Source organism: Puma concolor, chromosome F2, assembly GCF_028749965.1.
Source record: "Puma concolor isolate L17-30 chromosome F2, mPumCon1.1.hap2, whole genome shotgun sequence".
Classification (NCBI taxonomy): domain Eukaryota; kingdom Metazoa; phylum Chordata; class Mammalia; order Carnivora; family Felidae; genus Puma; species Puma concolor.
The window spans coordinates 34,987,828-35,059,916 of record NC_141684.1 but is presented as its reverse complement, the minus strand read 5'-3'; the positions used below and the strand labels follow the sequence as shown (position 1 = coordinate 35,059,916).

General features: G+C 44.8%; 1 long non-coding RNA gene across 1 annotated transcript; it reads left to right on the top strand.

Annotated features, from left to right (window-relative positions):
* The first annotated feature begins 17,262 nt into the window (after window positions 1–17,262).
* On the top strand, window positions 17,263–58,296 carry LOC147571926 (uncharacterized). The gene is made up of 5 exons (XR_015246588.1): window positions 17,263–17,349; window positions 24,094–24,271; window positions 32,674–32,853; window positions 44,276–44,391; window positions 57,720–58,296. It is a non-coding gene; the product is annotated as an uncharacterized LOC147571926 (long non-coding RNA).
* The last annotated feature ends 13,793 nt before the right edge of the window (window positions 58,297–72,089 follow it).

Sequence of the window (72,089 nt, the reverse complement as noted above, 5' to 3'; positions counted from 1 at the left end):
CAGGAAATTTGGGTCTTAAATTTCATAATTGAAATTACATCATAAAATCATTCCAAATACACTCTACCTATAAATAGTTCCTCTCTTTCTGTGATAACATCCAGCCTGGGAATTTAGCACCCTTGCCACCCACAGCTCTCTGGAAGCTGCACAAGATAATGTGAGATAATGTGACTTCTAGAGATGGATGGTGGTGATGGTGGGGGTGGGAAATCCCACAGCTGATTGGACCAGGAGTGAGCACACACCTGACTCAGGAAGAACCAATCACTTGCTCAGAAATGACTTGTCTGATCCAGGCTAATTCCTTCATCCTTGGAGAATTTCAGGGCGGAATGCCAATTGTGGGTGGGTGCTGGAACTTAGTGGTCACAGTATAGGTCCAGGATGAGCAGTCCTGTTGTGTGTGTCTCACAGGATGATTGAGTGGAGGAAGGCAGGTAAAATGGAGAAAAGGCTGAGCCGGCTCAGAATCAGAGACCAAGAAGAGATCCAGGGAAGAGCCATCCTATTCCTGAGGGTTTCCCAGTTCTCTGGCCAATTTGAATGAAGCCCGACCAATACTTTGTTTTCTATCCTTGGATTCTGGGAGAGATCTCTGTATATTCAGTAAGTAACCCTTTGTACCTCAGTGGACTGATGTTTCGTACAGTCACATGCATCCTACTGAAAAAAAGAAATTGTTCTGATGAATCAGTTCCAGCCTCTAACCTGTCCAGTCACTAGAATTTATATCTTATCCTTGGCCCTCCCTTACTAGCTAATTATGACTTTGGGCACATTTTTTGTTCACTCTGTGTCTCAGTTTCTTCAATAGATAAAATGCAGTGATTTCCTAAAGTACCATTTCTGTACTTTCCATACATTATCTCAGGTGCCTTTTTTAAAAAGTTTCTTAGAATACAGGCAAAGAATTTTTCCCGACATTTTACCAACTTTCCCAAGATCTCACAATTAAGTACTAGCAAAAATGGGACTCAGATACCAGTCTTCTGACTTTCTGCTCAGGTCACCATCAGGTGTAACTCAGAGAATATAAATAATTTCTTAAAAGGATGATAAATTGTAGATTGAACGAATGCATGAATGAATGAATAAACAAGCGAATGAATAAACTCTAAGATCTCTCTCCTGAGAATTTTTGTTGAAAGACCTTCAAGTCATTAAAGGTAACAGTGACTTCATATTTATAGGGGTCCCATGTCAAAATATATTGATACTGGGTTCAGTAGTAGGGACACTAGATGGAATGCTTATCTAGGATGGTAATCAAATGCTCTATTTAGAAAAATATGCATAATATTCCTACTTGTGGCATGTACTTCATGAGGATTCCAGTTACCATCTAGAAGTTCAATTTCAAGGTCACAGGCTCAAGACCTTAGTAGACCCATGGGCAATACCCTGTACTTCCCCACTTTAAAATGTGCGCGCTCAGATCACAAAGAACTTCCAGTTCAGTTCCCCGGACCTTCTTCACACTGTCCCCAAGCCCACTGACACAGCCTGACCAGGTCCTACCACGGACCGCTTCCTTCTTTTCCTTCCCACAGACCAGGGCTGCCTGTTGGGCTGATTTTGCTCAGAGCACACGCCTCCCTTGCGGCCAGGAAGAGGCTGATCTGTGCTGCTCCTCAGAGTTGCCCCTGCACTGTTCTGCTCACAGCCCTGCTGAGTCACCACCCTTTCCTCCCAGCTGCTGCCACCAGACCACATGGCTTCTTTCTCAATTCAAGCCGAAAGAGAAGAGCACGTTATGCAAACTAGATGCCAGCACAAGACTGCAACCCCTTCGGCCCCCTCCCACCAAAAAAGCACACAGAGGGCTTCTTATGTAATTTAGGAATTGGCCAACACCGTGCTTGCCTCAGCAACACATATACTGAAAAAAAAAAGGGGATTGACCAACACAGCATGTTGTAATTGCGCCTGTGTGAGAAAGAGGTGGAGGGAGAAAGCAGGTTGGGGGCTAGTTCACTGCTGAAAGGGCTGCCCCCCAGTTGACCTGGTCAATACGGCTCAGAGAAAATCACCGAGTGTGTAAGTTGAAGAGATCATAACATTACAAGCTCTTTTGCTTGTAATGCTGCTATCTACCATTATAGTGATATATAATAACATTAGTAACACTGATGTCTTTACTATATGCCATACCTCGTGTTAATTCCATTATGTGCAGTGTGTATATAGTTTAATACAAGTAAAGCCTTTAACATAGTATCTGACACAGGGGCGCCTCGATGGCTCAGTTGGTTGAGCATATAACTTGGGCTGAGGTCATGATCTCACAGTTCGTGGGTTCGAGCCCAACGTTGGGTTCCTGCTGTCAGAGCAAAGCCTGCCTCGGATCCTCTGCCCCCATCTCTCTCTCTGCCCCTCCCCAGCGCACATGCATGCTCTCTCTCTCTCTTTCTCAAAAATAAATAAACATTAAACAATTTTTTAACATAGTATCTGACACAAAGTAAGTGCTCAATGAATGCCAAGTATAGCAATAATATTATCTTACTTATCCTTAAAACCAACCCCAAATCTTTGCTATGCCTTTGATCTTCCATCAGTCATTTCTTCAGGAAATATGTACTGAGCAGTACTATGTATCAAGCACTACGGCCCTGGGGACACATAGAAGAAAAAGCCCATGCGCTTCCAGACATGGGTTCCAGTTTAGCTCAACCACTATCTTTCTGGGTGACGTTGGGTGTCCTCCTTAAGCTTTCTGAGCTTAAATTAGTTCAACTGTTCAATGAGTACAATAATTTCTATGTCATAGGTTGTTGATAGGATTAGAAATCCCATCCAAAGAGTTGAACCCAACACATCACTCATACGAGGAGAAGCTCCTAATACAATCTTGGCATCATTTAATAGAGAATTTTTATACATTATTCTTGAAAGAGAATACTAAGAGAGAATCCCTTTTCAAGCTCATGAAGTAATTAGTAGAACCTGGGAGTTGAACCCTCGTCTACCCCTAGGCCACGCTATCAGCTAACGCAATTCAAAGTTTGAAATCAGGATTTCTCTGAGACACACTGGTGTATCTAGATTCCACATCTCCCCTGGACAGATGAGGTACCAATATGCATGGAAAGGAGATTTTTTAAAAATTGAGGAATCCAGGAGCACCTGGATGGCTCAGTCGGTGGAGTGTCCGACTTCGGCTCAGGTCATGATCTCACGTTTGTGAGTTCGAGCCCCGTGTCAGGCTCTGTGCTGACAGCTCAGAGCCTGGAGCCTGCTTCAGATTCTGTATCTCTCTCTCTCTCCCCCTCCCCTGCTCATGCTCTGCCTCTGTCTCTCAAAAATAAATAAATGTTAAAAAAATTTTTTTTAAAAAAATTGAATCCAACTGAAGCATAAAATCGAATCCTGTAGAAATCTTCAGATACTTGGCATGACATGAAGTTAAATACAGCAGCAGCCCTGTCGATGGAAAAATCAATAGCTGTGTAGCCAAACAAACCTCAATAAATGCTCCTTAAAAGAAATTTTGTTGTTGTTGATTACTATTCAGAGATAACATTTTTGGAAATTTTGAACAGAATGAGTTTGTAAGGATAAAACCCTTGCTCCCACCCAACCCTCCGGCCCCTTCCCTTATCTCGTACTCTAAGAACATTAAAGTCTTTGAATCCGAATGATTTGCAGTCCCAAAAAAGAGACTAAAATCAAAACTGACTTGGGGAAAAGCAGTAACTTCCTGACCTCTTTGTACTCACTCTTCAGGGAATTTTTAATGTCTCTTAGTTTTTTTATTTTTCTTCTTGTTTTGGTCTTATATATGAAATATTCCATCTGTGGATTCATCTTCTGGATTCATTCCCTAGAGTTTTTTTTTTTTTTTTAATTTTTTTTCAACGTTTATTTATTTTTGGGACAGAGAGAGACAGAGCATGAACGGGGGAGGGGCAGAGAGAGAGGGAGACACAGAATCGGAAACAGGCTCCAGGCTCTGAGCCATCAGCCCAGAGCCCGACGCGGGGCTCGAACTCACGGACCGCGAGATCGTGACCTGGCTGAAGTCGGACGCTTAACCGACTGCGCCACCCAGGCGCCCCTAGAGTTTTATGTATGAGAAAGTTTAGAGCAATGTTTGTCAGACATTTTTTTGTTCCAATCCACACATTTTACGTTATAGCCTAAATGCACATATATGTACATATGTATCTAAAACAAAAGTTTCATGAAATGGTACCATACTGTAATGTGTGCACTATGATTTTTATAATTTTATGCTATCTTACATATAAAAAATTGAACCAGAGGTCCAGGGGGAGTAGGGAAGGGATTACTAGGCTGAGCACGGGACACTTGCAGGGCACTGAGACTATTCTGTGTGATACGGTAATGATGGGCACATGACATAATGCATTGTCAAAAGCAACAGAATGAATGACACAAATAGCGAACCCCAGCACATACGATGGACTTTAGTTAATAATCCTGTATCAATATTGGTTCATCAGTTAAAGCATATGTACCTTCTGTGCCGTTTTCATATTAACCGAAAACTGCTCTAAAGGATGAAGTCTACTAAAAAAAATTTTTTTAAGTAAAATAAAAATAAAAAGTTGCTTGTAGCTTATAAAATTGATTTCACTACGCACTAATGGCTCACTCTCCACAATTTGAAAACTTGTGGTCTAGAGAGAGTGCTCAGGCCTAACGAGCTCTATCAGTCCACGGAGCCTGGCCTTAGACAAACCACATGATACTGTGTCTCACCTTTCTGAAGAATGGGGTGTCTGATCAGATAAATGCCAAGATTCTTGTTGCATCCACACAACTCCTGAAACAGAATGCTACGGGCACCAGTGACAGTCGCAACAAAATTTATTGCAATGAGAGGCAAGGCCAACCGATCGGGACCGACACTCTTGACCAGAGTGCGGTCTCCAACAGCCGGGGTACAGAGTTTTTATAGCCGACCACATTGTCTTATCATCACCTGGGGACAGAACAAAGAAATAGTTCCCAGATGGGGGTGGAAACAGTTCAGATATGCCCTTGCCCCAATCCAATCAAACACTAAACCAGTTGATTTTCCTTAAACTTTTGTTCCCTTGATTGATAGGACAAGGCTGTTATCTCTTAATCTACAGTGTTAAAACAAAGCTGTTATTTCTTAAGGCTACAGGTTAGCCCTACACTACAATTTAACCCTTAATATTCTTCCCAGCTCCAAAATAGTATAAGTAGAAATTCTCATTTTAAACTGTCTTGGAATGAAAGAAAAGTTTATTAAGCAAAAGTTGTAAATTATATACATATATATATGATTATGTAAATTATATATAGTTATAAAATTATTTTTTTATTTTTTTATTTTTTTTATTTTTTTTTTAAATTTTTTTTTCAACGTTTATTTATTTTTGGGACAGAGAGAGACAGAGCATGAACAGGGGAGGGGCAGAGAGAGAGGGAGACACAGAATCGGAAACAGGCTCCAGGCTCTGAGCCATCAGCCCAGAGCCCGACGCGGGGCTCGAACTCACGGACCGCGAGATCGTGACCTGGTTGAAGTCGGACGCTTAACCGACTGCGCCACCCAGGCGCCCCTAAAATAATTTATAATATAACATATAAGCTATGTAAATATATGTAATTATGTAAATATATATATGTGTATATATATATACACACATATATAAATGCTGTTTAGGCCAACTGTATTTTTACAGACATCTCATGGGCACTCTTATCTCTCCTATTTAAAATAAATAAGATGACGGGGCACCTGGATGGCCCAGTCGGTTAAGCGGCCGACTTCAGCTCAGGTCATGATCTCACAGTCCATGAGTTCGAGCCCCGCATCGGGCTTTGTGCCGACAGCTCGGAGCCTGGAGCCTGCTTCAGATTCTGTGTCTCCCTCTCTCTCTCTCTGCCCCTCCCCTGCCCACACTCTGTCTCTCTCTCCAAAAAATAAAATAAAATAAAAAAGATGAAAGGTAATGGTTTCTGAGCAAAATATATAATTACATTTGTCTCTGGGTTCCTAATTCACATCCCTGTGGGTGAAGCAAAGAGCATTTGGGAATGATGCAAACGGTACCTCCTTCTCCCCTACTGCCACGGTCTGGCAAGACACACCTGAACTCAGTTCTCATTGGCTCCATTTGATGTCTGCCAAGATCTTGCCATAGGCCAGACCCCATGCTAGGAATAAGCCCCATGCTGTCCCACCTCCTGTAAGTTGGGTCAGGACATGGAAATTAGGTTACCTCATCTCAGATCTTTCTTGCTTTCCTTACCCTAGGACCACCTTGGGAAAGACAGCAAACTGGGAAGAATGCATGTAGGCTCTGGCCCAGGCAGACCTGGGGTGAATCCCAGTGTTCAGTGCTGCTTCTCAGCGGCTGTTGAACCCCAGGTAAGCTATCTAACCACTCCTCTCAAAGTGAAAATGGGGTAATAAAATCCCATCTCCTAGGACTTTCTGAGAATGAAACAGGGAATGGAGCTGACATCCTGGTCCTGCACCATACTGCAAAGCAGATGTCCTTGGAACACCTTCCCCATTTTTCATATTTGCTCTGCACCCTCTGCGCCTCACCCACACTTTCTGCAACCAGCAATGTTACAGACCCATCCCAAACACCCAGTGCTTCCCCTACCCATTTGATTTATTTGCCTTATTTTCTAAGAACGGGTGACCCTAAGTGAGTGTGGAACAAATCACCTTGTATGTTTCCCCTTCTGTGCCAAGAAGTCCTTGTACGAGCACCCACCTGACATTGAACTTCCCTCTAGGGGGAACAGTCATCACTAGGAGATGGCAGCTCTCTGGGAGGTGCTGTCCTAGTCTTCCAACTTGGTTTTAGTGGCGCTGCTTTGAGGTTGATTGCATGACTAATAATAATGATAGCAAACAAGTTATTATTTAAGGAAAGTCTCTAGTAGCTGGGCATGTGTTAAACTGTACACAAATACCTCTATGCCTCACAACCATCTTGAAAGGCTAGGCTTTCCCTTTTACAGATGAAGACATTGAGTCTCAGATTCATTTATTCATTCAGGGAAAATGTTTAATGAATGCTTACTATGTGCCAAACGTGAGATTAGACGCTGGGGATAGAAAGCTGAGTAACATGTAGTCCTTGCCCTTGGGAAACTTATGGTCTGGTGGAGGATCTGGTGGATCAAGACAATTGCTGTCCTGGAGTTCACCCAGGGAAGGTCGGAAAACACAGAAGATGGCACCTGACCAGACTGGGGTTGGCAGGGAAGGTAAAGAAGGTATAGAAGCCTAAGTCTTTTCTTAAGCCTAGTTGATCTGAAGTCTCTCCCCTCTTTCACCCCCTTTCCCCCTGCCCTTGTTGGCCCCCACCAATAGCATAAACCTAGAACAATATCTCAAAGTCCCATAAGGACTTTTCTGTACCTTGGACTAGCAAATGCAAGTGCCCAGGGACCATACACATCTTAACGGGAGTCCCCCAGAGAGAAAGTGTGCTAAAACTAGGAGGACCAGATAGTTCATGCCCAAACCAAGACACTTTTGAGAATGAAAGGGACCCTATTAACAATTATTAGGATAACAGGTATAAACTAGGTGGCAACCTGGAACACAGGCTTAGGTTAAATACAACCTAAAGGAATACTTATAATGAAGAGATGTAAGTCTATCTTTGGCTGGATGGTTGATTAGTGGGGAGGATACTTGGGGATACTAGAGGTCCCTTGAGCCTTTCCACTAAGCAATGACATGGGCCTGAGTGTTGGGTCTATTTCTCTGAGCTCGGGGAGGCCCTGCCTGACAGTGGGTGTGGGGTAGGGAGTGATTGCCTTAGCAACAATCATAGAAGCCCCTCAGGAATAGTTACCAGGGTGAGAGCACCAGCCAGGGGAATACCCGAGAAAGAGCAGTCCCCAGCAGGGAGAGCCTCCCTCGCCGCCACCACAACTGGTAATTGGAATCCAGCAATCACTCTGATTGGCGGTAGTGAGCCAAAGCCACGTCGGCCCTCACTGATGCATGGCTGGGCTGAAGAAAGAGCTCATTGAATAGTTCGTGGAAAAGAGTGGTGCCCAAGAGGCCAGGACTGGAGAATGTGGCCGCCTCAAGCACAGCGCTTGGCAGGACATCAGGGCTGAAAGGTACAGCAAAGGCCGCCCAGAATCGGTGCTTGGGGCAGGGTTTTGCATCACAAACTGGCCATGGCAGGGACAGAAGGGATCTCACGGACCTGGTCTGTGTGTTTGTGATTCACCGCTGCTGAATGTGTCCAAGGGTGTTTGAGCTGCAGCTTGGCCTTCGTGTGAAAGAGAAAACCCAGACCTGGGTGAGCAGGAGAGGCAAGGCCATGCCCCCAGGGCTTTGTCAGCAGCTCCTTGCTTCTAGTTTCCTAGAAGCTCCCTGCCCAACCTGGAGCCAGAGACCTGGGCGGCCAGATAACTTGGATCTAATCCTCAGATCTAATCTGGCTCCATAGCCTCCCAGCTGGGTGAATGAGGTCACAGTGATAACGCGTGATTTACTGTGTGCTCGGCACTGCTCTAATCACTTTGTGTCTCTTTTCTCACTCTTCGCAGCTACTCTAGGTACTATTACTGTCCCCATTTTACAGATGAGGACACTGAGGCACAGGACACTTAGGGACTCTGCTTAAGGTCACAGGGCCAGATGGTGATGGAATCAGGAGTTGAACCTAGCCACGTGACTCAAGCAACGGCGTGTTGGGCCACAGTCTTCTACGCTGGCTCAGGAGTTGTAAAATGGGGAGGAATGTGATGCCTCCTCCCTAGGGTGTTGTGATATTCGAGTGGGGTAATCCGTTTACAGCACGGGGCGGTGTGAGCTACTGTTGGTGTGATTTGTCACAGCCCCTCTGAGGCCTTGTCGCTCTGTTTCTTCTCAGTCTCCTTCAGATGACTTTCTGATTGAACTTCACGAGAGTTGGAGCTTCTGGGGTTTGGACACGTTGTCTGTTTGGCATGTGTGGAGGGGCCGGGCAGCAAAGATCAAAACCCTGTGGATAAGTGTGGATTCTCTACTCACCTAAACAGTGTTCCAGGAATCCTTCAAGGATTGAAGGTTATGTTTAGTCCTCTGCACCAAAGTTTAGAGGTTCTTCTGTAACTTTGTTTAACTGCTAAAAAAAAAAAGAATCTCCATAGCGATAACAACAACCGTCCTGTTTTGTTTTTGTTTTTGTTTTTTGTGGCTCCCATGCACACACAGAAAAACAAAGAAAAGTGATCAACTGAAACTACTTGTATCCAAGGCTCCCATATATAAGGGAAGGAAAGCTTTTCCCTCCGGGGGCAGGGGCAGATATATAGAGGCAGGGGTGGAGGTGGGCTTCCCACCATCCTGGTGCCTCTCTCCAATTCCAAAGCTGAGGTAAGACTGAGTGGCCCGAGAGAAGCCCCAGGGAAACTCCAGGTCTTGCTTCCATGCATACCAAAGAGATTCTTGGTCTCCTCTTGAGGTAGGCAGCCCCTCCGTGCAGCCCAGCCCTTTTGTTTTTCTTAAATGTTTATTATTTTTGAGAGAGACAGAGACAGAATGCGAGTGGGTTAGGGGCAGAGAGAGAGGGAGACACAGAATCCAAAGCAGGCTCCAGGCTCCGAGCTGTCAGCACAGAGCCCGACGCGGGGCTCGAACTCACAAGCTGTGAGATCATGACCCGAGCTGAAGTCTGTCGCTCACCCGACTGAGCCACCCAGTCCCCCCAAGCCCAGCCCTTTTGTGCGGAGAAGTTCCTGCTCGCTCTCCTCATAAAGAAGGAACGTAGGAGCTTGTAGATGGGGAGACGCTGGGGTTCTTTTTTTGATTTTGGATTCCTTTTCCAGTCCTCTGGGGCTCATATGCCCCATCGTCTGGTCAGTAAGGAGCTGCACTCCAGGACACTCAGGTGCTGGGACCAGTGGGCCGCTTCTGAGATCACCCCAAGAGACCTGCAGAGATTTGGCGGGCTTGAGGATTAAGGACAAGAAAAGAGTCCACAAGTTGGTGACTCAAGACTTCTCCAGCCGTCCTGGGACCGCTCTGGTTGCTAGAGGATACTGTGCAAGCTTGGAAGCTGTGGCTGGGTTTGCCTTTCCAATCATCTCTACTTCCATTTTTATGCTCTGCAGGGGATGGATGGTGCTGGTTTGCCTTCCTCCAGAAACGTCCACGGAGGGGAACAAAGGAGAAGGAGCTAGGAAAGATGAGGGGAGAGGGAGAGGAAGAGAAAAACCCATAGCCAAGATTGTCTTAGGAGATTTTTCAGGGAAGGTTAGTCTACAACCGCCCCCCACCCCATCATGAGTTTTGTTTTTAGAGCAGATAACATATCTGTGTATGTATAATTACAGGCCCACTTAGAAATGCCCCAGGGAATTTTGTGTCTTCCTAGATCCCCCCCCTTTCCCTTTCGCTCAACAGAAAGCTTCGTTTGGGTTGCACAAAGCAACAGAGGAGTACTGCTGAGTCCTTTATGGCCACATTACCTACAACTTTCATGAAGCCGGGAGGATGGAACTCCATACTGCCTGGTGGGAGGAAGGACCTCAGGGGGCCTTTGGGCCCCAAAGGCAGCAGCCCCCTGGAACTCCGAGAGGGTCTGGGTCGCCTGAAACTGGCCTGTCTTAAAAGCTTGCCCTCAGCAAAGAAAGGCTGGATTTGGCTAAGAGATAAGCAGGGGCACGTTTGACCCTTTTGTGTCCTTCATTTGATATTAATATAACTAGACAAGGAGGGAGGAGGCTGACCTCAAAGAGATAAAGACTGTTTTCCTATGAGTTAAAGGACCCAAGATCTCTTTGTTTTGTTTCTGTCTGGAAGACTCGAGCTCATTCCAGTCCTGTGAAAGGTCGTCAAATACCCAGCCGGCCGCCCCGTTGTAGCAACTGTCTCTGTGAACTCACTTCAGAGGACACCATTCTGCTTAATATTGGTGAAAGGCACCTGGGTTTGTTGTTGTTTGTTTTGTTTTGCAAGAGTGGGTATGATGAACAGTTGAGAGTCTGGTTACCCTGGTGCCAAAGACAAATCCTAGCACCGCCTGCTTCTGGCTCAATTGTCCCCAGCCCTCGAGAGTAATTCAGTTAGAACACAGAGAACAGAGAGGGACTGACTTCCCCCTTCCCGTGGGTGGGTTCCATTAGAGTCTTTTTTTTCCCCCCAGATCAGCCAATAGCAGAGCCTGGCATCTAGGACCCTGCCACGCTGTCCTCACTCCCACCCCCCCTTCCCCCCTGGTTCAAATGACTTCACAAAACAGCAACAGTTAGCTGCCTGGGGCAAATGGTGCCCTACAATCTGGACAGCTGGAACAGTTTGTCACGAGCTGGTTTGTAGTTTTATTTGTGAAATGTGTTTGTTTGTAATTTTAGATGTACCTGCACCCACCCGGATTTCGGCACTTAGTAATTATCCCACTCCTAAAACCTGGAGTCCAGGAGGAAGGAGGGAGCAGGGCTAGGGATTCAGAAGAGCAGCTGCAGGGCCTGGCTGTGCTAGCCTATGCTGGCTAATAATAGCTCCCAGTTATCTCACCCCAGCTCTGCCAGGTATGCAAGGGCTCCTTTATCTCCTGTAATCCTCCCAACAGCCCTGGAAGGTGCAGGTGATCCCCATCGTGATGAAACTAAAGCTCTAAGAGAGGGAGCGATTGGCCTAAACTCACACAGCCAGTGACTGAGAGCAGGTTCGAACTGTCCCGATTCGGCACTTTTCGGCATCAGGCTGCACGGCTGCTTCAAGCTGATGAATTTCACAAGAGTGGGTGCCAGAAAGGCCAGTTGAGCCAGGAAGAGAACCATTGCCAAGATGCCAAACGCAAAGGGGTTTGAAACCTGAGAACTGGCAGTTTACCACTGGGAAAACACAGGGCGGGTGGAGGTGTCTCTGGGACACCAGGCAGGGACACAAACGGCAGCCGCCTCACGCCTGTTTGGAAGCACCCTTGGCCACTCCCTGATACTCATTTGGGAATCGCAGGAGTGTAGAGAGCCACAGATGGGTGTTTTTTGTTTTGTTTTGTTTTGTTTTGTTTTTTACAATTTATCTTAATGTAATCTTGCAGGGAAAGGCTGGTGGCAAAACATAACGAAGCCAATGTTGCTGAAGTCAGATGCAAGTATAAACTGGTCTTCTTCCGAGAGATTTTGAATGGAATGAGTGCCCCTCGCCTGGGTACCTCCCAATACCCATTCCCAAGAAGCCCCAGTGAAGCTTCTTTATCCTTCTCCACCTCCGCTTCCTATTCCCACCCCGCTGGCTGCAGGTGTCTCTGTGTGATAGTGAGGGCGGCCACTCCGGTGAGTGCCAACATCAAAGCATGCTGCCACGTTATCTTCTCGCTCACCACGTGTCCCGACGTGCTGCTTGGTGGACCCGGGGTCATGCTCTCCATCTGTCTCTCTTTGATAGGTACATTTCCTTCCATCACTGTGTGTTCCGTGGTTGATGAATCCAGAGCATGACATGTCTTTCTAAGAGAAGGCTTACCCTACGCCAGGCACTGTTCTCAGCCCGATACACGTATTAACTATTCATCCTCACAAAACAGCATGAAGTGGGCAGTGCCGTTGTCTCCACTTTACAGGTGATAATAGTTGAGGCCCAGAGAGGTTAAGCTCCTTGCCCATGTCACACAGCTGGCGAGTAGCAGAAGCAGGGTAGGGATCTGGGCCTCCTGACTCTGGTGCTCACATTCTTAGCTGCTCAGCCATAGTGCTTTTGGTCTGAGCCAGGTGTTCATTCATGCATCTCTTCCTGGGCGTTCCATGGTTGGGCCGCTGCCGCCATATCTGGCTCTTGGCTGCAACGCTGAAATTCTATCAGATTCCCAGGTGAATGCCATGCTATTTTGGGCAGTCAAGGAAAATATCACATAGTGCTGTCAATGCTCTCCGCAGGGCGGCTCTGAAGGATCCATCTTCCTCTGGGACAAACTCTTCTCCTCTTTGGATCTGGGCACTGTGACTCAGTTTCTAATGTTATTGAATATGATGCTGGACAAACTGGAATCATCACTACCTATTTGTAGAACATGCAATCAGCCATCTGGGAAAGGCACAGAGTAGAAAATCATAACAGGAGCAATGTCTGGGGTCATTCACGGGAACATGCCAATTCCAGAACTTAAGAGGCACCTTGGAAGGAATGAGGATAATAATAGCTAATGCTTATTAAGCCCTCACAACGTGCCATCCCTAGTCAAAGCACATTCCAGGAAGTATCTCATTTAATCCTCACCGCAGCCTTCTGATGTAGATCCTATTATTATCCCCCTTTGGCAGATGAAAAAAATGAGACTTAGAGAATTGATTTGCCAAGATCACAGGGCTCATAAACAGGAGATCCAGGATTCAAAAGCAGCCAATGGCTTCAAAGACTGATCTCAACCATGGCGCTACGACTGATGCTATTTTCTTAACCGCAGCTCTATTTTGGGGAGATGGGGATTTTCAACCATCTCATCATCAGCTACATTGCCTGCCAGCCTTGAATGAATGAGGCCCCAGAAACAAAATGAAATGAAAGGCTGCCCTGAAATAATGTGAAGTTCCCAGTTGGGGAACAGGGTTGGGAGGGGAGAAGTTGGGATAGGATATCCCCAGGTGGGCACTAGAAAGGAATCAGAAGAGTCTTTCTCAGTCAACATCCAAGGAAGCAGGGGACATGGGGAGGGACAACCCAGGGTCTTTCCCTTGACCCTCTGAGTTCTGGTCATCCTTCCCCACCCGCCTTGACCCCACTGGGTGCTCATTCCTGTCACCTGTTGCTGTTGGTTGCTTGCCCCCATTTCTGAGGTGCTGACTGGAAGGAATCATGTCTCCCAGCTGGCAACAGAGTTTTCATTTTAGCATTCAAAAGGCTGGACGTCACCACTTTGGTGACTACTAGTTGTAACATTGCTACATTCTTTTGAATGGAGTTTAAAATTTTCTCCACAAATCATATATCTGATCAGGGATTAATATCCAGGATATATAAGGAACCTCTACAACTCAACAAGAAAAAAACCTGATTAAAACATGAGGCAAGGACTAGGGGCACCTGGGTGTCTCAGTTGGTTGGTGTCCAACTTCGGCTCAGGTCACAATCTCATGGTTCATGAGTTCAAGCCCTGTGTTGGGCTCTGTGCTGACGGCTCAGAGCCTGGAGCCTCCTTCGGATCCTGTGTCTCCCTCTCTCTCTGCCCCTCCCCTGCTCGTTCTCTCTCTGCCTCTCTCAATAATAAATAAACCTTAAAAAATTTTTAAACAAAACAAAACAGGAGGCAAGGACTTGAACAGGAATTTCTCCAGAGAAGGTATACAAATGGCCAACAAGCACATGGAAAGCAGCTCAACTTCTCTAGTCTTCAGGGAAATGCAAATCAAAACTACACAACCCATTAGGATGGCTCTCACCAAAACAAAACGAACCGAAACAAAACAAAATGTTGGTAAGGTTGTGGAGAAAGTGGGACCCTTGTGCATTGTTTGTGGGAACGTAAACTGGGGAGCTGCCGTAGAAAACAGTTTGGCGGATCCTCTAAAAGTTAAACATAGAGTTACCAGATGATACAGCAATTCCAGCTCTGAGTATATACCCAAAAGAATTAAAAGCAAGGCTTCAAAAGGTACACCATTGTCCGTAGCAGCATTATTCACAATAGCTAAAAGGTGGCAACAACCGAAATGTCTATCGATGGGTGACAAGAGGAACAAAGTGTGGTCTAGCCACACGATGAAATTCGGCCATAAAAAGGAATGATGGTCTGGTACCTGCTGCAACATGGATGAACATTAAAAACATCATGCTCCGTAAAATAAGCCAAACACAAAAGGACAGATATCGTATGGTTGTACTTGTATGAGGCACCTAGAATAGGCAAATTCATAGAAAGAGAAAGTAGAATGGAGGTTAGCAGGAACTGGAGGGAAGGGGGTAAATGAGAAATTTAGCCGGGGGGGGGGGGGGGGGCAAAGTCTCTGTTTCGAATAACGCGCAAGTTGTGAAAATGGGTAGTGGTTATGCAACATTGTAAATGTACTCAATGCCATTGAACTCTACTCATGAAATGGATAAAGTGGTAAATTATGTTACGTATATTTTACCGGAGTACAAAACAAAACAAAACAAAAATCACACAAAAAAAGTGTAATGCAAAAAGTCCTGTGGGGTTTAATCATCCAGCAGTTTATAATTCCATTAGCATTCACCTCACCTACCCTGCAGAGAGGAGTACCATGTGAAAACTACACTTGGCTCTCTAACTGGAGCTAAAAACACCCCTACTCTACTCCTTGGATTTCCCCCAAAGCGAATCTGTCCACACGTGGTTGCTATTGGACCCTACCTGTTGCTACAGTATCACCATGCTGTTACCAAGAAATGTGACATGTCCTGACTTTCAGAGCATTCACATAGTGCATAAAACCACTCTGTGCCTTGGTATAAGGCCACATCTCCTTCAAGTACTTAATCATTAAAAAAAAAAAAAAAAAAAAAAAAAAAAGTAAGCTAAAGATTTATCTGGCTACAATTTAAACTCCAGTCATTGTTTAGTCAGGGACAGAGCCAATTGTAGTGTTCAAACTTCATTATTATTTAGACAGGGACAGAGCCAAGTTTGCAGAATTCTGGAAGGCAAGCTTAACCTTAGAGTACCTTAGCAGTTGTTCTCTGTGGCCGGTCCCGAGGATTTAATTTGAAGCAAACCGTTCATCCTTTTACAACCCAAGGTTTTTTTCTGTGTATTGGAAATAGAAAGACGAAGAGAAAAGTACAGCATAGGGAATACAGTCAATAATATTGTAATAATGTTGTGTGATGGGGGCACCTGGCTGGCTCAGTCAATAGAGCACGTGACTTTCGACCTCAGGGTTTAAGTTTGAGCTGCACATTGGGTATAGAGATTACGTAAAATCTTTAAAAAATATATAATGTTGTATGGTGACAGGCGGTAACCACACTTATGATGAGCATTGATAAAATTGTGAAATCACTATGTTGTACACCTGAAACTAATACAACATTGTATGTCAACTATACTTCAATAATAAAAAAAAAAAAAATTGGGGGGGGGGCAGGCGGATGGGTGGCTCAGTCGGTTGAGCGTCTGACTTCAGCTCAGGTCATGATCTCACCGGTCGTGAGTTTGAGCCCCACGTTGGGCTCTGTGCCGACAGCTCCAAGCCTGGGGCCTGCTTCAGATTCTGTGTCTCCCTCGCTCTCTGCCCCTCCCCCGCTCATGCTCTGTCTCTCTTTCTCTCTCTCTCAAAAATAAATAAACACTTTAAAAAAGTGTAAAAAAAAATGTAGAAATAGTGCTAATAGAGTGAAGTCAGTGTTCATAGGCATGTGTCCAAAGTATTGTGGGGTGAAAGGTCATGGTTGGGGGCAAGAAAAGGGGCCAACATGGGTCACAGAGAAGATAGCACTTGAGCCAAATCCTGATGGAAGAATGGAGCTTTCTGGGGTGACAAAACAGGAAGAGGGGCTTCAGGGTGATGGAACGGCGTAGGTGAAGTCATAGAGCGTGGCAGGATGGGCCCTTCGGAAAACTCCCAGCAGCCACGTGTGGGTAGAACAGGGTGAGTGGGAGAGTTTGAAGAAATTTAGAGGTTATCATATGCTCAGTGGGCAACTGCAAAGGACATGCAGCATGGAGGGGAGCTGGAAGGGCACGATCCGGTTTTCATTTCCAAAAAGAAATTAAAAAAAAATTTTTTTTTAATGTTTATTTATTTTTGAGACAGGGAGAGACAGAGCATGAACAGGGGAGGGTCAGAGAGAGGGAGACACAGAATATGAAGTAGGCTCCAGGCTCTGAGCTGTCAGCACAGAGCCCGGCGCGGGGCTAGAACTCACGGACCGCAAGATCATGACCTGAGCCGAAGTCGGCCGCCAGACTGAGCCACCCAGGCGCCCCCCAAAAAGAAGTTTAAAGTTTGGTGGATGGATTTGAGGGATTAGACGCTTGGCACACGGAAGCCAGTTGGAGGCCTGTCAGAGTTGTGAAGTGAGAGGTAAAGAAAGGCCAAATTTAAGAGCGAGTTCAGAGGTAGCAGAGGCAAGATAATAACGCTAACTATTTTACTAGAGGGAGGTCCAAACTGAGGCCACATTTCTTTGCATCTTGGACTTATGTTACATTCAGGTGAGTCCCACAGGGCTCCTGTGGGAGCCCCAGCCTGGCATAGGAATTGGGTCTGTAACTGCTGCTTCCCCTCCTTCCTCATCTCACCCGTGCCCAACCTCCCTGAATCATTTGAAGACCTGGTTTTTATTTGCTGATTTTAATGTATTCGATTGTATTTTTTGACTCCGTTTCACAGATGCTTCAAAACCCAAGAAAGTGTAAGAAGACGGTGAAGTGTTCCTCTCACCTGTCCTCCATCCACTCGATTCTACCACGAAAGGTAACCACTGTTTCTAGCTTCTTATGTATCCTTCCAGAGATAGTTTTCAATGTATATCCAAGAAAAGAGGATGATACATTCTTCCTTTCCTCCTTTTATTTCCTTTCCTTCTTGGGGATCCTTCTTAGGATAAGTTTAGGAATCCTAAGAGACCTCATTCAGTCTTAAGGAGTCAGTCCTGGTTACCATTATGTCTACTGATAAGCCTTTCTCCTCTTCAGCACCTAAAGGTATAAGGGCCCCAAAGCAGAAAGGCATCCGGCAGGACGAGGCCTTATCTCATCAGCAGGCCCTGTCCATGCCTGGGCCTCCTGCAGTAATTGAGGTATGCATGCTGGCCGGCACCAGGCATTCCAGGCGAGACCCTGAACACGTTGGAAAGAGCAGACATCCCTGAGGCCTCCAGTCTCAGGCTGCGGAGAGAGAATCCCCGTGTTATGCTTAGATACGACTGCGCCACAGACAAGGGGACCCACGTTTTCAGTGACCATTAGCCATTTTTCCCTGGGCCCACCCGTGAGATTAAGCAGCGAGACCACAGGGGATCAGCTCTGGGCACTGCTCCCAGGGTCAGCTTTCCAAAATGGAGCCCCATTCTGACCCTGAGCCTGCAGAGGGGCACTGCTGGTTGTTCTTTCCTGCCAGCCAGCCTCAGCTCAGGCCACCTCGGTCTGCACCCCGAGGCCACCTCGGTCCGGACCCCAAGGCCAGCAGGGATATTACATTAACTCTGAAAGTAAAAGAAGAGCCTATCAGTCTTACTGTTTCCTTCCAGAAAGTTCTTGCAGGTTGCAAACCTGTGTGCCTTTGAGAGGAGCACCACCTCCCTTCACGCACAAAAGCAGCTGAGCCCTGGGGTCTTAGGGACAGGGAGAGGTGTTTGATTTCAGATGGTTCTTTTCAGTGTGTTAGGTGGGTAAATTTGTAATAATAAAGGAGGGGGACTGAGTTTGGGGAGGGCCTGGGAGGTGAAATCAGTCCTGAACATGTTGAGTTTGTCCCTGTGATCTCTCAGCCTCCTATTATAAACACAAATCCTGGTTTTAATGAGGTTTCAAATCTGCCCATTATCGAATTTTCTCAAGTCTGTACCTTTCATGGTTAACTTTAAGCTCCTCCTGGATTTTCTTAACTTAAGCAAGTTTATGTATACAGGCTGTGCAAAACAAAAACCAAAAAACAGGGGCGCCTTGGTTAAGCGTCCGACTTCGTCTGGGGTCATGATCTCATGGTTCGTGAAGTTGAGCCCCGCGTCAGGCTCTGTGCTGATGGCTCAGAGCCTGGAGCCTGCTTTGGATTCTGTGTCTCCCTTTCTCTCTGCCCCTCTCCCACTTGCGCTCTGTCTCCTTCCATCGCAAAAATAAATATTTAAAAAAATTAAAAACCACAACAAAAAAAACCTCCCCAAAACTACACCGTACGATGCTCATGGGATACAACTTGAACCCACCAAATCCAATTATAATAATGTTTAGTAACCTCACACAGATATTTCAATGCCAATGAAACATGGCACAGGGCAGCTGTGCCAGAGGCTATCATGCCATGTATATAACTGGCATTCAATACCTCTGCTCCAGTGTTAATAATAGCTAATACTTATAAGTACTTACTAGGTGCCAGACATCGGTCTAATCATTTTACATGCTCTATCCCTATGAGGAAGGTATTACTACCGTTGCTGTTTCTACTCTTACTATATTTTCTACAACACACAGATGACAAACCTGAGGCCCCTAGAGGTTAAGTAACTTGGTTTTCATCAGTTACTCTGTTAGGATATCAGTTTGGCTGCTAGCAGGGCCCAAAGTAACAATGGCTTAGACAAGACAGAACTTTACTTCTCTCTCACGTTGGTGTCATGGTGAGCGGCCCACGGCTGAGGACGCAGCTCGACCTTGTCGAGGTGGCAGGCTTCTTTCACGTCACCCTGCCTTCCTGAGGGGCTATGCGATTCGCCTTTGTCAACGATGGAGCGACGTCTCTTCGGTTTTCCAGCTGAGGAAGAAAGGAAATGGAGGATCCAGCCGCCACTTCGAGGGCGGGACCTAGAAGTTGTGTTCAGATCCCAGTGGCCGGATCCCCGGGCTGGGATCTGGATCCCAGTTGTGTTCAGATCCCAGTGGTCACCTGGGACTACGCCTCGTTGCAAAGCAGGCTAGGAAATGTAGTATTTATTCTTGAAGGCCACATGTCCAGTTAAAATTTAGGGAAGAAGGGGAGAATGGATACTGGAGAACAAATAGTGACGTATGTATAACTGCACTCCTGATGCCTCTCTTTTTTCTCATCCCTGTAAAAACAACTTTGTCTGGACCTCCCAAGACACTTGAGACATGTTTTACAAAACCAATTTTAAGAAAGTATTAATTCAATGGAGCATTCCTGGTGTGGCTCTTTCAGCTGTGCAGAATGCCACAGCAGTGAGGAAATTGTTTGTTTCAGAGCAGGAGATGCCAATGCAATGACAGACACTTTTTTAAGGCATGTAGCTGGTGCCTGTTAAATTTACATTTCCTGACATTCATAATGGCCCGTTAGCCACTGGACGTGAGCAGAGAGTTAGTTCATACTTGGGCCTTCATTTTCATAGTGTGTTTAACAATGCAGAGTGCTTTTAAATAATTATTTCATCTAATCGTAACAATAACCCTATGAGATCGGTAGGGACATCTTGGCAACATAAGAACATCCTAAACGTCATTCTCACAAGACAAAGGCCTACTCTTCCTACTTGAGAACATGGGTACTCCCTAGTAAGTAGAAAGCACACTTACATTATTTTATTAATTTATTAATTAATTTATTATTTATTTTTTTGGTGGAGGTACTGGGGATCAAACCCAGGTCCTCATACAATTAAAGTTTATTATTTTCAACAAATATTCACTGAGCCCCTCCTATGGGCCAGGGTGCTGTGAGATGTTGGGGAGCCACAGATGAACAAGACACAGGTGCTTCTCTCAAAGAATTCCACCTGTCAGGGGAAAGATGAGAACACTACCGTCTATCATCTGATGCTAATGGTACCGTAACGGATGGTTTCGGGGAAAGCAGGGTGGGGAAGAGAAGGATTCAAAGAATTGGAGGGGATGCTTTTGTTGAGTCCTGAAGCATAAGTAGGGTTCCGCCTGGCAGGGAAGTGCAGGGAGGACATTCTAGAGAGTGGTCACAGCATGTGTGGGGGACAGAGGCACAGACTACCTGATTTCTACAGAGAGTGGAGAGAAGTGGGTGGCTGGAGCGTGGAAAAGGGAGGAGGGACACATTTGATTAGGCAGGTGGAGGAGGGCCTTGTTTGCCCTACTGCGGGGTCCGGATTAGTCCTGCCATTCAGAGAGGTAAAGAATAGATCTAGTTGGCTAGAAATCCAGACTCCCGTGGCTTGCTGCGTTGGGGAAGTTATTTAACCATCACCTGTAAAATGGAGGTGATACTCATACTTATGGGTTAGTTTTGAGTATTGATAAGCTCGTGTATGTAAAGTGCTGAACACACAGTAAGTGTTGAGTAACTGTTAACTTTCCTCCAGCTAATATTTCTTTAACTTTTTGGAATCAGACTTCCTGGAGAATGGATGAATCATCTCCCTACACACAATATTTTGGGTATAATTTAATGGAGTTCACAGATCCTCTTAAATTAGATTCCAAGATAAAAATCCTGGCATTTTAGAAAAGATGACTTTTTTTTCTTTTTTTCTTTATTTCTTGTTTTGTTTCTTTCTTTCTGGTTTTTTGTTTGTTTGTTTGTTTTTGTTTTTTTTGTTTTTTTTTTTTTTGTTGTTTTTTTTGGAGGGAAGCACTGAATACTAGAGAGAGGAACAATCTGTAGTTCTCAAATCTGACTGCCTACTGTAATCAGTTGTGGAAATTTTTAGAAATACCAGTGCTCCAACTTCACCCCTCAGACATTCTGATTTAATTAGTCTATGTGAGCCTGGGCATCGGGATTTTTTTAAATCTTCTAGGTGATTCTAGTGTGTAGCCAGCTTTGAGAACCACCGAGTTAGGCTACTGTTGGTCAGGTGAAAAAAGGATATCAGTCTCGGAGGAGGAACAGAGAAAAAGAAGGAAGATTTCAGAAACATTTTGGAGATAGACTTTACAAGGCTGGGTGACCAATTAGATGTAGTGAGAGAGGAGGGTGTGAGGTTATTCCATTAATGCAGACAGAAGGGGAAGAGGTGTTTGTCTTTTTTTAATTGCTTATTGCCTTTTCTTTAATACAAAGGAGATGGGCATGAGCCAGGAAAAAAAACAAAACAGTTCATTCAACAAATATGTCCTGTATATACATTTATCAAGTGCGAACAGTGGGTCTCAGTTTTGCTTTGGATGTCTCCAGTATGGCTGCAGAACATGGAAACGTCACATAGGCAGCTGCAAATACCAGTTTAAGCTGTCATCAGCCATCAGTTCATGACCATGTGATTGTGGAAGCATATGGGTGAGATCATCCAGGAGAGGGCAGAGAAGGAGACCAGACCACCAGTTGTGGAACTCAGAGGGTTCTGGACCCCAAAGCCACACTGGGGGAGAGGAAAGCATTTGTGTGGAATGGGGAAGGAGGCGAGAGTTTCCAGAAGGAAGGGGTGATCATTGTGTGAAACGCAGCACTGACACTGCAGAGCCAAGGGCCTCGAGGGGCAGGCCCTGTGTTTGATAGTTAGGAGGTGGCCGTGGCTTCGGAGACAGTGGCAGGGACAGAAGCCAAATTCCAGGGGGTGCAGACGAGAAAGAAAGTGAGGAAGCATGGGCATTGTTGTAGGAAGTTTGGGGTAAAAGCCATGAAAGCAGTAGCTGCGGGGGAGGAAGGGCGGAGGAACAGAGCTTTATTTTAGGTTGGAGTGGCATTATTGTAGTCTGAGGGGAAGGAGCCAGGCTAGAGGAAGCCATCAAAAATGCAGACGAGGGAGGAGACCGCTGTGGAGCCAGGACTCAGCTCGGGAGTCCCAGGGCCCACAAACACTGGGTGAAGAATTCATTGTTCTTGGAGAGGAGTAGGGATGCTTATTTCTTCGAGGTGAAAGTGCGCAAGTTTGCAGAATGGTACAGGCCTTCTGTCTGAGAAGCCGTCCATGGTCATTTCTGAATCCCAATGCGGCTTCCTCCCTTGTCCCCTTTCCAGGCCCAATTCCCAGAACTCAGTCTGTTTCTTTCTCCCCTCAAATGCTGCCACCACTCCAGGACATGAGGCTGGCTGGACAGACAGGGCTGTAATATCTGGGGTTTCTGCCCTCTTCACTTTCCCAGGAGAAAAGCATTTGGAGTTGACAGTTGATCACGATGTGTGAGAACCTAGATGTGGTTATACTTATGGATTCTCACAGTGTTCTTCCCCCACTTTGGCTGGGTCTACTTTTCCTTTCCCAGGGGGTGCTCTTCTCTGCTCTCTGGGTCTCTCATACTGCACCTTGCTTCCAGTTATGTGGCTTGCCCACTGATTCCCCTCCTCATCCTGACTCTACATGTTGGATGCCCAGGGCTCTGTCCTCTGCTGCTTCTCCTCCCCAATTACACTCTCTCCCCGGGCTACCTCCTCCTGTCCTGTCACTTTAAATTGCATCCCAGGCCTGACCAGTTGCCCCAACACCAGAACTCACCACCTCATGACTGACATTACTACATGCCCACAACATGCCCACCACAGAACTCTGGATTTTTCCCCCTCTATCTGCTCCTTCTCTTGTTGTCTACTCTCAACATATGTCGGTGGCATCAGTTCTTCAGTTGCTTAACCGAAACCCCAAAGCCATCCTTGATTCTCCTCTTTCCTTCATCCCCCAAGTGCAATCCGTTACCAAGTCCTGTGGGCTCTACTTCCGAAATATGCTGAAATCTGTCCACTTCGTCCATCTCCAGTCTAGACCGACACTGCTCACAGTGTGATGTGCAGACCAGCAGCGTCAGCACCACCTGGGAGCTGGTTAGAAACGCGGAAATCTTAAGAGTCCTCTCCAGAACTGGAAACTCTGGGGATGGGATCTTCCAGAGGATTCTGATGCCCTCAAGTTTGGGAAGCACTACTGTGGTCCAAGCCTTCGTGGTCTTCGGTCCAAGCCGCTCCAACGACCTCCAGCTGATCTCCATCTTTGCTCCCTTGCCTCACTATTATCTGCTGTCCTCCTAGCAGCCAGCGATTGTTCTTAAAAACAATGGAATCAGATTATGTCACACACATACACACACTCCCATCCCCCCACACTGGTTTAAGACCTCCTAGCTCCCCACTGAGCATGGTGGAGTCCAGGTTCTTTCCTGCTCCTCAGAGCCCTGAGGCGGGCGCTGGCTACATCCCTCACAGGACCTCCCTTCTCCTTTCCCTGGGCTCCAGGTAAACCGGCCTCTGCCTTTAGCAGATGTGCTCGGCCTCTCCCCGACTTGGGACCTTGGCACTGACTGCTCTTCTGTCTGCAGTGCCCGTCCCCTGAACCACACCAGCTGGTTCCCTCACGTCATTTGCTTCTGAGTGTCACTGGCACCTCTTTTAGAGAGGCCTTCACCGACTCACGCACCCAAAGTAGCCTCTCTTCACCAAATGACAAGGTTCTAAGGCTCTGCACAGTATTTGTTATTATCAATGTTTTCCTTGTTTACTTATTGCCCAATATAATAATGTAAGTTTTATGAGGCCAGGAGCCTGGTTTGTCTTGTTCACTGCTGTTTCTGAGGGCCTGGTGCATAATAGATGTTCAATAAATGTTTGTCGAATTAATGAGCTTTACTTCTTCCTTACTCATAGGCCTGTGGTTGCTATCGGTGAACTGATGTCTGCTCGGATGCCCAATGGCTTCTCACATGTGGCTGCATTCCTCTCTGTGTCTCATCTCTGTGAGCCCTGGGTCTGTGTGATAACGCGGTCCCTGAAGAGCATGTCTCGAAAGGAGGCTGGGACGTGAGAAGACATAACCCGCAAGGAGGTAAGAGTGTGAGAGAACATTAGTAGGCTACCTTCGTGGAATTTCGGGGAGGGAATCTGGGAGTTGGTGCCCAAAGGCCTCTGTTTTTGTTGTGTGGTTGCTGAGTAGTAGGTAAAGTTGCCTCGTTTCTAGGAACACGGACTTTGTGGTCAATGAAGCCTGTGTTCAAGCCCTGGCACTGCCATTTATTGCTCTGCGACCCTGAGTAAGCTACTTCCATGCTCTCTGCCTCAGTTTCCCCATTTGTGAACTGGAGACAGTAATAGTACCTACAACAACAGGACTGTTGAGAGGCGTAAATGAGATGCCTGTAATAGCCTAGGCTGGTAATTACCTAGGTGGTAAGCCACCCCATAAGCATTAGCTGTTAGTATTGTTGTTGCTTATACTGAGAGAGAAAAGTATGAATAGTACTTGAGGACTCAAAAAAGAAAAAAAAAAGAGAGAGAAAAGAAAAGAAAAAGGAGGAAAGAAAGGAAAGAAGGGCAAAAAAAAAAAAAAAAGCAGGGGCGGGGTGGGGGTATAGCCATACTCAAATTAAGAAAAATGCAAGCCAGAGGCCCCTGGGTGGCTCAGTTGGTTAAACATCTGACTCTCAATTTTGGCTCAGGTCATGATCTCACGGTTGTGGGATCGAGTCCTGTGTCCGGCTCCGTGTGCGGAGCCTGCTTAGGATTCTCTCTCTCTCCCTCTCTCTCTGCCCCTCCCCCACCTTTGCTCACCCTCAAAATAAATAAATAAGCTTTCAAAAAGGAAAAAGAAAAATGCAAGCTAGAGTTACACTGAGATGTCTGTCATTCATCACCTTCCCAATTGGCAAAGCTTAGAAAGTCAGCTAACAGTGTCGGTGGAGATATGAGGAAGCTGGTGGAAGGATGAAATGGTACAACCACCTTCCCAGAGAGAACATTGACAATAGTTCACAGTTTCACATGAACATCCCCATTGGCTCAGCTAATCCACTTCCAGGAATTTATGCTACAGATATTCGGGCACTCGTGGAAAATGATGTCTGTAAAGGCTATTCCTTATGGCCCTGTTTGAGTATCAAAACACTGGAAGCAGCCTCTATGTCTATGAGCAGGGAGTTGGTTAAACACATCATGGTGCATTATATAATGTAACCAATAAAATGAGAAAGCTCCTCTATGCACTCATTTGGAACAGCCTCCAGAATAGATTAGCCGCTAAAAGCAAGGTGCAAGGTACGATGTATAGTTGGATATAGCAAAAAGCAGGCAGCGGCGGGGGAGGGGGGAATGTACATATTGCTGTACATTCAACATACAAATGTTGTCTTTTGTATAAACAGAACTCCGAAAGGACAGAGTAGTAGAAAAAAATTTTATTGTACACTCTTTTGTATCTCTTGAATTCTGAACCATGTGAATGCGCTATCTGTTGAAAAGATGTCATTTTGATTTTTAAAAACTTAATTGTTAGCATTAATGCTCAATGCTTCTTGTTAGCTGATGACTAGTTCTAGGAATGGTGACTCTCTTTTGATAACAAAGGTACTAAATATCCAGACATTCTTTGGGTTCTGTGCTTGATGGTCTAATAGTTGGCTTGCAAGGGAGATGCCCACAGGCAGATAATAAATGAGATAATAAACTGTGCCTGTGGGCATGTATATCAGCTTGCAGAGAATGTTCTGAATTTCTCCTAAGTTTTTGAAAACAAATTTTTCCCTCTTGCATTTTTTTTTTCTAGTATTAAAAACAAATAGCATGTATCTGGAAGTTTTAGAGCATTATGGTTTTAAATGTGCTCTTTTGGAAAGAAACAAGAAAAAAAGGGGAATATACTTTTCTTTACATTTCTTCTGCATTCCTTTTAACTAGTAACTGTATGCAAGAACCTACAGCTTAAAGGAAGGTGAAGTCAGCCTTCCAAAGGGTTCTGCCTTTCCATTTTGAGAGTTTACCTATCGTTTATCTATTCTTTTAAGTTTATTTATTTACTTTTGAGAGAGAGAGCAGTCAGAGAGAGGGAGAGAGAGAATCCCAAGCAGACTCCTCACTGTCAGTGTGGAGCCCAGCTCAGGGCTTGAACCCACAAACCGTGAGATCATGACCTGAGCCAAAGTCTCAGCCACCCAGGCACCCCTTATCTATTTTTAATTTAAAAAACTTAAAACAATTTTTAAATGTTTATTTTTGACAGAGAGACAGAGACACAGAGCACGAGTGGGGGAGGGGTAGAGAGAGAGGGAGACACAGAATCCAAAATCCAAAGCAGGCTCCAGGCTCTGAGCTGTCAGCACAGAGCTCGATACAGGGCTTGAGCCCACAAACTGTGAGATCATGACTTGAGCGGAAGTCAGACACAACTGACTGAGCCACCCAGGTGTCCCTATTTTTTTATTTTGAAAGATTTTATTTTTAAGTAATCTCTACAACCAACATGGGACTTGAACCTACAACGCCTGAGATCAAGAGTTGCATGCTCTACCGACTAAGTGAGAAGATACCTCAGGCCCTGTATATTCTTTTCCTTGCCTCTGACTTCTTTCTAACCCCTTCACTCCCAGGAAGTCTGGTTGTTGGGCATCTACTACCAAGGCCTCAGGGAATATACATGGGTGTTGACATTAATTAGTTGATTATTTAATTCCATAAACATTGGCTGGTTTCCTACTATGTATCTGGCACCCTATCAGGAGCTAGAAACTAAGGCATAAGAAATGATTCTGATAGTTTTACCAGATAGCTCACAGTCGTTTGGGAAAACAGAATTATAATACTGTGTGAGAAGCACAGGAGTGATCTGTATGCACCAGAAAGGGCCACCTAACCCAGTTTTGGAGGGAGAAGGGTATTAAGGAGGCGTTCCTGGGGAAGTGAGGTCTGAGAGGCATCTTGAAGGATACGTGGAAGTCGGCATGAGGGGAGAAGGCTCTGGACCGTGAGGGGGACAAGTCAGGCTTGAGACTGGAGGTGAGGACTAGACTGAGGAAGAGCCTTCCCTGGTGATGGCATTGGTAGTTGCACAAGAGCAGAAGCTTGAAAGTGTGTGTATGTGTGTGTGCATGTGTGTATTCCCTCAGTTTAATTAGGGCATGATGACGTACTCAGCAGGATGTGGCAACAGATGAGGCACTAGAGGGTTTCAGGAAGGAGGAAATAACCAGTAATGTCAAATGCAATAGAGGGCCATCCACTGACAAGTAGTAGGTCACAGGTGACCTTTTCAAAGAAGCATCTCATGAGCCATAAGGCCCTGAGCCAGGTTCTGGTACATTGAAGAATGAAAGAGAGAATGTAGGGCTTAGATAATAGTTAACATTTATTGACCACGTTCTGTATGACAAGGTTCTGTGTTGATGCATTAATTCTTAGAACAACCTAAAAAGCAGGTGTTATCCATAGCCTTATTTTACAGAGGAGGAAACTGAAGCACTAGAAAGTTAAACAAAAGATCCTAGAGTTAGAGATGGCAGAACTGGGAGCTAAAGTTTCTAGAATCCAAACTTTTGACCACTAGAAAGCTGGAGTTCCAGAAATGTGGCAGTTGCTGGAGAGCGACATGAGGCCAAGGTTATTAATTTTCATTATTTTTTAAGGTTGCTGGAGATTGGAGAACATTTATAGACTGAAAGATAGGTGCCTGGAGATACGGAGAGAATGATAATTAATAGAGCAAGGTCCAGGAAGATAAGGCTAAACTCTGGATGTGGCGATCAGAATGTCACTGGTAACCTTCGAGACCTCAGTTTCAGCAGCGTGGGGGCAGGGAGCGGGGAGTGGGCATGTGGAGGAAGGCCAGGTGGAAGCAGAGTGAGGAGAGCAAGTCCTGGACAGCTGCCACAAGAGCAGAGGGGGCAGGGATGGCCGTGGGTAGGATGGAAACAGCCGACCGCAGACACGGCAGAAAGGCACATGAGAGTGTGACTCACACAAATCTGTGTTTCGGAAAATGTAAAGTTCAGAACTGGTAGTCCAGGACTTAGGGTGACTGCCTGTCCCAAGGAGCGTACAGGCATTGAACTAGAAACGATACTTAGATCGACCTCAGCTGGATCCCCGGGGCAGCCTGACATTTTCCATTCCTCAAACCTCTTCACCAGAGTGGTCGCCTAACGCTAACTAGCACATTAACTATAATCCTTATTATTAGCCAAAAGGTGCTGGTTTGCGATCGGCATTTAACAATTCTGAGTCTGGGGTGCCTGGGTGGCGCAGTCGGTTAAGCGTCCGACTTCAGCTCAGGTCATGATCTTGCGGTCCGTGAGTTCGAGCCCCGCGTTAGGCTCTGGGCTGATGGCTCAGAGCCTGGAGCCTGCTTCCGATTCTGTGTCTCCTTCTCTCTCTGCCCCTCCCCCCTTCATGCTCTGTCTCTCTCTGTCTCAAAAATAAATAAACGTTAAAAAAAAAAAAATTCTGAGTCATGTTCTGATGATGACAGCCGCTTGCGACTTAGTCGTTTGCTCGTATTAAGCACCCGATTACATGTGTTCAGCCGGCAAAATGCATCAGCCCCTGTACTTTTTCACAGAGCGTGAGTGAGGCTGGGCCATTCAGTGACCTGTCTGACCTCTGTGTCTCAGCCAGGGGAAGCTTCACAGCCAGGATGTAAACCCACATCTATTAGACTCTAAAACCAATAGCTCGGCCACCATGCAAATACACCTGTAATCCACACTTTCCATCAGATTTCTTTTTGAAGGGTTTTATAGGAGGAATTTTATTTTATTTTTTTTTTTAATTTTTTTTAACGTTTTATTTTATTTTTGAGACAGAGAGAGACAGAGCATGAACGGGGGAGGGTCGGAGGGAGGGAGACACAGAATCTGAAACAGGCTCCAGGCTCTGAGCTGTCAGCACAGAGCCTGACGCGGGGCTCAAACTCACGGACCGCGAGATCATGACCTGAGCCAAAGTCGGCCGCTTAACTGACTGAGCCACCCAGGCGCCCCAATAGGAGGAATTTTAAATGAAGGGCTTAAATGAAGACTCTCCAAGAAAACAGGATATAGCTGCTGTTTTACGCTTGCTTCAAAGTACATAAAATACCTTGTTTTTAAACTTTAAGAATTTTTTCATTAGACAAAATTCAGATGTGAATTTCAGATAAAAACCACACAGAATTAACTGTCAAATGTGGCTACGTTTCCCCTTAGACTTTCTGTAGGATAAACAGCCTGAATGTGTATATATGCGTGTGCAGATATGTATTTTTAAGTGTACATTTATTTATTTTGAGAGAGAGGGACGGAGAGAGAGAGCAGGGGAGGGGCAGAGAGAGAGGGAAAGAGAGAATCCCAAGCAGGTTCCACCCTGTCAGCACAGAGCCCGGCACAGGCCTCAAATTCATGAACTGTTAGATCACAACCTGAGCCAAAATCAAGAGTTGGATGCTTTGGGTGGCTCAGTTGGTTAAGGGTCTGACTTCATCTCAGGTCATGATCTCACAGTCCATGAGTTTAAGCCCCGCGTCGGGCTCTGTGCTGACAGCTCAGAGCCTGGAGCCTGCTTCAGATTCTGTGTCCCCCTCATTCTCTGACCCTCTCCCACTTGTGCGTGCTCTCTCTCTCTCTCAAAAATAAATAAACAGGGGCGCCTGGGTGGCGCAGTCGGTTAAGCGTCCGACTTCAGCCAGGTCACGATCTCGCGGTCCGGGAGTTCGGGCCCCGCGTCGGGCTCTGGGCTGATGGCTCAGAGCCTGGAGCCTGTTTCCGATTCTGTGTCTCCCTCTCTCTCTCTGCCCCTCCCCTGTTCATGCTCTGTCTCTCTCTGTCCCAAAAATAAATAATCGTTGGAAAAAAAAAAAATAATAAATAAATAAATAAATAAATAAACATTAATCAAATTAAAAACAAAAAGAGTTGTACGCTTAACCGACTCAGCCACCTAGGTGCCCCGTATTTCTTTACATAAAGAACATCATTGTGAACACATGCACACATAAAAATATAGTTTCAACACCATTTTTGATACCTGCCTTGAAATACTTTTATAACAGACTTATCTGTGCCACAGCATGCCTGGGAAGAGAAATGATCATGAATAAGAATATTTTGCAATTTACTTAATAGATGCTAGGAGGAAGTCTTTGGATTTTTTATAATTTGTATTGGAATGTCCTAACTGTTCTCTATAGATAGGAGGATGGTAGAGGAAAGGGTTAAGCATAGAGGCTTTCGGAAGCCAGACTGCCTGGGCTTGAATTCCAGCTCCCAGTTTCCCCATTTATTATCTGTATGACTTTGGGCAACTTTCTTATCTTCTCATTGCCTCAGTTTCCTGACCTGTACGAAGGGGAATAGTATCTAAATAGTACCTAAATGAGTTAGCCCGTGTAACATGCTAAGAACAATGCCTGGCCCATCATAACATTCAATCAGTGTTTGTGTTTTAAAGCACATTCATCAGTATTATGTAAACATTCAAGCTGGTGAGTCATTTAGTCCAAAAACCCAGAGTCAGTTTGACGCAGCTGAGGCAGATATAGAAGTTTTGGGGGTTGATTCCTGTGGTGGGGACTGGGAGTCTGTATTGTTACAAACCTCTCCAGGTGAGTGGGTCTTAGGATCAGTCAGGTTCGTAAGCCACCGGTCTAGAACACTGGACATAGTTGGACAGAAATTGGATGGTGGGTGAGACCAGAACGATTCAGAACGGTGAGTTTGAGACAGTGCTACTAAGACACATAGTAGCCTTTTGTTAGTAGCATAGCAGGGTGATGTGATATTTAAAATTGGAACTTTGTCAGCTGAGAACCAGTTGAAAGAGGGTCAAAGTAACGAAAAGGCGGAAGAAACCTTAGTTAGAGTAGGTTTCTTTCTGAGGTTAATCAGAACTTTTTTGCAGGGATATTTTTCTACTTTTGGTACTTTTTGTTTTTGTCTAGATGATGATGACGATGATTTTTTAATGTTTATTTATTTGTTTTGAGAGAGAGAGAGAGAGAGAGAGAGAGAGAGAGACTGCTTTGGTGGGGGAGGAGGGGGCAGAGAGATAATCCCAAGCAGGCTCCGTGCTGTCAGCACAGAGCCCAATGTGGGGCTCAGTCCCACAAACCATGAGATCATGACCTGAGCCGAAATCAAGAGTCGGTCCTTCAACCAACTGAGCCACCCAAGCGCCCCTGTCTAGATTATTTGTAGAAGTACTCAGAGATACATTTTCTCCTTCTTATGATACAAGCTGATATTTATTTAGCATGTGTTGGGCACTGGGCTAGCAGTTTTTAGGTTTTATTTCATGTAACCTTCCAGTTAGCTGTATGAGGCATGTACCATTGTTCCTGTTTTACAAATGAAAAAAAAAAAAAAAAAAAAAAAACCTCTAAAACTTGGGGGAAGTTAAATAACTTGCACAAGTTACAATATCCGTTCTCTCTTTCTTCTTTAGTAACACAAGGCCAATTATATTTGGGGCGGTAAGGCACCCAGTGAAAAAACTGCATTTCCCAGTGCCCCTTGCCAGTGGCCGTGTGTCTAGTTCTCGCCAATGAAATGCAAATGAGAGTACTATGTGGGTCTTCTGGGAAGGTTCTTTAAAGGGTATTGACTGTGCCCTGAGGTCCTTCTTCATCCCTCCTTCCTGATGCCTGAAATGCACATGTGGTGCCAGGAGCATCAATAGTCATCTTGGACTTTGAGGCTATAAATTGTGTGTGAGATGATGATGGAGAAAGAAGGAACTTTGGTCCCTGATGACTGTGGACCTGCTGTATCTGCCCTGGGCTGCCTAGCTCTGACTTACATGGGAGATAAACTTCTATCTTACTGAAGTTTCTCTTCCCAACTCGTAAGCACAATCCTAACTATAATAATAGCTCATGCTTATATTGTGCTTTATCAAAGCTAGCCGTCTGCCACACACTTTTCTAAGTCGTTTCTATATATTTACTAATTTTGTCCTCGCAACAATCCCATAATGTAGGTAGTATTATTATTCCCATTTTGCAACTGTGGAAGTGGAAGCAAAGAGAGGTCCAGGGGCTTGCCCAAGGTCACATAGCTAGAAGTGGCAGAGCCAACATCACGCAGCTAGTAAGAGTTAGACGTGGGAGTAGAACTCAGGTCTGTCTGACGCCCAAACCCATGCAACACGTGTATTACCCTTGTAGCAACTGTAACTGTCTGTGTGGCCTCCTTCATACTCAGTGTGAATGTGGGGGCCCTTTGTGCTTTTCCTTACCTTAATTTGACCGTCTGCTTTAACTCACAACATGGAGGGCCACTAGCTGGGGGACATGAGAAAGACACCCATGGTTTCTCCGGAAGATCAAAACAGCCTTATTGGGACCCACCTAAGGTCCCTAAGCTCCTTAGTGAAACCTCCCAAAGAAATGCCATGGATGGATTCCAAAAAGTTAATTATTTTAAGAAACGCTTCATGAAATCCCGTTTGCCATTACTGCCACTACAACATTATTTTGCTTCTTTCATCAAGTAGAACCCCGTCATAAACAGAATGGAGCGCTGCATCCACCCGTCCGTCCACTCAGCAAACCGTCGGCAGCTGCTCTCCACCAGGCACTCTGCCCGGGGGTGGGATAGCGCAGCAATGACAGGCATTCACATTCTGCAGAGAGCGAGGCAGAAAATTAACAAACACACGAGAAAATATCAGGTACGTGCAAGGGCTACAACGGAAAGTGGAGGCTCCTTTAGGAGGGTTTCACTGAGGGGCAGATATTTGAGCTGAGACTTGGAAGTGAAAAGGAAGTTGCTGAAAAGATCAGGGAAGGGCCCTCCAGGCTGAGGGAACAGTGATTCCCTGCGGTCACGTTCAAAGGACAGACAGCCCACGTGACAGGACAGGAGCAGGAGCAAGGAAGAGTGGGGGGAGGTGAGGTCCGAAAGTTTGATGGGCCAGATCATGCCAGCCGTGAAGGCCAAGTTAGGGGATTTTACTCTAAGTGACAGGGAAGCTACTGGACGATTTTAGGCAGCACGGCGGGTATTTGTCACCCTGGCTGGCCAGCATGCAAAAGTTCTTACTGGCGGTAATCACAAAAAGCCACGGAAGGCAGGGTCCCAGTTCTCACAATGGAAGCCAAGGCTTAGAAGGGATAATGTCTCCCCTGACATTTAGAACAAGGCCGATCAGATGCTCCAGTGTGGGACTCTGAATCATGAGGGTGTGTTTCAAAGGTACAAGGCCAGTTAGAAGTTATTAGGTGGCCATGGTGCAATCAGGAGCGCACAGAGATGAGTGTCCAAGGGCAGCGGAGTCCAGCCTGCGGTGATCGATGGCCACTGACACGTGGCTGCCCTAAGTGTCCTGGGGAAAGGAATCAGGCCCTGCCTCCTCAGCAAACCGTTCCAGGAGCTTCGCTGCGCAAGCCTTCCTCTGTACTTTGTTCCCCAGTCTTCCTCTCGGTTCTCTGGAGTTCCCGAGTACCTTCAATAAATTCCTCTTCTGTTTGAAAGTTAGCCAGTGCCGGTTTCTGTCATTGGAAGCCAACCGCCTTGGCTAGTACAGCAAGGGAGGGATGCAATCTGAGGCATGTTTTCAAAAGATAACTGGCTGCTGAGTGGAAAATGGATTAAAAAGGGAATCAGCCAAGGGCCAGTCAGAAACAGAAACCACAAGCGGGTATTTCAAACAGAGGGCCTTTAATATAAAGAAGTGTTTTCACAGGCCTCAGAAGGATGAAAGTAAAAAGAATACAAGACAAGAAAGGAAGAGGGTAGTAACCCAGGGATTAGTAACTGCAGAAGGGGCTCCTACCCCCTAAGGCTGGACAACAGGTCATGTCACCTGTACCTAGGAGCTGGGAGGAGGGACTCCATGGCCCTACCTACTCCAAGGAAGAAACGACCCAGTATTTGAAGAAGTCATGATATTCAAATGACTGCTGTTATCAGTAGCTTTGATGTGTGTGAATATCGCCTGGATCCAGGAACAGCATGCCTTCCATCCCTAAGCATCACGCACTCCTTTCAATGGCGGCTGGCTCTTCCCTTTATGTCATGACGGTTTCTGGAGGGTCAAACATGTTCATATTGAAGTGGTCGTTATTGAAAGAAAAAAGATGGCAAGAGTTGATTTGTGATTAGAGACAGAATTGCCAAGAATTTCCTCCAAGAGCTTGGGTATGGATTTAATGTTAACATTATCAAGACAGCTACTGGGTACCCACTGTTGGGCAGGGAAGAGCCCAAGAGGGGATGGAGAAGCACCCAGAAACTCAAGCAGAGGGAAGCTGTTGGCACCTCTTGGCCTGATAGGGCAGGGGAGGGAGCTACAGTCAAGGAAGAGGAGACACCGAAGGAGCTAAGCCTCCCATGGGAGAGTAGGTGCCCGTCTCAGCCTTTCTCTCCCCTCATTCTCAATCTCCTGCTGTATCTCCCAACTGAAGACCAAAGGCTCAGAGAGCCCAGGCACTGCAGGGGGTGGAGACCACCCTTCCAGGCACCGGACAGGAGAGACAATGGATCAAAAAGAGAATATCAAATGTATACCTTGTAGGCAATGACTTTTTTCTCTACTTACTACATTGTATTTGTATGGCCCCTGAATGTCTAAGGTAGTTTCAAATCGGTTATTTCATTTTATATACCCAAAAGTACTTGACGGTTAATTTTATGTGTTGACTGGGTCACTGGGTGTCCAGACATTTGGTCAAACATTATTCTGGATGCTTCTGGGAAGATGTTTCTGGATGAGATTAACATTTGAATCCATAGACTGACTAAAGCAAATTGCTCTCCCTAATGTGGGTGGGCCTCATCTAATCCGTTGAAGGCCTGAATAGAACAAAAGGGCTGACTCTTCCTTAACTAAGTCCTCTGCCTGACTGCTTTCCAGATGAGGCACCGGGCTTTTTCTTGCATTTGAACTTGAATTGGAACATTGCTCCCCTTGGGTCTTGAGTCTGCTGGCTTTTGGACCAGAAATATACCATTGACTTCCCTGGGTCCCTGGCTTGCTGACTACTTATCTAGGGCTTTGTCAGCCTCCATACTCATGTGAGCCTATCCTTATAATAAACCTCTCTCTCTCTCTCTCTTTTTCCTCCTTCTATATTCTCCTGTTGGTTTTGTTTCTCTGAAGCATCCTGACCAATCCCTATGAAATAGGTGGGGAGGTATTATCTCCAGAAAGAGGCAAATAGGACTGTTTGGAAGCCTTAGTAAAAGCACAGAAATTACAATGTAGGTGTTAGCTCTCATTCCTTTGCACCATCTGTTTAAACTATGTTCACTCTGTTTATGGAACTGTCAATAGTGGCAAAGGTCCCAGTGATCATTTTTTCTAAACAGCATCTACCCACTCAGCCAAATAAGACCTCGAAACTCCCTCTTTTCTTCCCAGCTAAATTGCTACCAAACTTTCCAATGATCCTTTTAATCTGTTCCCTTGCATCTTTTGCCATAATTTAGGCCCTCCCCTTTCTTCCCTGGAGTATGCTCACCGTGAGTACCTACACATCTGTGTGATTGTTGATTAAATTTATCGCCTGCACCAAGCTTAGGGTCCACAACCCACTATTGTGACGCTAACTCTGGTCACAACGTGTAAGTCTCAAAATATTCGTTGTTTAATCGTCTTCCTGTCTAGTCTCTTTCTGTCTCTCCTCGTGCTGCCAAGAGTGAACTTTTTGTTTTACTTGTGTTAAGAGTGAACTTTTAACATGCAAATACGATCTTTCCATTTATCTGTTCTTCATTCTAGCAGAAGTCGTGAACTAGAGGCCTGTGGGCAAATCTAAAGATGTTTTGTGGGGCAGCTGACTCAGGCGGTTAAGCATCTGACTCTTGATTTCGGCTCAGGTCACAATCTCAATTACGGTTCGTGGGTTCAAGCCCCGCATTGGGCTGTGTGCTGACAATGCAGAGCCTACCTGGGATTCTCTCTGTCCCTCTCTCTCTCTCTGCCCCTCCCCTGCTTGTGCGATCTCTCTCAAAGTAAATAAATAAACTTAAAAAAATAGTATCTCAAATCTCTTTAAAAAATTAAAATAAATTAAAATTTTTTGAATAATTGCCAACTCTAAAAATCTGGGTCTTTAAAAATCAGGAATTTAAGCTTTTCTGGGCAAGATTTGGTAACCTGGGCAAGTTTCCATGTCTTGTCCTGGCTTCTAGAGCCTTCTATTGTCTCACCCTGCCTCCAGTTCCTCCTGGGCTCCAAATTCACAGAGATTATTTACAGGGGACGACAGTATGCCTTCCCGCCTCTGTTCTTTTGTCCTGGGAAGTGTTGGATACCCTTCTGACCAATGTCCACATGTCATCATCCACCTTCTGACTTCTGCTCAGCCTACAAGATGGGGCTTGGTTCTTCTCCTCTATGAAGGCTTCCTCCCTGGCAGTAGTCATTCCTCTTCCTAATGGACTCCTCACGTTGTTTTGGAATTATTTGCAACTTGTACGGCCCCTTTTACCAGATTAAAGTAGTAATACAATTGCATTTCTCCTGTGTGTTAAATAAATTGCTCATAGCCTTCCTTCACTAATTAGTGGGACTCCGACTTAGAAAATGAAGATTAGAAAACCTCATCATGTTGATAATCCCCTAGTAGGCCCCTATTTTACACTGTGGCTGATGCTGTTACTACTCTGTAAGGTTGAAATTGAAAATTGGTTTTCGGGGCGCTTGGGTGGCTCAGTCAATTAAGGATCTGACTTGGGCTCAGGTCATGATCTCGTGGTTTATGAGTTCGAGCCCCGCGTCAGGCTCTGTGCTAACAGCTCAGGGCCTGGAGCCTGCTTTGGATTCTGTGTCTCCCTCTCTGTCTGTCCTTCCCTCACTCATGCACTGTCTCTCTCTCTCTCTCTCTCTCTCAAAAATAAATAAACTTTATAAGAAAGAAAGTTGGTTTTGTAAACTAGTATGTTTATCTACCACAGGGATGATAGTCTTGCAAGTTCATATTCCTCAACTGTCCTCTGAGGGGAGATTCCTTCGGGGTTGTCCTTAGTTAGAAATGTTTCTCTTTGACTCTTTAACTTACAGTCTTGTGCTCATCCCTCCTCTCAAAGCCCACCCTGCATACCAGGTCAGCTGGGACAGGAGGGGCTTTCCAGGGACTCCCCCTTTGCCCTCGTTAAGTTCCTCTTTGGGGCCTTTTTCCCCTGTCTCACCAGCGGACCTCAGTAGGGACCATCCCATTTATCAGAGAGATTATAATAACATTGAACCTCACAAAGGAGAGGGTCCAAGCCTCTATTCCTCTCTTCCTGGGAGGCTCCTGGTCTACTATGCAAAATACCCTTTTTCTCCTCAGCAGGCCAACTCCATACACGGGAACAATGGGGAAGGCCAGGCTTTCTTATGCCGGGAGGAGTGTTCTGTTACTCTCTTCCTTTAGACCAAAGGGTGCCTTCTTTCCTATATTTACACAAAATAGAGGGACTCTCCAGCTGATTCTTCAAGCAGAGACTTGCCAGCAGAGACTAGTATTTTCTATCTGGAGAGCAGGCTCTGGAAATTTGTGACTATGACAGCTTTACTCGATAAGAATTTTTTCGATTTGTACCTTGTCTTAGGTGGGGTTTTCTGTAAGATAGACTTAGAGGTGGAAATTTGCATGCAGACTGTTTTGGGGAGAATGTTCTCAGGAACAACACCTATGTGAGAAGAGAAGCCAGATTGGGCAAAGGGAGGGGCTGGACTGTGATACAGTTGTAGCAAAGACCTCAGCTGATCCCACAAGGAGCTCTGGGGCTAGGATGACCCTTCAGTGTTATCTCCAGGAGGAAGTTGGCCTTATATCCTCTCAATGACCAGTCATTGAACAGTCGAGGATGTGGACTGCCCCGGCTCTCGAGGTCCCTTCCTTGGGGAAGGCAGCTCCCATCAGCCAAGGGCATTTTCTGAGGGTAGACTCATCTGTGAGCCTTTAACGTTAACACACTCTCCACAAGTGGGACCAAAGCATCTCAGTCTTATTTATTTGTTTGCTTACTTACTTATTTATTTAAGTAATGCACCCAACACGGGGCTCAAACTCACAACCCGGAGATCAGGAGTCATCTGCACTACCAACTGAGCCAGCCAGGTACCCCAAAGTGTCTCAGTCTTGAAGGGAAAACCTGGCAGTGCACCACAGTGCCCACTGTATACTTATCCCGACACAGTTTATTTATAGCTGTCCTCTCCGCTATACTCTAGGCATCTTGAAGGCAGAAAAACAGGTGTGCCCAACCGAGTACCTGAAATATTATAGCCACTCGATTAGTAAGTAACAGATGAAGAAATGCATGCATGCGTGAATGAATAAATGCATGCATGAAAGAGTAAACAGAAGGTCAATGGTTCAATAATAAATTATTATTAGTTGCATTTGTGCAGAACTTTACATACGCAAATTATTCATCTAAAATATGTTATAAATATGTAAGTGCTGCAAGCAATAATTTCTAATAAAACCTGTCGTCAAAATGAATTAGTAGTTAGTGGGCACAAACTAGGAGCACGACCCTGCATTAGTCAAGCCTCCCAGAATGCATCCGCCTTAATAGTAGAGCTACCTAAAGGTTTCAGAGCTGACATCCTAATTCATCTCTTAAATTGCTTTTTAGACCCTCTACTTTGTTAGATAAATTTCCTCTCATCATGCCTAAGTCCTGTTTTCATTATATACTGTTACCAAAGTTTATTAAGCATTTTATCCTTTCTGTCAACTGTTTTATCTTGGCTGTTTTTGCATCTCTTCTGATGTTTGTAATCTTCTCGCCAGTAGTCCAGTTTCTCGTGCACAGTTTTTGTTTTGACTCTCCAGAAGAGCAGCTCCCTTCTTCCGGGAAAAGCTCTGTCACAACCCCATGTAACCCTAGTGAGTCGGGGTTGTCAATCATAGAACCCTGCCCGCAAGGCCACAGTGATTGGCTCATGGGTGAGCACATGACCCAAGCTGGACCAATTACAGTTCTTCCCTGGGAACTTTTTCTACCTTAGGGAAAAAGGAAAAGAAGCCAGGACAGAAGAGGGCTTTTTTTTCTCTCAGCTTGTGGGGTTTCTTGTTAGGGTGCACAGAGCTGCCAAAGACCACCCACCACTACCACCACCCTTGAAGGAACTCTCCAACGACAGGAGAAAATGAAGTCAACTCAAGGAGAGAAACAGGATGAGAGGTAGGAGAGTCCTGAGACCTTTCAAATCCCTAATTCCGGGAGCCGAAATCTTAGAGACTCCCTGTTTCCTGAGCTCTCAAGGCTTAGCTGTCAAATTCTTCCTTCATCCTGGGAGCCACCTCAGTCTACTGCCAAAAGTCTCCCTCTCAGCTTAAGCTAGTTTAAGTTGTGTTTCTATCACTTCCTACCCAGAGACTCCTCCCCCAATCCCCTCCTTTTGCTAAGATCACTTTGTAGCTCATTGGATTTAAGTGTTAGTCTGAATACTAACCTTGTGTTATCAAGGCAGGCCACCTACCAGAGGTGACAGAGCACAGGGTTTAAGAGCATCAGCTTAAGAGCCTTGGGTCCACAGCCTCTCTTCACCATCAACTAGCTAAGTGACCTAGAGTAAGGTCCCTGAATTGTCTCTGCCTTAGCTTCTCATCTGTACAATTTGCAAAACTGTAAAAGGGTCATTGTGCACATTAATGGGACTATATCCTTACAGTTCTAGAACAGCACCTGGCACATAGCAAGAACTCAATAAATACAGCTTTTAGTGTCTTTTCCCTCTCTGGTCATTGATGTCTCTCATGGCACCATCACCCTGTGGGATTCAATACACATTGATTCAATACAGGACCTCAAATTTCTTTCACTGTTACTTTCAGATTGTTAAATAAGTGTCTATCTTTGACATTTCATGGCCTTTTTCTTGGACCACATTCTCCATCTTTTTCTTTCTGCCCATGGTTCCATTCCAATTTTTGCTCCTTGGTGTTCCTTCTTGGTTCTTTTTAACAGCATCATTGTCTTCCTTCTTTGCAAAATACTTTTTATTATACTCACTCACTGGAACATTCCTACTACAAGGAGCAATTTGCTGTATGTTTATTTTCTCTGGAGTCATCTCTCCTTTATGGAAACAGAGTTATTTATCAACCTATGATTGAGCTCTTCCTGGTTTGGTTAGGGCATGCTGCAAACTGCCCCTATAATTGCATGGCCCTGTGATAATGCTTTTTTTGGCCAGGACACAAACCACAGTCAAAAAGGTCTTCCTGAGTTCCAAAGGTCAAGCAATTAGAATTTTCTCAGGCTTTTAGAGGAGTGGAAGCAAGGCCTCTCCTCGGGGAGCATTTGTTGGTCATTCTTTAAATGAGTGCTAGGCACCTGGGTTCTGATCCTGGTTCTGTACCTCCTCTCAGGGTACCTGACCTCTCGGAGCCTCAGTTGCCTCATGTGCTACACGGATTTATAGCACAATACCCTGATTTTGCATGAAAGATTAAAATGAAACAATACGGTAGTTTGTGAATTGTAATGTGCTGCATAAATGGGAGATGCTATTAACGCAAACTTTCGTAGGAACCCGGTGACAGATATAAAATAGGCTCTTGTTTTCTTTAATTTCCTTTGCACACAGGACAAACTCAGGATACTTTGGTGAAAAGCCACACTTAGGATTTTCTTGAGTAAGCCAGAAAAATGTCCCTTTAGAAGCTCCAGAGAAAAGACACATCAAGGGATACTTTCAATTTGTAAACCTCACTGGGGAAAGGGTTTTAGGAGAATAAAATAACCCACGTTATAGCCTCTCAAAGCGGCCTTCCCTTATTTTACCTCCTTGCCATCATTCCTGGATCCTCCATTCTTGCCCAACTAGGCCTGGAAGTGTCATCCAGAAACTCTCTTGCCCCATCTAGCTTATGTAATACAGAATGGTCTAGTGCCCACCTCCAGCCCCACACCTCCTCCCCCCCCCCCTCAGTTGTTATATAGGCTCAGATTTCCCCCACCTGCAAGACGGGAATAGTTAAATCCAGAACACATGCCTGGACAGAACATTGTGGGAATACAGAGAGCTGACTAACGCTGCCTGGGGAAGTGGGGAAGACTTCACAAAGAAGCTAATTTTAGAGCTAAATCCTGAAGGGAAAGGAGGTGTTGCCACAAGGTAAAGGGCTGGGAAGGAGCCCTGCTCCCGGTGCCCCAGCAGAGAACAGCTTGCCTTTGACAAAAGCATGAAAGAACTTGCTGTGCACGGGAAACAGCAGGTAGTTGCTCCTGGCTGGAGTCAGGGCTGTGTGGGTGGAGATGGGCCTGGTAAGGGAAGGCCGATGGTTGGGGAAGGGGCTAGGGAGTCCGGGCCATGCCAGCCTGCAGCACCCACTGCTCCACAGCTTCCCCTAAAGCTGCAAGGAGGCATCACTTTTCGGTCCCAACCTTTGAGAGGCAGGAGTTAAGAACACTTCCAAGGTGAGCTCCCTGATCAGTCTGAGGTGTCAGGGTTAGGGTGGCTTCATCTCCCTCATATTTTCTGTCGTGAGTCCTCCTTAGTCTTTCTCTCTGGGGACAGAGGGCCTCTTATGCAAATAGGACGCTGGTGGCCTGCTGTAACATCCCAGGGTTGCCGGGGTCAGTATTCAGATCAGGGTTTCACTTCTCCTCTGCTGTGCCCTAGCTGCAGACGGCCGCGGCCAGACACTTCTCCCTGCCGGCTTCCACATTGGTTAAAGGGCTTTTACAAGAATTAGATTATGTGTGGGCTCCTCTGCTCCCAGGCTTGCCTCTTTCCCTGTGATCCCTGTCTTGGTGAAAGACGTCAACATTCACCCAATTGCTAAAATCAGAAACCTGAGAGTCCTCCTTAACTAATCCCTCTTCGGAATACCCATCAGCTGGTGCTGTCAGTTCTGCCTCCAAAATCTACCTTTTCTCTCTCCACCTCTCCTTCCTTAGTCCCAGTCTTATCTGACTACCAGACCATCTCCATAGTGTCCCAACTGCTTTTTTGCCACTCGTCACCGCCACAAAGTAGCCAGAGCAATCACTTTTGTTTGCTTTGTTTTTTGTTTTTTGAGAGAGAGAAAGAGACGGAGGGAGAGGGAGAATCTCAGGCAGGCTCCACACCCAGTGTATATCTGGATATCATAACCATGTGCTCATGACCTGAGCCGAAATCAAGAGTCGGATGCTTAACTGACTTGAGTCATCCAGGCGCCCCCAAAGCAACCATCTTAAAATGTTAATCAGATGTATCTCTCCCCGGCTGAAAGCTCTCCAGTGGTATTCCATCCCACTGATCATAAACTCCAAAGGCCTTATCCTGGGCCTCAAGGTCCCATAGGAGTTGGCATCTGCCTTCCTGTGTCCCGTCCTCATCACTACTTGCCATCCATCTCCACCAGCCTTCAGACAATGCCTAGAACATGCCAAATGCAAAGCGCTTCCATGCCTTGAGAACTTGTCCTTCTCATTCCCTCCTCTTGAAATACCCTCCCCCTGACTTTTCATATATCTGGTTCCTTCTTGGCTGAAATGTCGCCTCCTTAGGTTGTCTCGTCTGTCCTCCTTGTCTACAGTAGGTCCCTCTATTTTCCTCTATCACCATATCCCTTTCCTCATAGACTGATCACAGTTATCATTACTGATCATTACTTATTTACTTGCTTGCTGTTTTAGGTCTCTAGGAATAGATCTTGAGAAGAGCATTCAGGTACAAGTGACTTATCAAGGAATGATTTCCAGGGGAGATGGCTAAGGGAGTGGCGGTAGCAGAGTAGGAAGGGGGAAGAGGACAGAGAAGGGTGGGATTTCGGGTAAAGCCCCAGCCTCAACCTGATTCCATAAGGCAGCTCAACAGCGTAAATCCTGCCTAAATTTATCTCAACTTGAAGCAGATGCGCCGCATTTTCCCATTCCTTCACCGGTCAGTCATTGGCTAAGGGTTACTGGGGGCGGGGTCAACACCCAAACACTTCCAACTCCCTGCAGCTGCCCAAGAGCAGGTGTGGCCGTCGGGCAGACACACACAGGAGCCAGAGCAGAGGCACACAGAAATAGTGGAAGGGATCCCAAGGAGGAAGGCTAGGATAGGATAGTACTGGCTACACTTGCGGATTGACTGCATCCTGCATAAAAAAGGCAGTCCCCCCAGAGCAGATACCTTATTTCCTGTTCACTCTCATATCACAGATTCTATTTGCATAGCACCTGCCACATAGTTGGCAATCAATACATTTTTTAAATGAATGAACGAATGGATGAAGCTCCCGGTACAGTATGTGGCATAAAGAATGTTCAATTAATATTATTGGAAATTACATGCTTTTTCCCCCTGCTTTTAGGTTTATAACCATAAGAGAGAAATGCTTAGGCATAGGGCTTCAGAAACGTGGGCTATTAAGAAAAAGTTCTGGAAAGAGAGAGACTGACCCTGGAGAGGCATCTGAGGTATTAATAAATGGATATCTCAAGTATAGTTGGAGGCAAGTAATGGAGGTGGGCAGGGGAACAGGGAGAGTCTAGCCTCCAGACAGTTGCCCACGTCAGGAAGTCACAGCGTCAGGGTTCCAGGCAACACAGGATCTAATCTCATGTGAGAGAAGGCGGGATTTCAGGGCCTCAGTAGAACAGGCTTGGATTCAGTACAAAGATTTGGTCCTGGCAGGACATGGGAGCACAGAGATCAGATAAAGCAAAAGCCCAGGCCCACGTGCTGTGGATTAGGCACCTCAAAGGACAAGGTGCAATGATGCTTTCTGGTCACCCAAGTCACAAGAGTTCTGTTAGAATTCCTGGTTGCAAGGTAGGATGATTAATTCATCTGAGGACCCTCTCTGTCCTGGGCAGACCAGGACAGTTGGTCACCCTATTACAACATGTCACAGGTTGGGTTGTCTGGGGAGCAGACTCTGTGACAGAGGTCACCTTGCAGCAGCTACCCCAGGGAGTGGTCTTGGGATCACCACCTAAGGAAGGGAAAAGAAGAGACAGAAGCAGGTGTGGGCAGAGGCAGGAGATGTGCTGAAATGCATTCCGGGTAGAGGCCTCAGTCAATGCCATGGAAGGTTCTGTGGCTGGGATGGACCTTCGGAATTGACTTCAGTTTAGTGTTGCCAGATTGACCGGATAACAATACAGGATGGCCAGTTAAATTTAAATCTCAGATAAATAATGGATACTTTTTTTTTTTTTTTAAGATTTTAAAGTAACCGCTACACCCAATGTGAGGCTTGAACTCACAACCCTGAATCAAGAGACACCTACTCTACCGACTGACCCAGCCAGGTGCTCCAATAATGGATAACTTTTTAACGTAAGTATTTTCACACAGCACTTTTAATATATCTATACTAAAAGAGTGTATCACTGTTTATCTAAAAGTATCTGAACATTGTGTATTTTATCTGGCAATCCCACTTGAATTGGGGTAAGGGGCCAGGTCTTTCTGCCCTATTTTGACCAGTCCCTGGATTCACACTGGTTCAGTAAGGCAGGCGTGACCTTAGGTAATGAGGCTCTTCAGCTGAGGCAGTCCTGAAGCAAGCTGACAGCTGAGGGCCTCCTGCCAGCAGCCCACTCAACAGCTGAGAAAATAAATCCTTCAGACTTGAGAGGGATTTTGGAGAGCCCATCACAGTGTCTACACAGAAACAGGCTCTTGATAACTTGTTTACCGGAAGGTACTAGAAGGGTAGTGTGTTCACAAAATCAATGGGAAGGTGGAGAACGGGGCTCAGAAAATAGCCACGAGAGCTGAGCAGCAGGAAAAACATGTCAGGTCACCACAGGAACAACAATCCGAGTTGTGGAGTTACAACTGTAGACGCCACAACCTGTTTTCACCTTTCAGTGGACTCCCAACCCTGCAGCTACCATATTGAATAGTGTCCCTGCACTGGACTGCTGTGTCAGTCCTTAGAGAGGCCACGTCCTGATGTGACATCTGATTGGCTACTTGGGATCACATGTCCACCCTCCGGCTCCTGTGGCCCTGCTTTCCATCTTGTCTGTCACAAATGTGAATTTTCCTAAAAAATAAAAAGGTTACACCAGGGCCTGGCGCTTGGGCAATAGGGGCCGGCAATGTCTCTAAGACTACCTCATGGTTTGGATTAATCCTCTTCCATTGGCCCCATGGAATGTGATCACAAGACATGGGAGAGAAAACCATGTGTGATCACAGAAGATTTTATTTTCTCAAATATGAGATACAGATAGTCAGGGGGTTACCCTAAGAACTCTAGGAGCAGGAATGAATCTAATTATGTACATACTTTACTCAAACCCAAGTGTGACTTTACAATGTGGAGAAAAGTGCCTTTCTTGCGTGGAATTTATTTTCTGTGGCTATAGGACCAACCTCGCTGTATTTTATATCTGAGAGAGAAGAGAAGACAGAGCACTCTTTCAAATAATAGATAATATCCATCCCATGTTTAAGAAATATTCTTAGGTTTGTATGCTTATATATCAGCAAGGAGTATTAAAAAAATGGGACATTTTTGGGGGCGCCTGGGTAGCTCAGTCAGTTGACTGACTTCGGCCCAGGTCATGATCTCACAGTTCGGGAGTTCAAGCCCCACGTCAGGGCTGACCGCTCAGAGCCTGGAGCCTGCTTCGGATTCTGTGTCTCCCTCTCTCTCTCTGCCCCTCCCCCGCTCATACTCTGTCTCTCTTTGTCTCTCAAAAAATGAATAAATATTTATTTATTTATTTTTAATTTTTTTTAACGTTTATTTATTTTTGAGACAGAGAGAGACAAAGCATGAACGGGGGAGGGGCAGAGAGAGAGGGAGACACAGAATTGGAAGCAGGCTCCAGGCTCTAAGCCATCAGCCCAGAGCCCGACGCGGGGCTCGAACCCACGGACCGCGAGATCGTGACCTGGCTGAAGTCGGACGCTTAACCGACTGCGCCACCCAGGCGCCCCTAAATATTTTTTTAAAGATGGGACATTTTACAAATGAATGAGTTTGGAAGGACATCCTAGCAAAGGTGTGGAGAGGCTTTTCCGGAATAGGTTTTAGTGGGTAGATGTGACCTGGTGGGGTCACCACACCTCGCAGGCCCTCAGTTCTGCAGACTCAGAAACTTTATTTTTTAATCTTTCTTCACCCATGCATTTATCCACCCATCCATCTTTATATCATCTATGCAGCCATCCAAACATCCATTCGGCGAATGTTTATTAAGTATCTGGTATGTGTTAGACATTGTGGTTGTACTGGGGACGCAATAGTGAACACGGCAGTCAGGGTTTTACCTTGTGTATACATTCTACTGGGGAGACAGACAAAAAAGCAAGTAATCAGACAAATTAATTTGCCTGTTTTCGTCTGTATGGAAGGAAACAGGAAGCAAGTAAGAGGCTGAAGTAGAAAATAAAGGGTGGGGAGCTGAAGACACTTTGGCCCAGGGAGGTTAAGAACCTTCGTCAAGATCACATGATGGGAGGCGGAGAGCTGAGATTGGAGCCTGGCAGGCTGGCTTTGCATTCACACTCGAAACCACCACACTGCCTCGTACAAAATCTCTCTGTGTCCGATTTCTCTTTTGTGAAGGAAGACCTGCATGTGTCCCCCAAACCCCTGCCCCAGGTTGCTGGTTCTTTTCTGCCCTTGTCCTTCTCACTGGTTGATGAGACCCATCCAGTTAACAGAATTTGTCCTGAGTTAATGCCCACCCCCACTACACGTCTTTAGCTTCACATCTCCCTGTCTACGATGTGCTTGATAATACCCTTCAGAAGTATCAAGGTCATCAAGAATAAGGCAAGCATAGATGGCAGCTATATTTGTGGTGAGCCCAGCTTCACGTACAGAGTTGACGAATCGCTGTGTTGTAAGCTTGAAACTAATGTAATGTTGTGTGTCAACTACACTTCAGTAAACAACAAGGAAACCCTGAGAAACTGTCACAGAGGAGCCCAAGGAGACGTGACAACTAAATGCACTGTGGGGGCACCTGGGTGGCTCAGTTGGCTAAGCATCTGACTCTTGATCTCAGCTTAGGTCTTGATCTCAGTGTTGTGAGATCAAGTCCCACCTTGGACTCCATGCTGGGTGTGAAGCCTGCTTTAAAAACTACCATACTGAGGGTATCCTGGATGGGATCCTAGGCCAGACACAGGGTCTTGGGTAAAACTAAGGAAATCTGAATAAAGTGATAGTCTTCAGTTAATAATGTTTTAATATTGGTTAATTTTAACACATGTCCCATACTAATGCAACATGTTACGTGTAAGGCTGAGGTATATGAGAAATCTGTTCCAGCTGCTCAATTTTTCTGTGCTTTAAAGATTTTTCTGTAATGTAAAAGTGTTGTTAAAAATGAGGTCTATTTTCAAAAAAATTCCAGGTGGTTCTTGCTTCATAATGGGTATAAGAATCAAGTGTATCCCGCCCTATTTCCCCACAAACCGATGTTACCAGCCTTGTGGGCATTCATCATTCATTTCTCCATGCCGTAACGTCTGATGTAAACACTTCACATATTTGTACTGGGGAATTATGTTATATTTTATTTTAAGCATTTTAAAAAATGTGTTAAAGTAATCTCTCACCCCCTGTGGGGCTCAAACTCACGACCCTGAGATCAAGAGTCACGCGTTCTTCTGATTGAGCCAGCCAGGCACCCCTCATGTTATTTTTAAAATGAAATTATATCCACCTCTCTAGATCTCATTCAACAACAAATATGGAGATCTTTCCAAGTCAATATAATTCATTTTTTTAAACGTAATTCTTTTTAATAGGTGAATACTATTCTTCACACAGATGTACCACAAACACTACATTAATGGGCTTTCATGATGTTTCCAAATTTTGCCACTATGAATGTTTTAATAAACATTCTGGTTCTATGGAATATCTTGCTTGGAAAAGGATTCCTGGATCAGAGGGTATATTTTTATTGTTTTGCTTATTAAAATATACATACAGAATCAACACATTAAAATATAATGTATATAAGTTGTACACCTTGCGGAAATTTTACAAACTGAATATCCCTGTATAACCAACACCTGGATCAAGAAATAGATTACCCAGACCTTAAAAGCATGCTGCAAGGATCTATGTATTTTAAATTTTAATAGAATTGCTTGATTGCTTTCTAACGTTTTTTAATGTTTATTCATTTTTGAGAGGGAGAGAAGGCACAAGAGGGGAGGGGCAGAGAGAGAGGGAGACACAGAATCCGAAGCAGGCTCCAGGCTCTGAGCTGTCAGCACAGAGCCCAACACGGGGCTCAAACTCACAAACCTTGAGACCTTGACCTGAGCCAAAGTCGGCTGCTTAACTGACTGAGCCACCCAGGAGCTCCTAGATTGGTTTCTAAAAACCTTCATAATTCCCAGCAGACAACCGAGAACATCCTTTTCCCTCCCTGCACCTTGAGGGGCTACAAGCTTGATGAAGCTTGGTGGCCTCAAGCTGCACTGTCTGAAGTAGGACACAGAGCCTGAAGGCCATTTGCGGTGGCCCGGGAATTGCTGTCTTTATCACTTTTTAACTTTTCTTGTATTTGTGAAACTGCATCACACTCCTTTGTATGCATTCCTCCTGGCAATTGGAACATGGTAAGCAATTGGTAAACCCTCAAGAAATATTGATGGAAGGGCACCTGGGTGGCTCAGTCAATTAAGTGTCTGACTCTCGACTTAGGCTCAAGTCAAGATCTCACAATTTGGGGGTTCGAGCCCCACTTCCAGCTCTGTGCTGACAGCATACAGTATGCTTGAGATTCTCTCTCTGCACCTCCCCCCCTTGGCACATACACACTCTTTCTCTCTCTAAAAATAAATTTAAAAAATATATACATACGTATACACACACACACACACGTATGTATTTGCTGATGGATTGTTAAAATGATAAAAACATGTCCCTTCTTCTTCTCAAAGAAGTTTCTAAAACTTTACCTTTAGGGTTTAGTAGTGGATGTTTTGTTCCGTGCAGAGCAGAAAGAAGGTGGAATTTGCAACCAGAACACGTGAACGCAGGCTTCAGTTATGTGATATCTGGAGATCAATGTGCTCCCTGTGAGTCACAAATTGCTTAATACGTAATACAGAGAAGAAAAAGAAAACCACCAGCAATTATTCCTACCTCACAATTATAAAAGTAAATTTCAAGAATGTATTCGAAAAGCTGTTTGTAAACTGACAAATGCTACTTATTTGCTATAATATCTATTAGTCTTGATATATATTTATTGATTATTAAAATACTTTACAAGGTTTATTTCTTTTTTTTTTTTTTTTTTTTAAATTTTTTTTTTCCAACGTTTATTTATTTTTGGGACAGAGAGAGACAGAGCATGAACGGGGGAGGGGCAGAGAGAGAGGGAGACACAGAATCGGAAACAGGCTCCAGGCTCTGAGCCATCAGCCCAGAGCCGGACGCGGGGCTCGAACTCACGGACCGCGAGATCGTGACCTGGCTGAAGTCGGACGCTTAACCGACTGCGCCACCCAGGCGCCCCAGTTTATTTCTAATTCCACACTTAAACGCATATTTTATTCCTTGAGCATATATTGCCTTGCTCTTCTTATTGATTTGAAAAGAAACTAAAAAATATTTTTCTTTGCTACTTTATTTTTTTTTTCTCTCTCTGTCTTAATGCAACAACCAGAAGAGGCTTCTAAAAGCTTACTACTTTCTTTTGGGCAGTGAAAGAGTTAAATTTCAGTGGCCTTCTGACTGGATTGAAGACAATGAGAACTGATGTCTCTGCCCAGCCCACCCACCCTTCTGGGCCCCCTTCTTCACCTTCTTCTGCCCATTACCTTCTTTGAAAGGCTGCTACGGTTCTTTAAGCTCTTTGACCTTGGGCTACAGTGGCTGCCTGTTCCTTCTTCCTGAGGCTCATGCCCCCCATACGTCAGTTATTCTCCTATTATACCATGATTTGTGATAATGTATGTACTTGCTATACACATAGATACAGAGTATTTACATGATGTTTTTATTTTTTTAAATTTTGATTGAGATATTTTACTTCTTAAAATTTCGATTGAGATATAATCAACATATAATAGTGTGTGAGTTTCGTCGTTGATCTGATACATTTATGTTTGTCACATGATTACCACTTTAGTGTTAGCTCATACCTCTGTCTGGTCGCATAATTATTTTTTTGCCAAGGACGTAATTTTTTTAATTTAAATCAGCTTACTTTTATAAACTTGCATACATCTGTACCATGATTATATCAATTCATTTTGAAAACTGTGTTTCACTGCTCTAAATGGGTAGTTCAGTTACTGCTAACTGTAAAGACAAGTAGTACAATAAAGATAAAATAACATCATTGAATTCCAGCTAGATAGCCTGACTAACTGCAGGCCTTGAGCCCTAAGACTGTTTTATGTTTAAAAAAAAAAAAAAAGTGGCGGGTGCCTGGCCGGCTCAGTCTGTAGAGCATGTGGATCTTGATCTCTGGGGTCATGAGTTCTAGCCCCACGTTAAAGGTAGAGACTACTAAAAATAATCATTTAAAAATTAAAAATAGCAAGTGTTAGGAGTCTTGAAGGCAACTAGTGGCTGAGGCTTCCTTCTGGAAGTCATCAAAAAAGGGTTAAAAGGAAAGTTAGAGTCTGTTGAGGCAGCCTACACAATGCAGCTGGGGCCAGGTGACGGTAGGGCCCCAATGCTGGGGCTCTGGGTAGATGGGAACTGGCTGGGAGTGCGAACCTTGTACGGCAAATCTAAATCTTAAAGGAAAAGGAAATGCTAAATGGTACACATCAGCTTAGAATCATTACTAAAGCATAAGTGCACACACACAAAACCGCAGCCCCAAGGCTGAATCAAAGGAGAAAATTAAATGACCCTTGTTGCCCCTGACTGCCGTGGAACTCTGTGAATCACTTCTTTAGAAAACAGGCACGAATGTTCCAATTAAAGCACATTTTTGCTAATCTGGTAGAGGACCATGATACAGATGTTCACGTAACCATTTCCCTATTTAGAATGAAAATGCCAGCAAGAAGAAACAAGCACGATTGATTTTAATATATGTCCAGCTTCCTACAGTATCTTTTGTCTTGTCACTCATTACCTTTCAAGGCCTTCAAGGGCAAGAGTTGAGCCTTCCTTAGTTTCTTTGAAACTCCTCCAAGCAAACAACGAAATGTCCTGCAGGCAGTGAGCCTGGATTGATACGGACTCGTGTGAACCAAAGTCTTCAAAAGTGAGAGGTAGCAGTCGAGTGGGAGGACTCCTATTTAGGTTTTCTTTACTCACTCGGGGTGGGGTCGTCCCAGGAGCGTGAATGGCGAACAGCGAACAGCGTCTCTGCAGACAGAACATTCTAATCAAGCTCTCTGCATTAGAATGCTAGTTGGTATTTGGTGACTAGCATTCAGTCTTATGCATCAGCCTAAATTAAAGTGAAGGTCGTCAGGGCTCCCCTCCTCCCATTTGGTAAGAAAGTGACCTAGTTAAGTATAGGCAAACCAAAGCTGGAGGGCAAAATCTCATCCTGTCACCTGTTTTTGTATGACTTTCAAGCTAAGAATGGTTTTTATGTGCTTAAGTGGTGGAAACAATAAAAACATATTTTTATGCATGACACATGAAATTGTGTGAAATTCAGGTTACAGTGTCCAGGGTCAGTTTTTTGGGAATGTGACCACACTCATTCATTCATATATTGGCTTTGGATAGTCTCCTGCTACAATGGCAGAGAAGTTGTGATTAAGATAGTATGGCCTAAAGGGGCACCTGGGCGGCTCAGTCGGTTGAGCATTCGACTTTGGCTCAGGTCATGATCTCACAGTTCGTGAGTTCGAGCCCCGCGTCAGGCTCTGTGCTAACAGCTCAGAGCCTGGAGCCTGCCTTGGATTCTGTGTCTCCCTTTTTCTCTGCCTCTCCCCCACTCACACTTTGTCTCTCCTCTCTCAAAAATAAACATTAAAAAAAAAGATAGTATGGCCTATGAAGCCTCAACCATCTACTCTCTGATTCTTTACAGTAAAAGTTTGTGGCACTGACCTAGACCATTAGTTTCTATATTGGCTGCACACTGGAATCATTTGAGAAACTTAAAAAATACTGATGCTACTGATGCTTGGTCTGATTCTGATTAATTGGTCTAGAAACTGGGACTTTTTTTTTTTTTTTTAACATGTATTTATTTTTGAGACAGAGACAGAGCATGAACGGGGGAGGGTCAGAGAGAGGGAGACACAGAATCTGAAACAGGCTCCAGGCTCTGAGCTTTCAGCACAGAGCCCGACGCAGGGCTCGAACCCATGGACCGTGAGGTCATGACCTGAGCCGACGTCGGCCGCTTAACCGACTGAGCCACCCAGGCGCCCCTAGAAACTGGGACTTTTAAGAACTGTCCAAGTGATTAGAATGTGCAGCCACGTTCAACAACACCTGACCTGGACTAGTGCTTCTCAGACTTTAATATGATCTGAATCACCTGGGATCTGGTTAAAGCACAGGTTCTGATGTAGTAGTCCTGGGAAGGTCCTGGGATCCTGCATTTTTAACAAGCTCCCTCATAGTGCAAGGCTGCTAGTCCACCAATACTGCTTCGAGTAACAAGGTCCTATTCTAGTTTCTCCCAGAAAGAAAGGGGGAAAAAAAAAACCCAACCCTTTCCATGTGTCTTTTATCTTCCCTTAAATATAGGTTAAAAGATGCCACAGAACAAAAATGGCTTATCTCACAGATTTCTTAAGCAACCTCAGTAGATGGGAAGTTCACCCTGTAAACTGAAAGGGATTTTGATCCTTTCCCAAAAAATAAATGGCCTTGAATACCTGCCTTCACATCGATCTATTAAGACTTCCCATTTTCACTGAAGCAGTGAAAGAATGATTACAGCTTTCTCCTTTCACCCTCCTGTTCCTAGGAGAAAGGTTTTAAAGAGTGTGTATAAAGAAATCCTCTGTTGGTTAATGGCCTTGAAATTGTGTGTGGATTAACAATTAGTCTGAGTCCAGTGACTGGAGGAACAGCTCCCCGACTGGCTGGAGTTGAACTTTAGGAATTAACTGGTGGAATAGAATGTCTTTCCGGGCATGGAATGTTCTGGAATCTTAGTTGCCCAGAGTCATTTGAAACCCCTCTGGGGTAAAATTAAAGAAGGAGACACTACGAAATCCCGTGAAGACCTTTATCCCTAACTTTTCCACTCTCTGCTATGAAGAGGATTAAGAATTTCAGAATCCCTTTCCCTTATTTTATTGTTAAGTCGGTGGACATATCCTTTTAAACACTTTGCTTACCAATTGCTGAGGGTTTATCACCCTAAACCTGTTTATTGTTGGGACCTACTTAATCTTCTGAAATACAAATATGCTTGGACGATAAATGTTAATATGATGGTGATGAGTTCTATGGAGAAAAGTTCCACTTCCTAGTTCCTGGTCTCTGAAGTCAAAAGCCATCGCAAGGAAACTATTTTATGGCAGCCCTCATCTGCATAGGAGAAGTCTTCTTTCCCTAAGTGTCAGAGGTCTGCTTTTGAGATGACTGTGACCTGACAGAGACTGAAACTTTGATGACTCAACCCCATATTCCACCGTGCAACTGAACGCCCGTACAGAATGAAGACCCCAGGATGCCTTAAAGTTATGGTAGTTAATGCGACACGGGGAGGAAGCAGCTCAGCTAGAAACACCCCTGAATTAGCCCGCATCCAAGCAGGTGTCAGTCTCTTTAGATACACCCTACCCCGCCCCCCCCTTCTCCACCTCCAGCCCCTGCTGTTTTTAGAATTTCTTGAATCAGATAAAGGAAAACAATAGTGAGAAGCAGAAGTTTCAAAAAATGTGTTCTGTGGTTTTATTGAGATATAATTCACATGCCATAAAGTTCACCCATTTCGAGTGCACCACCCAGTGGCATTTAGTACATTTACAGAGTTGTACAACCATCACCAGCACTCTCATCACCCCCGAAAGAAACCCTGTGTCCATGAGCAGTCACTCCCCATTTCCGTCCTCTCTCCGGCCCTGGCAACCACCAATCTACTTTCTGGCTCAATGGAAGAGGAAGAGGAAGAAGGTTTTTGTAGCCAGAACCCTGGGTGCTAGGTTTGAAGTGTAGGACCCTCAGCTAGCTCTTTTCCTACTTCACGTCTATGGGCGTCAGTTTCCTCAGCTGCCAGAAGGGTGGTTCTCAGTCTTGGCTGCCATTAGAATCAGTTGGGGAACTTCGAAGACTCGCCGATGCTCAGGCCCTACCCCTAGAGATCCTGATTCACTAGGTCTGGGGTGGGGGCTTAGGCACATGAAATTTTTTTTTTAACGTTTATTTATTTTTGAAAGAAAAAGAGAGACAAAGAGACAGTGTGAGCAGGGAAGGGGCAGGGAGAGAGGGAGACACAGAACTCCGAGTGGGCTCTAGGCTCTGAGCTGTCAGCACAGAGCCAGACTCGCGGCTCAAACTCACGAGCCATGAGATCATGACCTGAGCTGGACGCTTAACCGACTGAGCCACCCAGGTGCCCCAGGCAAGTGACATTTTTAAAAGTTCTGTAAGGCACATTTATTCCAAGGCCTTGCTATCAAAACGTGGTCGTGGGACCAGCTGGGAGCTTATTGGAATGCAGACTCCCAGGCCCCTCCCCAGACCCACTGAATCAGTACGTGGGCATTAACAAGACCCCAGGTGATTTGTGTGCACAGTCCAGTGCAGAGAGCTCTGCTCCGGCATCCCATCCAGCTCTAACAGTTTGCAGCTTTGTGATCCCTGCTCCTGCCTTCGTGGGCCACCAGGTGATTTTAGTAATCGGTTCCCACAAACCAGAGTTTACCCTGAGCTGGAAAATTGGCTCTTCGTCTGCTTGCTGAACAGGATATAGGAATATGCCATTGGCAAAGCCTTACAAGAAGTTTGTTCAGTGATAGTTAATTACACAGTAATTTGGAAGAACATCAAGTCATTTTAGAGTTGTTTTATCTACTGTCCAGAAGCAAAGAATGGTATTTAGGTCTCCACCTGTTGCCAATTTAGTATTCTGTACTTAGCAGACATCATGTGTCAGGCAAGCCGTCAGTTTTCATTTAAGGCTGTGCGAGCCGGGGCACCTGGGTGACTCGGTCGGTTGAGTGTCCGACTTTGGCCCAGGTCATGATCTCATGGCTTGTGAGTTCGAGCCCCGCATCGGGCTGTGTGCTGACAGCTCAGAGCCTGGAGCCTGCTTCATATTCTGGGTCTTCCTTTGTCTCTCTCTCTGCCCTCTCCCACTCATGCTGTCTCTCTCTGTCTCTCAAAAATAAATAAACATTTAAAAAAATGTAAAGCTGTGTAAGCAGAGTTTCTCAGCCACGGCTGTCCATTTGAACCGCCTGGGGAACTTTTAAAACTCCAGACAGCCAGGCTCCCCAACCCAGACCAAATAAGCCGGAATCTTGGGAGTTTTTATTTTATTTTTTAAATGTTTATCTATTTAGAGAGGGAGAGAGTGTGTGTGCATGAGCAGGGATGGGGCAGAGAGAGAGGGAGAGAAAAAATCCGAAGCAGGCTCCACACTGTCAGCACCGAGCCCCACATGGGACTCGAACTCACAAAACCTTGAGATCATGACCTGAGCTGAAACCAAGAGTTGGACGTTTAACCGACAACCACCCAGGTGCCCCAGAATCTTGGTAGTTTTTAAAACTCTCCAGGTGATATCATTACCCTGTTCAGGATGTACTGAAAACTCCTGGTTTTGTCCCTTCTTAAGGTCTAAGGCTGTTTCAAACACATTATCTTTGGTCTGTTCAGTACCCATGTGCTGAACATCTTCATGTCTCAAGCCCCACCAGTAGGTCTGGAGAGAAGGAGCCTACCAGTCCCAAAGACGGAGAATGCAACCACCTTGATGGTTTGCTTGACCAAGCTTCTGACAGTGGTAACCCTGACACTTTGTATTGTTTCTCCAGGGTTCCACGTGCAGGAGAGAATCTGCACTGTCAATCTCAGGAAGTAGATCATTTAGATATACGGGTTTGACTCTTTTGGTCCTCATGTCCATGACGACAGCACTAGAAAGTTAATCAGTCAAAAGATAGGTATTGAAAATGGTGCCCAGCGTAAAAGGGAGAGGCTGGAAGAAGAGGCCTCTAGGATCTGACTGATGAAATAAGGCATCCATAAATGGGACAGTTAGCAAGCAGTACATGGAAAAATGCAGTCAAGGGTCCAGTTTGTGGTAAAATCATCAAGGACTGCAGAAATTCAGAGGCTGTGAAATCAGTGCCTCTGGAATAAGATGGAGAAGTGGCATAGCAAAAATAGCTCATAGAGGGGCGACTGACTGGCTCAGTTGGTAGAGCGTTTGACTCTTGATCTCGGGGTCATGGGTTCAAGTCCCGTGTCTAGAGTAAAGCTTAAGTGGAAAAAAAACAAGATGGCTCATGGAGGGAGTGAGTATGGTGTTCTTAGACTATATATTACATAGCATACTATTGGTTACATTTACTATGAGCCAGGCATTGTGCTAAATGATTCCCCTGTATAGTTTTATTTACTCCTCTCAACAACATAAGGTAAGATACTGTAGATGATGAGACTGAGGCAGAGAGAAGTTTAACTTGCCCAAGGTCACGCTGAACCTGGTCTATATGATTCCCAAGTCCATGCACTCTACCATACCATATGTGTGCCAGCAGGCAGATTCCTAACATTATATATATATATATATATATATATATATATATATATATATATATAATCTCATTTAATCCTCAAGATAAGAACGCTTGCTGATAGGCAGCCCCTGTATTCTCAAGTTCTAGAAAAGGAAATTTGGACACAGAGAAGTTAGGTAGCTAGCCTGAGGTCTAGGGTTACCAGGTAAACTGCAGAACAGCTAGTTAAATTTGATAAATAACATAATGGTTTAGTATAAACATTTCGTGGGATGTACTTATACTAGAAAGTATTCATTGTATATCGGGCAAATTCAAATGAGTCTCCTGTTGACATTTGTTTGTTTTTGCTAAATCTGGCAAGCCTCCTGAGGTCACGTTGCTGGCAGGTGACAAAGCAAGATTTGGATCAAGTGGTCAGACTCTAGGGTCCACACTTTGAACCACCGCGTTTCGGTGCGGCAGAGTGGGTTAGCATGCACGGGAGGAAGGGAGCAGACTTGCCTGCTTGGCTCCGAGGTGAGGCTGAGGGGGAGTGAGAAAGAAGCAGCAGTGGAGTTTTCCACCTCTCCCTCACCTCCTGTGCTCTCCTGCTGCTGCTGCTGTCCCCACCTGCTGGTGGTACAAGAGTTCAGGGAGCTGGGCAATGCAGCCTTTGCTAATAAATGCTTGGTTCCGATGCCAAATCCAGAAGGAAAAGGAAAACCGGAAAAAAAATGAGAGAGAGAAGGAGAGGGGGAGAGAGGTAGAGGGATGGTATGAGATTCTGCAGGCACTGTCACACTCACCCCTCCCTTTTTAAAAATTTTTTTTTTTTCAACGTTTATTTATTTTTGGGACAGAGAGAGACAGAGCATGAACGGGGGAGGGGCAGAGAGAGAGGGAGACACAGAATCGGAAACAGGCTCCAGGCTCCGAGCCATCAGCCCAGAGCCCGACGCGGGGCTCGAACTCACGGACCGCGAGATCGTGACCTGGCTGAAGTCGGACGCTTAACCGACTGCGCCACCCAGGCGCCCCACCCCTCCCTTTTTAAATCACAGAGCCACCCGTGAGGATACATGCCTATGCCTGGAAAGCATCACAGCAATGTGTGGCCGAGCCACAGAGGTGGCAGTTACGTGACCGTCTGATGGACCACTATTGACCAGGGAGCTCTGTCAGGGAGCCTTCGGGACAGTCAGCTGACATAGACCCAGGGCCATGGGCCGGGAGTGGGGCTTAGGCCAGGAGGCCTGAGAAAAGTGGGACATCTCCAGGGTAGATGCTGAGTTCAGCAACAACACGTACCACCTAGGCAGTCTGGCTCATCACCATGAGCAGCAGGAAGCTGCAGCTGCAAAAACGAACTTTTCTAGTTCGTAGTGAAAGGGGGTGAGCACTTGCGTCATTGAACATCAAATATATCACAAACACGAGAGCTTAATGGGGCCAGTGTGATACTCAGGAAGAGGCAATAAAAATTGGTAAGAAGGTAAGCAGAAGCAGATAAACTATTCCCTGTTGCGGAGGAACAGGAATTCACAAAAGAATTCACTGGGTATAAACTCAGATTTCTGTTTGAGAAAGCCGCGCATTATGTTGTGTAGTTTGTATTTAGGAGTGTTTTAAAAATTATGTTTATTTCCTTTTGTCGTTTTCCGGAGACCTGAGTTAAAGAACCCCATGAGATAGGGTATCTATGAGCATGACCGAGATGGCTGAGTTGTGGCCCAGAGATGCCAAGCATTGGCGGTTTAGAGCTCTTTTCAAGAGTGTCTTGAGAACTTATTGACCAGTCACCTTCCTCCCAGTCTCTCTGTCCTCTGGCAATTCCTGCATACTGCCGCTAGAATTTAGAGGTAAATCCTGGATGGTTTAGATTGCTATCAATTGCGTAAAAGAGAAACTTGCAAAAGTTCAATGCCTTTTGTAATCTCTTTCCAAACGGCTTTCCAAATTCGTTCAAGATCTGTTTCTCCCAGTACAGGCTACCTCTATCTCGCCCTTGTGGATTTTCTGGTTCAGACCGTGCAAGGTTCTCTGGTTCCATCTCTTTTCCAGACCCTAACTCACACTCTTCAGGACAATAGCCAATTGATCACCAGACATTTTTGGACTTCCACACCTTAGAACGTGCTGTTCCTTGCATCTGTCCTCCAGTGGTATGCTGGAGCTGGCTCTTGTGGGCTCAGACACATCTCTGGTCCCAACTCTGCTCAGTGGCATCTTGTTGGTACCCTGAAATCTGCCACAGTAGGAGAACGTACGCCGTGGAAATTAGCAAATCCTACTCGTCAGGGCTTCCCCCCTCCCCCCACCGCCCTTGGAGTTCCGTTTGTTAAACATTCACTAGCACACTGCCGTCACCTCCTGCTCTCTGCCTGGAAGATTCCTACTTATTCTCCAAGACAGAGTGCTTCTCTGTGAAGCTTTGACTCCCACAGAGAAACAGGGAGAAGAAAGCAACCCCTCTGTGCTGAGCCTCTGGGCTGGGTGCTTTACATACATAATTGTCATGTCTTTACTAAAGCAGTTGTATCGTATTATAATTATTGGTGATTGCCTCCTTGATAAGTGCTAAGTGTAAGGATTGCAGTCTATATTGATCTGTAAAATTCCAGGGACCTTGAAAGTATCTTTTATAAATAGTGAGTTCTTAGTGAATGTCAAGTATTTAATTAAGCAAACACTGGGAGGAAAAATTGGATTGCTTTGTTTCTTCTGTCTCTGTTCTGCCAAAGAGTACCCCCCCACACCACAATCAAAGCTGAATGTTTGACCAATGTCTTCTGCTGGGTGACTTTTTTTAATTTACAATAAACAAATTTATACGAAGGTATCACTAAGTATAATACTTGTGGCATGTTTACAAATGTAGAAGGGGCTGTAGGAACTGGTATATAAAGATGGAAATTTTAGGGGCACCTGCTGGCTCAGACAGATCATGTGACTCTTGATCTCGGGGTTGTGAGTTCGAGCCCCACATTGGGTGTAGAGATTACTTAAAAATAAACTCTTTTTAAAAAGATGGAAATTGGGGCGCCTGGGTGGCTCAGTTGGTTAAGCGTCAGACTTGGGCTCCGGTCATGATCTCGCGGTCCGTGAGCTCGAGCCCCACATCGGGCTCTGTGCTGACAGCTCAGAGCCTGGAACCTGCTTCAGATTCTGTGTCTCCCTCTTTCTCTGCCCCTCCTCTGCTCATGCTCTATCCCTCTCTGTCTCTCAAAAACAAACAAACAAACAAACAGAATATTAAAAAAAGATGGAAATTTTAGGTCTATGGGAGGCAGGTGGGGAAGGCATTTTTGGTCAGAGGCGCTTTTTAGTGACCTCTCTTATTAAATCTGTGGGGGTAAAAGACATGCTTAGCATCATACCTGGCCTGAAATATGGACTTTATAGGTAGCTACAACTGCCACCTCCACCCTCATCATCATCTTCTTCTTCTTCTCCTTCTCCTTCTCCTTCTTCTTCTTCTTCATCGAATATTCCTGAGGAACAGAGCTAGGCAGAGCTAAGAAGCCATTTGATTGACCTGGAGCTCTGTGTGGAAGCTTGCAAACTCCTTGTTTTGCCCTCTCATTTTCCCTTAAATTTATTAAAGCATCGAAACATTGTGAAGAAAGCTTTTTTTCTTGTGGCTGTTAGGATGCTTTGTACATACGCCTCACCGCCCCCCCCCCCACCTGCCAGTGGGAGAAGCAAGCAGTAAATATTACTTTGATCTGATCTGAATAGATGGAGTAAAATGATTGGCTGAAAGGACCTTCCCTGTAATTTATTCAAGCCAACTTAGCCAAAAGCTAGGATGTAGATGAAAGGTTATGTCACATCATCCTTACGAGAGCAAACAGTCTATGCAGAAGCAGCAGTAAAGTTTGCCCGCTGTATTCTGATCTTACTGCTACAGGAATAAGTATTTTGCAGTAACAGTGAAGTATTCTGATCTTACCACTCATCGGTCTCTGTCCAAAGGCCAGAGAGTTGCAGCAATAAAATCAGAACAGAGACAGTTGTGGGTTATGAAGGGGGTTTCACGGAAGAGATGAGACCTGCATCAGAGGGAGGGATAAATTACGAAGGATGTCCTGAGGGAAGAAAGTTAACTGGGGTAAATATTTAGAATCGCATTTCCTGCCCTGTGCTTTTACAAAAACGGCATTTGGCAAAAAGCATTCTAAGACCAAAGAAGTTTGGGAAATGGTGCATATATCCACCTTGGGTTACGCTATGTATCATATGCTCTGGGAACACCTGAAGTGAAGAACCCTGATCAGCTCTGTTTAATCTGTTTCCCAGCTGTGCTTGATTGGGGCATCTCCTTTTGGGGAATACCTATTAACATCTTCGAGAATGTTCAAGTACCATCGGGCCTCAATTGGGACACACTAATTTACAGGATGTTTCTGAAAACTAGCATTTATTTATGCCTTTTTTGAGACCTCAAAAGAGTCCGTCTCATCCTCAGTTCACACTACCTTATGCTCACAATTTCAACAGGGCTTCTCTTGTATTTTATCTTTCCCCTTTATCCCCAACCCCCCACTCCCCACCTCAAGTATCCATGTTCATGTGTTTATTATCTTCCTTAAATATGCCTTTATCTTGATTAAAACAGAGAGGGGGGCAAACCATAAGAGACTCTTGGAACAAACTCAGGGTTGCTGGAGGGGAGGTGGGGGGCGATGGGTTAAATGGGTGATGGGCACGAAGGGAGGCACTTTTGGGGATGAGCAGTGGGTAGCATATGTAAGAGATGAATCATTGGGTTCTACTCCTGAAGCCAAGAGTTCACTGTCTGTTAACTAACTTGAATTTAAATTTAAAATAATGTACCTTTATCTCATACAAGATAGTGTTTTGTGCATATGTGCTTTATGTTTTATTTTTTCCTCTATTTTTTTCTCACCCAGTACTGTGTTTTAAAGAGCTAAGATTGTTGTCCATTCATCTCATTTGCTGTTTTATCTGCTGCACAGGATTCCACAGTATGCAGCCCACCTACTTACTCATCCATCCCTCCACTAATAGACACCAAGTTTGATGGCGTTGGGGACCTTGAGACTGGGACACCAGAACAAAGAGAATAGTCATGTCTCCTAGATAAATAGTTTGAAAAGTTCTCTTCTATTAAATAATGAAATAACCTGGCCAATTTTGGCAAGCTGACCTAATCAAGTCCTGGTCATTATGAAGAATGAATTTCAGAAGAAATAGCCTTCAAATAATTTTCTAGAGCAGGCAGGGACTGAAGATCACTTGGTTCAGATTGTCCACATCTGCCATCCAAAACTTTTAACTTTATGCAGTTTTCAAGATTGAGCCCTTAACCTTAAATATGACTGTGAAAATAAAACATTTTCTTAAAAACGCATAAAGGAGAAGAAACAGTCCATTATAGCTTGTGGCAAGTGGTCTTGAGCTGGGCGTTGAACAGTCTTCCCAGTTGACCACGTCAGGAGAGCAGGGAGGGATTGGCATAAGGTCCGAAAGAGTCTCATACTGAGGCACCTTGACCTTCTCTCGATTACCCACCCCCAGGACCTTCCAGTTCCCGTTTAGTATGCTAAACAAAGTATTTAATATTAACTCCTGCTTCAGGTAATAACTATGGAAGAGAATCATGGCAAATTGAGAGAGTCAGAGGAATGCCAACTTTAGAGGAAGCTTCTAATGGTGTTGAACAGGAAGTATCATATAGTTCAAGAACTTCTTAGCAATAGAGGCAACTCTTCCAGGTAATTAAAGTACCTGGAATTTGTTCCTTCAACTTGGACGCTTTTTATTTCCTTCAAAAAGTGAGTGATTGTGAAAGTCCTCTCAATACTCTACCACAGTTCTGATGCACCTCAAGAGCTGCATTTCCAGGCAAAGTGTGTAACAGGACACATGGCTTCAGCCTAAACTGTGAAAAATACATATTGAAGAAGTAGAGATTTCCTAAATTCCAGCGCTATGTAGATTCCTGCCATAGCCAATATTAATGAACTCCATTGCCAAAGAGATGGCTGAACTTAGAGAATGAACTTTATGTACAACTGGGGAGAGGATTTTCTGCAGTTGGGATTAACAGCCACTGATTAAACTCTTGAGTGAGGCAGAAAAGGTTTATTGGGCATCAGAAGAAATGGAGCTGGTTGAACCACACAGAGAGACTTCTGGATCAGAATGTCTAAGGGTTTTTACCAATTCACTTAAGAGGGATGATGGGTTCATATAAAAAAATTGCATATTATTTGTAGTGTTGCCTCCTGCCTTGAGTTCAGTAGCTCAGTGCCTAGACTGTAGGAAGCATTCAGTATATTTTTAGAATGAATGAATAAATATAAGCAGCTTAAATTAACTGGTGGTTATTGCTTAGACTTCATTTTATCTACTGATTTATTTACATTATTAAGATCTTTTTTTTTTTTTTTTAGAACATGTTTAGCTTCACAGAAAAATTGAGGGGAAGGTACAGCGATTTCTCATATAGCCCCTGCCCCTGTACACATGCATACCCTCCCCCATTAAGAAAATCCCCCACCAGAGCAGTACATTTGTTACAATTGATGAGCCTACATTGACAAATCATAATCATCCAAAGGCCATAGTTTGTCTTTGTGTTCTCACTCTTTGTGTTGTACATCCTGTGGGTTTGGACAAATGTATAATAATGTGTATCTATCATTATAGTATCATACAGAGTGTTTTCACTACCCCCCAAAATCCTCTGTGCTCAGCCTATTCATCCCCCTCCCCATCCACTGAAAACCACTATCTTATGATTCTAGTTGGAATTATGCAATATACAACCTTTTCAGAATGGCTTCCTTTACTTGGTAATATGCATTTAAGATTCCTCCATATCCTTTCATGGCTTGGTAGCTTATTTCTCTAGTGCTGAATAATACTCTATTGTCCGGATGACCCACAGTTTATCTATCCATTCATCTACTGAAAGACATCTTGGTTGCTTCCATGTTTTGGCGATTATGAATAAAGCCGCTAGAAACATCCATGTGTAAGTTTTTGTGTGGATATAAGTTTTTGATTCTTTTGGGTAAATACAGTACCAAGAAGCACAATTGCCACAAAGTGTGGTCAGAGCATGTTTAGTGTGTAAGAAACTGCCAACTGTCTTCCAAAATGGCTGTACCAAGTTCATTTTATTATATACGTTTATAAAGCTGTAAGTCGAAGAACCCCTTTAGATACTTACTGGGTGATCCACACCTAAAAACTGTAGTCAAGACTAGTGACCACAGTGAAAAGGCCAGGTGAACGGCCAACTTACAGAAGGAGGTCTTAACAAGGCTTATTTCTCGTAGGACATGTTGCATGTTGGATTATCGTGGGCGGGGGAAGGAAACCAAATGTTGGACCTAGTACCTACGTTTGATTATTGGATTAGAGTCATTTGATGTCTCTTAGATCATAGGAACAAACACCCCCCATCTCAAGTATGAGATCTCCACGTTTGTGTCCTCAGCCGAGGGCCTTTTCCTCTGTCCTGGTATGATATAGTCAAACGAGCTGTGCCGAGATTGGCCTCCAGTGTAATACAGCGCCCGGCCACATCTGTGACTCTGTAGCCAAACACAGCCCAAGCTTTCCAGATGTTTCAGCGGAGCACGCAAGCCATCTGTTCACGGGCACTTTACAGAATCATAATGGGAAAGGGGACAGATGCAAGGGCCTGGCTTCCAGCCCCAACAACAATAGTAATGACTTAAGAGGAATATTTATTTTGTATGTTTACTCAGATGTTTGGAAATGAGCTTCAGAAAAAAGTCAATAAAAATAACACAAACTGTGGGGGAACTTGGAGAAAATCAATTCCTTCTCCCTGGTGTTGAATTATAATTATCCTATAACTTTACACATTTTGAAGGGGAAAAAAAAAAAAACAAACCTTTATTTAAGTGTTTCTACTCAGGCATGAGTCTAAAATGCAGACAATCTCTTTCCACATATATGTTCCATACACACACACCCACATACATATATCTATTTATGTAATATCTATGTAGATACATATAACATAAATCTATATGTATTACACATATACAGATATATACTTCAACATCTTACAGGTATAGGAGGAGGTAGAGAAAATGTAAGTTACCATCTTTGTCCATTTCTGAGAAAAATTTTTATCTTTGGGCACTCAGTATTTCTACTAATTAACCCCTTCTGCCACGGGTACTTAGTAGAACGGCCTGCGTGAGGGGCCAGGATACCTGGACTTCCTCACCCTTCAAGCAAACACTGCAAAGAAGTTGTAATCTTGTGAATGTCATTCATTTTTCTGGATTCAGAAATGAATCATTTAATTTTCTGAAGTCACATGAGGGGGTTGGACTGCAGTCACATTGAACACCCTGGCAGTCTGACCTCCTTCTTGACCAGCCTCTCCCCTCTGGAGCATCTGAGGGAAGACTGTGTGGACATTGGTGGTCTTTTTGCCATCTAGCATTTTACGTAGGAAGGAGTATAGAAGCCACTCAGCATCCACGGCCCCTTCTGTTGGTAACATTCTGAGTTCCTTTAGGGAAGCCATCCCTGCCCATAATCTCCGCCCATGTGCTTTGTCCGGGACAGGCCTGGACATCAGTGCTCCAAATCCTCCAGGACCCATGGCCAGTCCATCAGAATGAGTCCCAGGACTTTGTCTTTCTACCTGAACCTGCAAGGATGTGAAGCTGGAGAACCTGCAGCAATCTTACCAGCCCAGGGGAGCGCCTGGCTCAGCAATGAGCCAACACAGAAGCAGAAGAGCCCAGAGTTGGGGGAACCTAAGAGATCCCGATGACATAGTCTTGAGTGCCCGAAGCCTTGGACTTTTCGGTTCCTTGAACCAGTAGGTTTTCTTCTTGTCTTAACGCACATTGGGTTTTCTATTAATGTGCACAAAGAGCCCAAATTTTTCCAAATCTTGTTTCAGTAACACCCAATGTTATTAAAAAGGACTCGATAATTTGAAATGTTAATGTCAGTTGTCAGATCCTGACATGACAAGGTAGTTTCCCTTCGTTCACTGTCTACTTGAGCTTCTTCAGGTATTTGGAATTTCTTACATAAAAGACATGTAAACTCACGGTTAAAAATAATATGGGGCATCTGGGTGTTTCAGTCGGTTAAGCTTCTGACTCTGGATTTTGGCTCAGGTCATGACTCATGGCTCGTGGATTTGAGCCCCACATCGGGCTCTGTGCTGATGGCTTGGAGCCTGCTTGGGGTTCTCTCTGCCCCTCCCCTAATTGTGCATACACACTTTCTCACGCACTCTCTCCAAATAAATAAATAAACTTAAAAAAAATAATATAACTCAAAAATCTTTCAAACAGCGTAATAAAACCTAAAGAAATGAATCACCTCAGTGCCAGTGCTGCCCTACAGAACCATTGCAAGAGCCCAGCAGGCCAGTACACTGAAAGGAGAAGTCAGAGTAACTAGGAACCAGTGAGATGCGCAGAGGAACGAGCAACGACTTCCGTTTTGTGACACCCAGTTGCTGGAGAAGCATTGCAAAATATTCTTCAATACGCAGCGTCTTCATCTTGTTTTGCAGTCATTAACACAAAGGTTAAATCAAGAGAAGAACCGGGGGAGGAAATCAGTGTTCCTCAGTTTCTCCATTATCGCACATGGATGTTTCTGGCAGCTTTATTCATAATGGCCAAAACATGGAAGCAAGTGGACCATCCATGGACCAAGATGTCTTTCAGTGGATGAATGGATAGATAAACTGGGGCTCACCCAGACAATAGGATATTATTCATCACTAAAGAAATAAGCTATCAAGCCATGAGAGGATATGGAGGGACCTTAAATGCTTATTACCAAGCAAAAGAAGCCACTCTGAAAAGGTTATCATTTAGATGCCTTGACTCCCAGATCAAAGCCTGTATGAGGCAGAGAGAATGGCAGGTCTCTGAATCCAGCTCAAAATGGGTTTCTTTGGTGGCATGTTCATCTTATTTTGCAGTCGTTAACACAAAGGTTAAATCAAGAGAAGAACCGGGGGAGGAAATCAGTGTTCCTCAGTTCCTCCATTATTGCTTTTCTTTTATGTTTGATTTGTTTTGTAGCGTACTGTTTTGATTCCTTTTTTATTTCCTTTTCCATTTTTTTTTTTTAATTTTTTTATTTTTTTTAAAGATTTTCTTTTTTTTTTTTTTTTCAACGTTTATTTATTTATTTTTGGGACAGAGAGAGACAGAGCATGAACGGGGGAGGGGCAGAGAGAGAGGGAGACACAGAATCGGAAACAGGCTCCAGGCTCCGAGCCATCAGCCCAGAGCCTGACGCGGGGCTCGAACTCACGGACCGCGAGATCGTGACCTGGCTGAAGTCGGACGCTTAACCGACTGCGCCACCCAGGCGCCCCACCTTTTCCATTTTTTAAATGTTTTGTTTATTTGGTTTTAGTCATATTCTTAATCATGTTCATACTCTTACTCTGGAGATCACAATTCCACTCTTAAACATACAGCGATCAGTTTTGAATTAATACCACTTTAGCTTCGATCGTATATATGAATCTGCTTCTGGACAACTCCATTCCCCCTTCATGTTGTTATTTTCATCACAAGTTACATCTTTGTACACGATGTGCCCATTAACATAAATCTGTAATTGCTGTTTATTCATTTGTATTTCAAGCCATAGGGGGAGGGGCGCCTGGGTGGCTCAGTGGGTTGAACGTCCAGCTTCGGCTCAGGTCATGATCTCCCCAGTCTGTGAGTTCAAGCCCCGCATTGGGCTAGCTGCTGTCCGTGCAGAGCCTACTTCAGATCATCCATCCTCCTCTCTCTTTGTCCTTCCCCAACTCGATGTCTCTTTTTCAATCTCTCTCTCAAAAATAAATAAACATTAAAAAAAAAAAACATACGGGGAAAAATGGGTTACAAACTAAAAATATAATACTGGCTTTGTATTTACCTTGTGGTTATATTTCAATGCTCTTTATTTCTTCATACATGAAGAAATATATGAAGCCTTATGAAGCCTTCATAAGGCTTCACGTTATGCCTTCTACTTCTACATTAGCATTTCTTCTGGGGCAGATCTACAAGTTGCATATGTGAGGATATGAAGGTGTGTACCAACCAGGGAGTGTCTGAAGAAGGCACCTGGCAGTCTTTTCCCTAGAAGCCTAGATCAGAGCCAAACTCCACCAAAGGACCCCATTTTGAGCTGAATTCAGAGACCTGCCATTTTCTCTGTCTCATACAGGCTTTGACCTGGGAGTCAAGGCATCTAAATTATAGTCTTAGTTCTGTCTTAACTGCCATGTGACTTTGGACCAAGTCACTTATCTTATTGGGACTTTTTTCCTTATCTGTAAAATTAGATGTTCTAGATCAGGTGGTCAAAACTTTTCTGCAAAAGACCAAATAGTATTTTATTTTATTATTTTTTTTAAAGAAAAATAAAGAAAAAAAAAGAAAATAAAAATTTAAAGAAATTTTTATTTAAACGTTTATTCATTTTTGATAGAGAGGGACAGAGCACGAGTGGGGGAGGGGCAGAGAGAGAGGGAGACACAGAATCTGAAGCAGGCTCCAGACTCTGAGCTGTTGGCACAGAGCCCGACACGGGGCTCGAACCCACGGACTGTGAGATCATGACCTGAGCCGAAGTCAGATGCCCAACCGGCTGAGCCACCCAGGCGCCCCTCAAATAGTATTTTAGATCCTGCAGGCGGTAAAGTCTCTGTAACAAGTACTCAACTCTGCTATTGTAGTGCAAAAGCATCCATAGACAATAGGAAAATGAATGGCTGTCTTCTAATAAAACTTTATTTTTTTTAATTTTTTTTTTCAATGTTTATTTATTTTTGGGACAGAGAGAGACAGAGCATGAACAGGGGAGGGGCAGAGAGAGAGGGAGACACAGAATCGGAAACAGGCTCCAGGCTCTGAGCCATCAGCCCAGAGCCTGACGCGGGGCTCGAACTCACGGACCGCGAGATCGTGACCTGGCTGAATTTGGACGCTCAACCGACTGCGCCACCCAGGCGCCCCCTAATAAAACTTTATTTATGAAAACAGGAAGCAGGCCAATTTGGCCTGTGGGCCGTGGTTTGCCAACCCCTAAGAGTCCTTCTAGCTTTAAAAAATATAAAAAAGTCTGGTGCAGCCACTCTGGAGAACAGTATGGAGGTTCCTCAAAAACTAAAAGTAGAACTACCCTAGGACCCAGTCATTGCACTACTAGGCATTTATCCACGGGATACAGGTGTGCTGTTTCGAAGGGACACAGGCACCCCCATGTTTATAGCAGCACTATCAACAATAGCCAAAGGATGTGAAGAGCCCAAATGTCCATTGATGGATGAATGGATAAAGATGGGGTGTACATATATATATATATATATATATATATATATATACACATGCAATGGAGTATTACTTGGCAATCATATATATATAATGGCAATCATATATATATATATATATATATATATATATATATGCTCAATGGAGTATTATTTGGCAATCAAAAAGAGTGAAATCTTGCCATTTGCAACTACGTGGATGGAACTGGAGGGTATTATGCTAAGTGAAATTAGTCAGTCAGAGAAAGACAAAATCCTATGACTTCACTCATATGAGGACTTTAAGAAAAAAAAACAGATGAACATAAGGGAAGGGAAACAAAAATAATATAAAAACAGGGAGGGGGACAAAACAGAAGAGACTCATAAATATGGGGAACAAACTGAGGGTTACTGGAGGGGTTGTGGGAGGGGGGATGGGCTAAATGGGTAAGGGGCATTATGGAATCTACTCCTGAAATCATTGTTGCACTGTATGCTAATTAGGGTGTAAATTTTAAAAAATAGAATTTAAAAAAATGTATATAGAAAGAAGTCTGATGATCTGCACTGTTGTGAAGGGTATCCTTTTGTTTACTCCTTCATGCCATTCTAGAGCATTATCTCTATCAACAATACAATTGTAAGAATCGACTAGCCCTACTTGTGTACCTGGAGACCAAGCTTCTTTTTTTTTTTTTTTTTTTGTACTTTATTCATTCCTCCCGGCAAGACTAGTGGGTGGATTATTCTAATCACCATTTTAGTAAAAAAGAATGAAGGTGAGAGAAATTCCCTAACAGGTCCCAGGCCATAGCATTGCCAGTAGCAGAATGCAGACCTGTAGGACCCCAAAACCTTCACTAAGTTTTCTCCATCTCACATCTCCTAGGTAAAAGGTTTTTAGCACAGTCGAGAATCCAGTTTTCTTGACGGGGGGAAAAATATCTTAAATATACCAATCTAACGATTAAGCTACACACACTCCACACAGACCATCTTGTATTATAAACCACAAAAGTGATCAGTTGCTGACTTAAAATGTAATCTTTCAAGTTGCAAAGCTGGCAAAAGACTATACCGATGCCCTGGAGAATCTCCCCATCTCTCCGGCAAGATATAGGAAAGAATTAGTAAACAAAATACAGTGCCAAATTAATTACAGTAGAAGTGCTCTTGATTCCTCTTCACCCGCTGCACTTGCCAGACAGACTGACGCATGTCCTCAGTGCCACTCTGCCCCCAGCACTCTGGGTGCCTCTCCAGAGCACGACACTTGGGTCCCGTGCTAGTACCAATGGAAACCGCAGCAATTACCACACACATAGTGGCTTAAAACAACACACTTCTATTATCTCACAGTTCTGGATGTCAGAAGTCCAAAATCAGTCTCACTGGGCTAACGTCAAGGTGCGAGCTAGGCTGATTCCTTCTGGAATTTCTGTGGGGAAAATCTATTCTCTTGCCTTTTTCAGCTTCCGGAAAGCTTCTGTGTTCTGTTTCACTGCCTCCTTCCTCCTGTCACTCTGACCTCTTCTTTGCATTGTGACATACTTATGCCACCAATTCGGACCCTCCTGCCTCTCTCTTACAAGGAACCTTATAAGAGATTATGTTGGACTCATCCAGATAGTCCAGGAAAATCTCCCCATCTCAAAATCCTTCTCTTTTTTTTTTTTAATTTTTTTTTCAACGTTTATTTATTTTTTTGGGGACAGAGAGAGACAGAGCATGAACGGGGGAGGGGCAGAGAGAGAGGGAGACACAGAATCGGAAACAGGCTCCAGGCTCTGAGCCATCAGCCCAGAGCCCGACACGGCACTTGAACTCACAGACCGCGAGATCGTGACCTGGCTGAAGTCGGACGCTTAACCGACTGCGCCACCCAGGCGCCCCTCAAAATCCTTCTCTTAATCACAGTTATTTTACCAGCAAGATGGGTTTAGTTGAGAATAGCAAAGGATTTGCAACTCAGAATAAGCAAGCCATAGCTTTTATAGCTATAGCTAAAGCCATAGGCAAAGTCCACAGAACCAAGGAGAGGAACACTCTTATTTTTTTTTAAATGTTTATTTATTATTGAGAGACAGACAAACAGACAGAGTGCGAGCAGGCAAGGAGCAGAGAGAGAGGGAGACACAGAATCCGAAGCAGGCTCCAGGCTCTGAGCCGGTCAGCACAGAGCCCGACGCGGGGCTCGAACTCACGGACCGTGAGATCATGACCTGAGCTGAAGTCGGACGCTTAACCGACTGAACCACCCAAGCATCCCAAGGAATACTCTTTCATAGGGGAAAGGGGCAAGCTGGGAAGACTGTTATAAACAAAAAGTCCATAGGAATAAATTCAGAGCTCAAATTGTAGTGGCTTTTCATTGGCTGAGTTGTGACTGTCTCTCATTGTCTGGGCTGTTGCCAGGCAAAGAGAAAAATCTTCCTTCCTCTTGCTGGCGTTAGTAAAGTATCAAGTAGCAACATGCCTCTCTTCCTATTGAGGTCCTCCGTAAGCTTCTTCCGTTGAGGGTCTGTACTCGATGGCAAGTGGTAGTGCCTGAGGGCTCCCCCTTGTGGTCTCCTGACTCTATTTTAAGGAGGTTTCCCTTTGTTAATTTTCATAGCCATATAAGGTAACATTCATAGGTTCCTGGGATTAGGAGAGGGGCGTCTTTGGGGAGCCGTTATTCAGCCTACCACAGATCCCACTCCTCCACTTCCTCTCTCACAGATGAATCATACTCCCACCAGTCGGTTGTGTTTGTTTCCAGCTCTGTTTTTGTACTTGTTCTTGCAACTCCCTAATTTAACTTAAATATAATGAAACCAATGAATTCTGGGGGGCAAAAAGAAAGAGTTGCAATATCTATGGAACAAGTTAAATAAGCTAAGGCAAGTCGTTTTAAAAATGTGGTCAAGGGGCGCCTGGGTGGCGCAGTCGGTTAAGCGTCCGACTTCAGCCAGGTCACGATCTCGCGGTCCGTGAGTTCGAGCCCCGCGTCGGGCTCTGGGCTGATGGCTCAGAGCCTGGAGCCTGTTTCCGATTCTGTGTCTCCCTCTCTCTCTGCCCCTCCCCTGTTCATGCTCTGTCTCTCTCTGTCGCAAAAATAAATAAACGTTGAAAAAAAAAATTA